General features: G+C 37.8%; 1 protein-coding gene across 1 annotated transcript; it reads right to left on the bottom strand.

The window, feature by feature from the left end:
- Positions 1-12,545: 12,545 nt before the first annotated feature.
- Positions 12,546-33,588, bottom strand: LOC145987149 (uncharacterized). Its single transcript, XM_083121649.1, has 3 exons — positions 33,480-33,588; positions 32,609-32,737; positions 12,546-17,982 (listed from the first exon to the last, which is right to left on the bottom strand). The coding sequence occupies exons 1-3, from the start codon at positions 33,490-33,492 to the stop codon at positions 12,713-12,715; spliced, it is 5,412 nt and encodes a 1,803-aa protein (XP_082977775.1). The 5' UTR covers positions 33,493-33,588; the 3' UTR covers positions 12,546-12,712.
- Between the last annotated feature and the right edge of the window lie 38,501 nt (positions 33,589-72,089).

Below are 72,089 nucleotides of genomic sequence, written 5' to 3'. Positions count from 1 at the left end.
ACATCGTGCTTCTCCATTTACTGTTATTTGGACATTCACTTGGAAGTTAAAACTTAGCTTTGTGTGTTTGTTTTCACGTGCATGTGTGTGAGAAGAGTGGTGTGCACGTGTGTTCGATGATTTTCTGGGTATTATTTTCGTTCAAAGCATTAATATAATTGTAAAATATGGAATTTACTGTAATGCAAGGAGTGAATATATAAACCTGTAATGTGCCGCCGTGATCACTATCTCTCCCTTCAGTTTTCCTTTCCTCCAATTCCAGGGGGAGTTCTTTCAGGGCTGCCAATATTCCTATCAGCACATATCAACAGGTGAATGACTATGAAGAGCGACGCATAGCGTTACGAAAAATTAGGAAGGAAAACATAACAACTGATGAGGGAAAACGCTCAAAATTAAAATAAAACAAATACCATCTTTTTGAAATCATCATTGCTTAGCTGCATGGCTGGGGAGAGACCTGCGCTCGATCGCCAGCTCTAAACTTCGAAGGAGACGAAGAAAGTGAGCGGAAACATCCATCGCGACACTTTAGGCTGCTCTCATACTGAATTAGGCTTTGTGGCGGTTCCTCTCTCGAACCTTTAGGCCACCCTCTGTCGTCAGCGTCCTCGAAAATAAATCGCCTTCGAAAAACTATACAATCGCAGCTATTACATTAAAAAAGTCACGAAGACAAAGCGTCCATCCTCATCTTTACCTTCCTATTTCTTTCAATCACCTTTCAATATCCTATGTCATCTGTTTCTTCACCTCGGCTAAAACTCAGTGGGCTAATGGGATACTCTGACCCCTCTCAGGTACGGGTATAGTAGTAGAAATACGTGGGATATGAAGCTTCGACTGTTATGTACTAAATCATTTGATAGGCTATGGAAAAGGGAGATTTTATAAATGAATAACATCTGTTTCCGAAGAAAGGTCTGCGTCTTCAGTAGGCTTCTTTATGGGCAATTATTTTCCTGAAGATGGTTTATTTTCAAGATACTTTTATAAATTTACATCTTAGTTACAGATCTCCATAAATAAAGGAGAGAACAGATTTATTTCTTATAATTAAATCTACGCGACTTTTGCAGTTTATTTACATAATATGGATCAAGCTGTCATACCAGTTATATAAAGACGTCCAGGCGATTGCTTGGAACTTTATGAACGCTCATTGACATAATGAAGCATAACTTTGACATGACTGGCCAAAGTTTTAAGTATTGACTCCCTTTTTAATATAAATTGGACATTATGATCTGGCTTCAAGATATATGCAGAAATACAAACTGCTATAATTCGTAAAATATTAGAGACATCGACTTGATATTGGGTATGGCAACATGTTAGCATGTTCACAGGGCGAAACCTAACCATGCCAGATATCAATAATGAATAATCTGACCAATAAATAATTATCATGGAGACGAAATAATCTGAACTTATTCTTCCGTATGATGGCATGTTAGCATGCCCACAGGGCGAACCTACTCATACGGCAGAATAACATTAAGTCCTGTTGCTTTATGCAAAAATTAAAAATATATTACGTATATGTTTCGAAGAAATCAAACTGAATTATCACAAAGTTGTGAGCAATCGTAAATTAATTTATTCTCACGCATGGTGACATGTTAACATGTCCACAGGGCGAACCTACCCATGCGTCAGAATAACAGTAAGTTCTGAGTCGAAATTTAACATTATTTTGTGAAGATTTTATTTAAAATTTCAGAAAACTTCAAAATAAAATTGAAATGAACTTATTCTTTCGTATGGTGACATGTTAGCATGTCCACAGGGCGAACCTACCCATACGACAGAATAACTATGTCTCTAAGCTAATTTGGGAACGAAGACTGAGTTCTTGAACCCTCCCATAAAGGGAGCTGAGTATTTAAGATGTTAATCCATCGGAGTCGGTGATGAAAATGCCCCTGAATTAGGTTCCGAAGCTGTATTTATATCCTTGCATGTCAAGCAGAGCGCCTCCCGTGTCACAAAAGATAAACATAGCTACAGCTGTGATATGCAGAACTAATTTGTGTATAATGGCAATATTTTAAAGATTAAACAGTATGTTCTATAAGGTTCATTTTTCTATGTCTAAAACAACAGTTATGATCCTTAAAGTTTCCATAATATTTTCTACTATAAAGTTGTCACATTCTTAAAAACTTCTTTCCAATGTCCATAAGGCTTATATTACTAATAACTCCAACTGAAATTTAGCTCTTATGGCTTTCATAATTGTTTGATTCTAAAACTGAGAACACATATTTTTGACTAATTGTCTACAATGAAAGATTTTGCTTTCAAGAAGCTTGCAAATAACAAATTCTAAACTTCTCGAATGACAGAATTAGGTCATTAGTTCAACTCTTAAATATCTCATCTTTCATAACGTTTTCATAGTGAATATAAAAAGTAAAATAATTAAGAATAATATTAAATATGACAGAATCTTTGATATGGTTCGGGAGGATCATATCAAACCCAGTCCGTCAGGTTCGTTCCCAAACAACATTAAATAATGGAACGTAACGTGGACCTGGTATTATTCCATGTCGAGAACACGAGACATTACGATCGACAATCTTCATCTCGTATTTCTCTTTGGCATCACTACTCAATTTACAGAGATGTATACCCTTGACTGGTATACAAGCAGCAGAATTGCAATGCTGGTTGGGTTGTTTAGTCACAAGGCGTTTGGTGGTCAGACATGGATGGCTTGCTTCAGTGCTTCTTCATTAAGGTCGTTACAAGCCAGAAGTGTCCGTGACTGTACGTACATTTGAATAGCACCAGGAATATCACAGGAACGATAGTATAGCATTTTGTGCAATATCGATTTAATGCCAGAATATAATCTATATCAAGGTATTTCATGCTCTAGTAATAATCACAAAACTGTAATATCTGCATTATGCCTAATTTAATGTAACATTCTCTTCTGATTTTACAATTGCAAAGAATTATCAACTTCGTTTGTAAGGAAAAATGCGTGCTGCGTTGTAAGGGTAGAGACGTTGAAGCGATATTCTCACAGAAATTATATCGGAAGGTATTTCCTCAACATATAAATAAATCATACATTCTGCATCACTCTTGCATATTGCAAACGTTTTGCTTTTGATGGATTAAGCAACAAGCATTTAAATATAAGACTTACCTTTCAGTTTTTCCCGATGTTTCCTTCTTCCAACATTTACTGGGATTCGTTATTCTCTGGTAACTTGGTTTAACTTTCACAATTTCGAAGCACTCGCATTGATCATATCGTTCGAAAGCACGGAGTGAAATCTCGGCAACAGTGTTGTCTAAAATCTGCACCACGGACTAAATTGCGACGAAACGCCACTTCAGAAATTTTGATGATAAACACTACTCTCTGAAGGTACGAAATGTTTTCATTTCTTCACATAGAATTTCAGATGTTTGCGGGAAGAAAATGTGATCTTTGTTTCACCACGAAATCTTCCATAATAGTCATAAAAGAAAAAAAAATGTACCGGTATTGACAAAACTACCACTTCAGCGTCATCTGTACGCAGAAGTTTGAACATGACGGAGACCTTTTATTTTCTGTTATTTATTTATATACCTTCAATCGTAACAAAATTATAAGGCTCACATGTTGTAGTGAATAAAACAATCTTTTATATCGGAAAATTTCTTCCTTACCGAATCTATATTAGTTGTACGATTATATTTTCAAATTTGGGCCTATGCTTTAACATGGCTTTAGAACCCCCTTAAAGTAATCCTATAAACAGAATTCCAGTGTTTCTCAATCATGCTCTGGGTCGAGACTAAAGGGAAGTTTCGCTTTGCGGGCAGCAGGAATTCAAAAATTTATATTAGAAAAGGATAACTTTAGGAACGTTAAATTTGCTTTACACTGTAATAATTAACTGTAGACGTGGGAGATTATGGTACGGACACCAAATGTAACCGTAAGATCCTTAACAAATTTTACATATTAATAAAAGTAATTATTATGCCTGTATTATGATTTGTAAAGTTGATGGAACACGAAGTTTTAGTAAAAGGTGAATGTTTGAACGCAACACGAACGGCAGTGCGTGGTAAAAAAACGGAGACAGGATAGGTCACGGATACATGACCTTTGCTGGATTTTGGATTGTTTTTACGGTTTCATGGACTTTCAAGAGAAATAACTTGGTTAAGTGAACCGATGAATACCCAAGTGCTTAGCGGATGCAAGCTACGCAGGGAATTATGTGCTATTTGGCCGAATGGATGTGTTTGATGTTCCGGCGGGAAGGAGACTAATGTCTGCCATACCGGTAGGCTGCGTTTAAGTAGGAAACTGTTCCTCCAAGAGATTTCATGTACGAAGGTTAGTAATACTACAATAACTAAACGTGGTTTTAATAAGCTAGCTGTGCGTGTGTTGAAAAAGTGCACGATCAATGAATTTTCTCATCGCCGACACGTGTTATAAAACGGCGAAGGCCGCCATGTCACATGAAATTGGCATGCAAGTTGGTCCATGACATTTTGCAAGTGGATAGAGCTAGATACCAGCTCGTATTCTGTTTCGAAGTACTATACTTTTACTTACGTGTAATTTTTGGGTGCTAAACAGACTTAATCAGTCCAAATCTCGTGAAGAGAATTAGCATATGCTTTGTGTAACTGGCGCTGAGTAATATCTCAGGCAAAGAATCTTAAATGTGAAACACATGTTTTGATGTCTAATATGCAAAGTTTTGCATCGCTTAATGCAAGTTAATTCTTTTAATTATAGAAGAAAAAGAAAGTTTGTGAGGAAACATTGATAGCATGAAATACCTCACCATGTGATAAAGTATACAGCTTGCATTTTAGCTGTGGTTCATGTTTATGTGTAATAACATATGTTAATATTATCGGTACACTCAAGTCTGAAAGTATTCGTACAATACTTTGTTTAGAAGTAAACATCAAAGTTAGTTGTCACAGTCGAACTTGCTTCATTATTTATGTTTTCTCTTAATAAATACATATTATAAGAGTATGATGGAGTTGAAAATTCTCCCTGCGTACATATTTCTTTGAATTATTATATATTATGAGTATGTGCATGTACGTTCTAATGTGTGAAATTCTTTTCCAGCTGGGAGATTTCGTTCTTGTACTGGTTATCTGGGAAAGAGGAAAGTAAACTTTTACCATTTGTCTGACTTTATGGGGAAAATAAACGGTATCACATTGCATGTATAGTGGTACATTGACAACTTGTGTGGAATTTATGGTATGGACACAGACATGGTACTTCCATGTCTGTGAGACAACTTTCCAATAAGACAGTCACATGACAAACCTGTTGTACCAATATAGGTGTACATTGGAATGGGTGAAGTGCGATACACAGCTTGATACTACAGTTTGTTAGAGTGAAGATTGGCTAACAAGTGGGGTTGATAAAGCCTTTACTTATTTCCTCCAGGTAGATTTTGTCTTAATGGTTTGATTCCCGTGTCTTTCTTAGTGGAAAGCATCATCCTGCCCAGGTTGGAAGTTAACTTATTATATGAGGAACACACCACATGTGATTACTTGGTAGAAATGTTTTGATTACATGAGTTGCTAATACAGTGCTTAATGAGAAGTCCATCGGTCTAAAAAATTAAGAAAATAAATGACACCACAGGTATAGGATAGTTGAGATATTTATCGGAAATCATCTTTTGAGACATACGAACAATTAAATTATCATCTTGGTAAATTAATAAGCGAAATTGTTCACATTATCTTTACATTTTACATCGGTGAGCCTCTAATCTTAGCGCCTAGCTACAGGAGAGACCAGCAAAGACTTTGCAAGACGTGCACTATATTTTTCTATAGTTAGGGAAAAATCTTTTGGATAAGTTTGGGGTCTTCGCTACGCTGTTGATGATCTGCTATACTACCTCATCAGTGGCGTAATGTCTCAACGTCTATAACACGTATTTACTATCTTTCACCTGTCAGGGTTTCTGATTGGAAATCACTGCATGTTCGCTCTTGCAGGCATCTCACTATCCTGAAATTAAAACTGTACATAGAATATGGTTACCTGACATACTATAAGTTCTGTGGCTCGGCGATGTGTTGAGGCGTAATTTGTATGAAGTTCCATAACCACTCTTGCTTATTGTTGACTATTGGAGCATTGTTGTCGTCCAAAGATGAAATTAAGTTATACCCATTAATTTCGTCAGTAATCGATGTTAATCCATTGTTGCAAAACTGATATCTCTCGTGTCCCGTCTCAATAACCATATGGCAAAACATGTAGAAGCTGTGCTTACTATGTAAACGCGATATGGTACGCAGGAACTAATCTAGGGTTGCTATAAGTCCAGAATTTTCCGGGACAGTCCCGGAGTTCCGAAACGTTTCCTCTGGACACACCAGTCCCGGAGGAATCAGGTGGGAAAGCAGAAATCATTAACCCTAGACAGGATATGTGGGAAAATAAAACTTACCAGCATAGGTGGGGCACAAAGAAGCTTTAATCTTCAATGAGATGAACGACACACAAATTGAACTTTATTTATGCAAATATTCATTAAACATGTGAAAATGTGTCTTTCTTTTCAGTTTCATATTTTTTTCTTCTTCTCACTGAACACTCACAGTCCACCTTTCAGTCATCGTGATGACATTGGAATCATATGGTTGTCTTTCAATGAGTCCGCCGAGTACAGCAATCCGATATACGATTTCACTTCTAAATTATTTGTTGCTGAAATGTATCCAGTTCCTACCTTATACAGTGCGTCCATTTCGATCTTCAGCCGAGAGAATGCCGACATTTGCGGCCTGTAATGCCCGCTTATTTTTATGGACATATGCAGACATTTATATAAATATTGCAAAACGAGCACTAACCTGTGTTATAATTTATCATCTGTAATTCATTCAAGTTCTGCCCTTATATACACAAAAAATACGCTTTAGAAACGATGTTAAGAGCCACAGATAATAAAACATTTTAATCATAATTAACAATAACCCATAGCTCTACAGCCCGTGAGGGCCTTGGCTTACCTACCGACTGCTGGTCTCCCTCCCACACTGTTCCTCCGTCACCTGTTGTAGCGTGAAGATCTTAGACCAGTATTGGAGTGTCGGGGGATCAGCCGGACGAGACCCCAGCCGTTGCAGGTCTTCTCGATCGGGTTACGCTCACTCACTCGGAGCTCCCCAATTTTCTCACTATGGTGGGTTGCCACCGGCCCTATACGTAGGCCGAATAAATTCCGACCAGAGCCGGATTCGAACCTACGCCGTCCCGCAGCGAACGATCTCAAGACGAGTGAACGCCTTAACCCGCTCGACTACGGAGGAGGACTAATCATAGTTTTGATTAAAGTTTATATCCTTGAAAGAGTTTTGTGTCGATGGGGATCGTTTGGAGGTTTCGAATGTGCAACACTGTATAAAGATTACGCTGTAGACGAAAGCGTTAAAAGTCAATGGTGTTCGTGAGCTTCCTTGCAATCCGAAATCTCCGAGCTCGAGTTTTTTGTTCCTTCGCAACAGAGCTGTGAATATAGTGGCGAGCGTGTTAATTTCGTACTGTGCGCAAGAGTGTTATTATTGGTTACTTGCCGTTACTTGTTTGTGTTATTGCAGTGTGTATGTGTGTTGTGTCAGTGAGAGGATTGGAATGCCAGCCGCAAGGTTCACGTTACGAGGGGGGCTGATAAGTTCTCAGCCCGACCCAGAAGGACTAGCTACAGGCACGAAAGTTTCAGGTTATTCAACGTATTCTCCCCGAAAGTCTACACACTTGGCACTTGGTGGATATCAGTTTGAACAGCTCTTATAACACAGGTTAGTGCTTGTTTTGCAATATTTATATAAATGTCTGCATATGTCCATAAAAATAAGCGGGCATTACAGGCCGCAAATGTCGGCATCTCCATCAGCGCCGCCCGCCACGCTTCTCCCGATCTCTCGGCTGAAGATCGAAATGGACGCACGGTACTTGGCTGCGCGCAATGTGATGTGTTCATTTGTGCACAGTGTAATTTCATCGATGATGATGTCTGTAAATAAAGGATTCCAAGCATTTAAGCCGGTTTTACAATTCAGTTCAATATCAGTATAGGTGGGGTCCACGGAACCCTAAACACACCAAATCACGCGATTTACGGGAGCTAGCTGTCTGCACAACACACCTCGGCAAGATATCGGTGAAAAATGAATTTACATGGAGGCGCTGGTGTCTGTCATCAAAAATGCGCATATGCCAGAGGTTTGATTACCCAGTGGGTTACCGTATACGGCACCTATGCTGTCCAGGATTAAGGCTATACTTTCTTGAACATTATATCAACTCAAATGTGTGATTATAATTTTAAAATGAATGCCCGATCTTTCAAAACAAACTAACTGTACATTTAACCGTTCTCTCTCAACAATAAAAGTATTATCTAGTTAGAAGATAGTCCTACAGACTTCACGATGGCGCCTCTCGATGCATTTGTCGACAATGAATGAATGAATAAATCAATTATTTTGCTTCACGTTGCTGAAGGAATAATCACAGACACATATCGACAGCGCGCAAGTCCTATAGAGGATTATACTGCTCATGGCGCATAATAACGCCAGAGCCTCGTTAGTCTGCAATCCAGGGTGTACTTCGTGGAAGTAAGGTTGACACTTAGCTATTTTGAGACCCGTTAGTATCAATGGGAGTTTTACTTCCTTCATTTGCAGTGCCGAATTCCAGTTAAAGTTCTCTTCCATTATATAGTATGCTGCTTACGGTACGCAGTCAATGCTCGGGTGCCTATCTGTTCGGTTCAGTCTGCAGTTTTAAAATAGTTTCGAAATTGTCAGATAGCAGCTTAGTTCATTATGGCACCAAAATGAAAATGTAAGTTTAATGATAGACGTCGAAGTAAATTTTTACTAATAAGTGTAAAGAATATGATTATAATTATGGCTCTCATATGTATATATTACTTTGTCGGGTTCAGGCGTTGTCCCCATCTCCAACAAGCGTCCCGGATTTTCACTTATGAAGTATAGCAACCCTATACTAATCAGAACATGATCATATATCCTTGTTACTATTTGTAAATGCTTCAACGGACTTCTAATGAGGATAATGTACATCATATTTAAAGGGTACTTACATCTAATTTCATTACACAAATTTCAAGCTTTATGGAATTCATGGTTTTTCTGAATACCAAATCGAGATAACTTTCTTTAAAAGAAAAATATCTGTATGTTGGCAACAAATTGTATTCGTAACGGATACATTGTGTAATACTGATTGTCGTCCTCAATTTTTTGACTCCTATCCACAGGCGAACAGCCGGTCCCCGTAGCGGAGTGGTTAGCACATCGTGCTACGATGCCAGGGATTCCAGATTCGAATCCCGGCAAGTACATGGATGTTTGAGAGTGTCCATTCATCTATTTCATCATATCATCACTCATTCCCAACTTGGTAAATTAGCCAAAAGTGGCACAAAAAGCGAGGTAAAATAAAGCAAATCAATCAATCCAAACGATTGATTGATTTGGTGTTTAAAGTCAACTTTATGCACTGTAAGTCTAATCGGGACCGGACCTATAGTTTAAAGTAGAATCCGAACCACCACGTGCTTCCGGTATCGAAGGTTTACAAGGTGACGACGCTACCACTGCGCCATTGGGGAGGCTCCAATCACAAACGCACAGATTGCTCTACTGTCGGATTAAGAATTATAGACACTAGAGTTTGGACTCAAATTAAAAATTAACCAATAGACCTACATAAAAGCGAATTACATTAAAATATATCTTGTTCAATTCTGCGTTAATCTATTCTAACCAAAAAGTTTCTTCGAGTATGCCTTCTATCTTTTATCGTCGTGAGAACAAAAGAAGTGCCTTTTTTTTGTTTTGCAAATGATCGCTCTCTCTAAAATTCTATTAAGAAAAAACGGGTGATCCGATCATTATGAAACTTTACTACTAATTAAAGGATTAAAACACAATTCTTAATTTTCAGACTTTTGAAATTTGTCAAAAAAATCGTTCTTATCAATTTTACGAAACACCTTTTCCTGAGTATTGATTAGTCGTACATGGTGTTGTTTTGAAGCTCTTTGCATCTGTTTCTTGAAATTAATTCTCATTGTTAATTCGAATTGCGAAACCTATTTTATGCAGACTTATACTGAACAGAGTAAAGATGTACGTGGAACGTGGCAACACTGTACGCACTGCCTCTCGGTGACAAACCGCAATTTTTACGGTTCAACGGTCATCGGTGTGTGCGGTGTTGCCACGTTCCACGTACATTAAAGTTGGATACAAGAGCCATTAAAAGTTCAACAGTACCGTTGACAACCTTCAGTGACAACGATTGCTTTGAATTTTTTGAATTTATGCGAGTCACTTCAGCTCTTCGGTTCATACTGGAATCTGAAATCAACATTAGCTGAAAGCAAACATAAGCTGCAAAGGTAGACTGGCTTAATCAATTCAAACATATCCTTTATTTCTAAGTTTTGGAAGTCTCTCAGTTTCATGCATATTGAACTCCAGTTTTCATCACAAGCCTTAAGACAAGTTATCATTTCTTGCTTTTCCATGGAAGATACCTTCTTTCTAACCAGCTCAGCTCCAAGATACTGCACATGGGCCTCCAACTTGTTCCTTGCTGTTTGTGGATATGGTGCCTGTAAGCTAATTACAACCACTTTCTTGAAATACATTGTTCCAACAGAATGCAGACACCTCTCATCGTTCGTGTCTTACAAGCTGTTATATCGAAACTCATGCACACAATGTCATGAACCACCTCCCAAAAGAGTAGCTAGCTCCTGAATGGTTTTTCCTTTGTACCTCTCCTGTTCCAGATGGTACCTTTGCAGTACCTAGTATTTTGTCACCTTCATAACCTGTAACAGGTACGTACTGAAAGTCTATCCACAATTGCTTTCAGATTCGTTTGATTTGATCGATCTTTCATTAACGTACTATCGCAGTGCAAGACTAAAGGAACTTTTAGGTGTTACAAACTTCCTCACGCACACGTTTTGTCAATGATTTATTGATGGGCAGCTCGCTTTATCTTCATTGTGGAATTATAGTGTTCAGCTGTCAAGATTCTAGCCATTAGCTGTGTCCGTAGCTGCGATGAGCATCGTGAACCGAAAGGTTGACAGAATCTCAGATTGGAAGAAATTCAAAGGAACACTTCCACTCCCCCCCCCCCCCCCCCCTCCCGCCTCACTTGTACAAGAAATTAACACACAAATTTGAAACAACGAATTGATTAGTAGTTGAAGTTCAATAAAATATTTACTGTACTTCTGCAAAACTTCCTAAATTTCTTCTTCTTCACGATCAGTGTTGGAGGACTTTTTATCAAGTGTTGTTTGTCTTTGTATACTTGTTTCATTGTATTAGTAAAATTAACATACCTATTTGAAAGTTAAAAAGTAATGTAAAATAACCTATTTCTTTTTAGTTTTATAACCACATGATATTAATATATGCAATACTGTTTGATACTTCACATAGCATATAGCTGGTATAGAACATTTTTGAGGACCTTGAGAGACCCCTAAATATTCTTCTATTCACACAAAATTTTGCACAGTGTGTGTCTAGATCTAATGGAACAAAATTAGCAACTATGCGTTGGAATTGTCTAAAGAAAAAGTTTTCACATGTTATGATAAACCACCCTAGTGTGTATACAAGCTAGACAATCCAGCTGAACATGTCAAATCTTGTACATATTGTTTCTGTTATTGCAAAATGGAATGAAGATATACAAAATTTTAATCTTTACTTTAAGATATGTTTTGGATTTAATTAACTATATACTTTATATTTAAAATACATCATCATTAACAAGTCAAGAAGATTATTGGTCATTTTTTTGTTGTCGTCCGTAAACAAATCTAACATATTTCTAGCACTTCAACTATGAACATGATAGCTGAGTTATATTTTATCTATAGTAAACTGTAACTGTAACTATAACTGAGTTACTTTGTAGAATGTGTAACTGTAGCAGAGTAATTGTGGGAGGAGTAAATATAGGTGAAGAGTAGATAGTGAGTTTCGCACCATCAGTATATACAGATAGAAACTCTTTTAAAATTATAGTTAAAAATATCATCTTATTTTGCGTCCACTTTCTACAACTTACATTGATCACGAAGATGAAGATGAAGGGTGAAATGTAAATAAATGTAAAGGATAAATACATTGATATGTTCAGACAAATGGGATTCGAACTAGCTAATTTTCACATTTATAGGCATTCTTGTTCTATATTGCAATATGTTGCCAGAGCATGGGCGTTTGTCCTTTCATGTAATGTCATCCTTCTCACTGTCACCATTAACGTAATATCCAGAAAATCATCAATTAAAGAATCGGAAACCACGTTCCAATATGAATACAATCAGTATTTTAAGAAAAAAATACAACATACTTTCAGTTTAAGGTTACGAATGGTAACAGCAAAATCTTCTGTTTATATTGATATTTTATTGTCAACAAATGTCTACAATTTTCTGTCTATTAGTAATATGCACGTACATTCCAAATGAAGCAACTACATACATGCGGGAACGAGCATCACATGTTTATAAACAGTAAAGATTTCCCTTGCAATAAGGAACACTGCCAAACAAAATTTCCTACTTGAGATATAAGAATAACGAATTTATGCATCTTCATATTAAAAAGATGATTAGCTCCTTCGAGCCAATTCCGGGCTGGTTGCAGCGTTACAACAAGGACACAGGATCCTTCTCAGCGTCGACCTCCTCTGCTGGCTTTCTTCTTTGTTCTTAACTTGTGACGCTGTTTCTTCGTCCCCAACGCATTTGTCCCTCATTAATTGTGCTGGTGTATTCACTTCTTTGGTGTCATTCTCTCTAGCGCGACTTTTTTCACATGAGCTTTTCTCCCTTAGCAGAGACTGCTTCACTCTGAAGGTCACCTTCCTGACCACTGGATCAGTCATTATGCGCAGAACTTGTTTGTTGCCATTATCATCTTGCAGTGGGTGTAAGCAAATCCTTTCTGAACACAGTTCACCGCATTCGCTTCTCGTATGAATGTTTGACAAAGAAAAACTCTTAAGTTTCAACGGTGTCTTATCAGTGCACCTATCAAGAGGTACTACCCCTGGAATGTCACATTCCAAAGCGATACTTTCATTTGAGCATCTGCTTTGTTCTGCAGTTCGCTTTCTATCAACACTTTCGCAAACTTTATCTCTATTATGTTGGACGATAGCAAATATTCTTTCCTCCTCTGCTTCTGATGCAGTTAATGATTCCATCATTGTTTCTGCGTGAGAGCTCTGACTTGTTCTTTCAGGTTGTGTGGGATCTTTGTCGCCATCATTTTCCCTCATCACGATGGAAGAGAGTTCTCTACTGTTCGAACCATGTCGCAAAACATTGCCTTTCGGGGAAAGGCTCTTTCCGACTGCACGTTCAGGTTCTTTTTTCGGTGTAATGGGAGAAGGTTCAGGGCCACATGTTCCTCGCTTTGACACCTTCACTTGCTTGGAAATAGATGTGTCCACTATAACATCAGCATCATCGTCAGCAGTACGAGCAGAATTTTCATAAGTATCCAGTTGGCCTTGATACTTGTTATTGCCATATTCTGCATGCATCTTCGATTCAAGTCCAATTTCGATTGATTTCAGAGATACGGGTGTTTCGACAGGTTTGAGTTGAAAGTCTGATATTTTCCCTGATGATTTCAATTCTGCCTGATCAGGACTTGCTTCATTTGAAACGATTCCGCCCTGTTCATACTTAGCTTCGTAGTCAAAGTTCATCATATTAGATGAAACATTTCGTAATCCAGTAAATATGTATTTACCATCTCTGTATATAAGTCCTTGGTTTTGTTCACAATTATCGCCATCCAATACTTCGTGTGCTGTCAATGAAGTTTCAAACGAATGAAGAGCCCCCACTTTCATTCGTTGTCCGTTTGCTTCCATTACAGTTATAATCTTTCTTTCATTTGAACGTTGACATTTTTTATTGTGAATTAACGCAGATGGTTGCGATGTCTCAGAGTCTTGCATTAAGGCGTTTTTGCATATTTCTCGGTTTGTCACGTAAACTTTCTTGCCAATGGATTTGTCCACAATAACATCAGCATCATCATCGGTAGTAGGAGTTGTATTTTTCTCAGTGTGCATTTTACGATGTGCACTGTCGACTGTAGACATCTTTGATTCTAGTCTAGTTACAGTTGAATCAGATTGTATGCTGTTAGATGAAACTTTTCGTAAACCGCTAAATATGTATTTACCATCTCTGTATATAAGTCCTTGGTTTTGTTCACAATTATCGCCATCCAATACTTGGTGTGCTGTCAATGAAGTTTCAAACGAATGAAGAGCCCCCACTTTCATTCGTTGTTCTTTTGCTTGCACTCCAGTTATAATCTTTCTTTCATTTGAACTTTGACGTTTTTTATTGTGAATTAACGCAGATGGTTGCGATGTCTCAGAGTCTTGTATTAAGGCGTTTTTGCATATTTCTCGGTGTGTCACGTAAACTTTCTTGCCAATGGATTTGTCCACAATAACATCAGCATCATCATCGGTAGTAGGAGTTGTATTTTTCTCAGTGTGCATTTTACGATGTGCACTGTCGACTGTAGACATCTTTGATTCTAGTCTAGTTACAGTTGAATCAGATTGTATGCTGTTAGATGAAACTTTTCGTAAACCGCTAAATATGTATTTACCATCTCTGTATATAAGTCCTTGGTTTTGTTCACAATTATCGCCATCCAATACTTGGTGTGCTGTCAATGAAGTTTCAAACGAATGAAGAGCCCCCACTTTCATTCGTTGTTCTTTTGCTTGCACTCCAGTTATAATCTTTCTTTCATTTGAACTTTGACGTTTTTTATTGTGAATTAACGCAGATGGTTGCGATGTCTCAGAGTCTTGTATTAAGGCGTTTTTGCATATTTCTCGGTGTGTCACGTAAACTTTCTTGCCAATGGATTTGTCCACAATAACATCAGCATCATCATCGGTAGTAGGAGTTGTATTTTTCTCAGTGTGCATTTTACGATGTGCACTGTCGACTGTAGACATCTTTGATTCTAGTCTAGTTACAGTTGAATCAGATTGTATGCTGTTAGATGAAACTTTTCGTAATCCGGTAAATATGTATTTACCATCTCTGTATATAAGTCCTTGGTTTTGTTCACAATTATCGCCATCCAATACTTGGTGTGCTGTCAATGAAGTTTCAAACGAATGAAGAGCCCCCACTTTCATTCGTTGTTCGTTTGCTTGCACTCCAGTTATAATCTTTCTTTCATTTGAACTTTGACGTTTTTTATTGTGAATTAACGCAGATGGTTGCGATGTCTCAGAGTCTTGTATTAAGGCGTTTTTGCATATTTCTCGGTTTGTCAAGTTAACTTTCTTGCCAATGGATTTGTCCACAATAACATCAGCATCATCATCGGTAGTAGGAGTTGTATTTTTCTCAGTGTGCATTTTACGATGTGCACTGTCGACTGTAGACATCTTTGATTCTAGTCTAGTTACAGTTGAATCAGATTGTATGCTGTTAGATGAAACTTTTCGTAAACCGCTAAATATGTATTTACCATCTCTGTATATAAGTCCTTGGTTTTGTTCACAATTATCGCCATCCAATACTTGGTGTGCTGTCAATGAAGTTTCAAACGAATGAAGAGCCCCCACTTTCATTCGTTGTTCTTTTGCTTGCACTCCAGTTATAATCTTTCTTTCATTTGAACTTTGACATTTTTTGTTGTGAATTAACGCAGATGGTTGCGAAGCCTCAGAGTCTTGTATTAAGGCGTTCTTGCATATTTCTCGGTTTTTCTCGTAAACTTTCTTACCAATGGATTTGTTCACAATAACATCAGCATCATCATCGGTAGGAGGAGTAGTGGAATTTTCCTCTGTGTGAATTTTGAACTGATATTTCGTTCCATCATCGAGTGCACGCATCTTTGATTCTAGTTTAGTGTCGGTTGACATTTTTGCCCCATTTATCGGTTCCTCGTTGTGACTGTAGTTTTGGAATCCAGTAAAGGTACTTTTACTTGCATCCTTATTTCGTAAAATTTCTTCATGTTGCTCATAACTGTCATTTTCCACATCCGGGTGTCCTCTTTTTTCTCCAATATTTTTCTCTTCATCAAGCCAGAGTTCTCGTTGTTCATTTCTCTGATCATTCGCCATCGAACTGCTGCTTAGCCCCTTTCGCAGTGATGCTGGCCTTGATACTATGGTTGACTTAGGAGAAGTGCAATACTTCTTAGAACGAGAAAATAAGAATGACTTTTTCTTTGTCGTATTTCCTGTACTAGACTTCGTACTAGAGAAAATAAGTTTCTCAAATTGTTCAATTTTCCGGGTGTTCTCTGCGACCACATGACTTATTTTTTGAGCAAATGTCACGAGATCACGTAGAGATGATTTGAAGTCATGTGAGGAGTCATCTTCGTTCTTGCTAAGTGTATCAACTGCGTGCAAGATATTGTTCAGTTTCAGTGAATTTGTAGCTTTTTCTTTATTTTCATTACATTTACTGCTATGTTTTATTTCACTCCATGATTCCAACATGCTTCTAAATCTACTTGGAAATGAAGGCGTACATTCTTTACCGGTGTTGTCAAGTCTTAGCTGTGTTGATGTGCTCGGTACTGGTTCAACAATATTATTCAAACTTTCCAAATTAGGATATTGATTCATAATACCCAAACTATAACTTTGGCTGATTTTTGTTTCGTTTTGCAGATTATCATCAGCAACCCTGCCTTCACACTGAGAAAAAGCGCTGGATTCTACGTTACTTGACGGCAACAATACGTCACCTAATTGTTCATTCGAGTCGGTTCGTAATTTACTTTCGTTCTTATACTCGTCACAAGAGGTTTGAGACCTGCTCCTGTATTTGTCGGTTTTTGTTAAATCTTCACGAGCGAAGCTTCTTTTCAAAGGGATTTCGTTACTATCTTGAAAGTTAACATCTAATTGCATCGGGTGAAATTCTTCCGGTTGAAGCCCTAATTCAGGTGCACTTGAAGTCCCTTTCAAACCTGAGATTCGGACACCGGGTACTGTTGAATTCTGTTTTCTTTCTTGCAAACAATGTCCACTAGAGATAATCAAAGGAATAGGACCTGGGTGTGGTTTTGCCTGTTCAGTCTTCTCAATTGCGTACTCGTGTTCTTCATACACCCGAGGGGATGACAGGAGGGAACTTGAATATTCACTCTCCTCCTGGAAGCTTTGCTCTTCGAATGGTATGGTCATGTGATGTTTCAACTCCTTAGAAATCTTTTTGGACAATGGACAACCTGATGGTCGCTTTGGGACGAATAGCGGGCTGCTTGATGCAGTGGTGCTATCGCTATCGGGCAATTGCTTCGGCCTGCTAATGGAAGGCAAAGAGGTGGCTAGACGTGGGTGAGCTCCTTGCTCTTCAGACTTTGTAATGGCGATCTCGCCTTCTTCGTGGGTTCTGGGAGTGGACTCGAGCGAGCTTGAATATTCACTCTCCTCCTGGTAACTCTGCTCTCCATATGGAAGAGTTATGTAATGTTGCTTCATCTCATCCGAAGCCCCATTCTTCAATGGATAAACTGTAATGTTGCGTTGTGGTCGCTTCGGGATGAAGAGTGGGCTGCTGGATCCGGAGCTGCTTCCGTCACCAGCAGCCAGGCGTGTCTGCCCTTGTGCACAAAGGGTTCCTAGCGGCGTTTCTGTTGTCAGCAACCTCTGCTGGCGCTTCGTGTTTCTTACATGAGAGACTCCAGGACAGCCTGGGTCAGAAGTGAAAATCATTCTTCCTTTAGTTGATGATACCAGCTGCGTACTGTAAACGCTGTCGGAGAACGTCTTGCGTTTATGACCTGTTTCTACTTGTTTTTTCTTTCTGGCAGAACTGTTGCCATCTAGAGGGAACTGGGGATGCGTCCATATCTTATCTGTTCGAAAACAAGCGTGACATAAAGGAATGTATTATTAACCTACCTTTGAAACCTGGAAACTGCGAATATTATTTGTTTTAATAATAAAATAATATGTCTTTGATACTGTACAAAATCGAACGAGTAGATCAGATCTGATCAACTCTCCGTATTTGCGAAAGAACATGTCGCATGCATACATGGACTACAGAAAGAGCAGCGATATTGCATAGAGATCAGATGGAAAAGAACCTTGATATGAACCTCACGGCTCATATCCATGTACCGTTAATTATTCTTGGTTATTTTATATTAGTTGGTTCTTATTACTTGATTGTTAATATTCCGTATTTGTAATCATTTAATATTTCATAATTTTTGATAAATAGAAAGATTATTACTAGACTTATATAATCCACTAATATTTTCTTTATTGTAACAATAAGTGTAAACGCAGCCTAATGTAATAATCTATATGTTAATTTTCTGACCGAATATTTAATATTGGATATGTAAATCTGTGTTCTTTCACGGTAGAAAAATGTTTATGATTTAGATTGACATAGATTTCGTTTAACAACAATGGGAAGATCGAATCTGTTCTTTTAAGTTTAATGTATTCAATAAGGTTCAAGTTGCAACGGGGAATGATTAGAGTTTAGTCCTTATTAACAGAGATGAATCGTTCCCCTTATACAATTTTATTTGGTTTTGCTGCAACGTGGAAATTAGTTCAACTTTGATATTGAGATTGTGAATATAGACATTGATGAGTATTTAGTTTTTGGAAATGTCGCAAGTCGCGCTGTGCAAATTACGTAATGCTTAACAAGTGAGCATCGATTGGAAAGGTATATAAGTAAATGCGGAGCTTAGTTTGCACGCAATCCATCAGCGTCGGCTCTACGATATAAACATCTAATGACACTTGGGAATAAATATACCTGTATTTCGCCAAGCACAATTTATACTTCGAAATTTATAATGTTATGGGACGACAGGTTAGGATAGGCCGAAATCCTTTGAGGTTAATGACGCCTGCCTATTGGACATGTATTTGTCACTGTTGACCCATATACTCTCATTCTTACGGATAAATGATAGAATTTCAGATCTCCGAACTTTATTTTGGCCTTCTTCAAAATTTATTCAACGTAGACATATTTGGGCAAGGAAGCAAAACTAGACATGCAATGCAATATGTCTCGTTTTTCAATGGAAATGTCATCATTGGCGTGTATCTTGATGCAAGCTCTGCCTATTAACGTTTCTCGATCCCAAGTACTCAGTGGAGCCCGTAGATTCTACTCTGCTTAAAATCCTGCCCGTATTAACATCGACACTCGTGACACATTTTGGTCGCAATACTGTAGGAAGGGGCATGTACGAAAGTTTTTGTCTGCTACTGAATGGTAGGCCGTAAGCTTCGTCTACGGTTGCAAAAACGACAGGGTTCTCTTCCCTGGTACGGCTTCCTCCTAGCGACGCACATACACAAGTGACTATTCCCTACACATATACATATTTGGTTTTCCCCCGTAGAGACATGCAGCAAATTAGAATTCTGGATTCATCGAATCGAATATTAACGAACAGGGGATTCTGTATTTCTTTTAAATTTAAGGGTATTCATGGACTGTAAATTGTAACTTGAGTGTAATGTAAGCTTTCGTATGTATTGGAAATAAACCATCTCCTGGATAAAAATGAATGAAAAGAAAGGTCAAAGTAACCTCCCAGAAGATGCAGTTGCCAATCTTAAAATTTGAGAATAGTCGTTCATTTATTTCATGATTCACCAACAACACCCTTAAGTTCTCAATGCTTTATTCACCAAGCCCGTACCTGAGAGGGGTCAGAGTATCCCATTTAGCCGTCTGAGTTTTAGCCGAGGTGAAATCAGAACATAAGGTATTTGGAAGATTGAGGCAGGCTACGATTACCATAATTTGCAGCTCTCTGTGTGTGTGTTACTGAATGGCTATCTATAGTGGAGAGTGAAATAACACACAGTTATAGTTATATGAACATACATATATATATTACGCAGATGAATTGCGTCTTACATAAAGCTAAGGTCAACCCTCATGCGTGAATAAGCGCGCGTAACGGCCATAGTAAGTCTCGCAGGTAGGTAAGACGAGCAGAGCCGCGCTCGCTGTGAAAGAGGTTGAGTTGACAGTAGCGTCGAGACGTTCGTCGCGTCCAGTTAAGCAGCTGCCGTGCGACCGATCAGTGGTTGTGCGTTTTTCTTCGCCTGTGCCTCATTTGTCTACAGTATACTTTGGGTATACAACTTTACGTCCGACTAGGGAAGTCACGTCGTCCTTGGCAATTGGCACTGCCATTGCGTTCGTGACATTTTACGATCATTGCGATCGCGCGATCGTCCGTTAGTCGAACGTGACAATTGGCACCCTAAACGTGGGGCTCGATTGAGAAAAAGATTGGTGAAAGCTAGATTGAGACGGAAGGAAGATAAACATTTTAATTGAATCCAGAGATGCAGTCCTTTAAGATAAAACACTCAACGTCCTTTGGATGTTCATCAGTTGTGTCAGAGGCGCAATTATATAACAAGGATCCACTAAAGCTAATGTATTACGTCCGACCGGAAGTAAATCCAGAAGAAGGGAAGAAAAGGATGGAGTATCAGCGTAAGCTACATGAAATAAATTCAAGAAAATACGTCGAGTGGCAGAGAGAATTCGAAAAGACAGAACAAGATATGTACAGAGAAATACAAACAGAGAAACTAATTTCAGAAGTTGTGTCCGAGCAGATCCAACCTTTGGAGGATTCGCTGCGTGAACACGTGACAAAGGAAATTGCCGACTTGAAGAAATACCTGAAAGAAGAGATGTCTTTGCAGTTTTCCCTGTTAAGGAAATCGTTAACCGCAGAACTCTCTGGGACAAAGGTAAAAGAAGTTGAGGAAATTGCTGGCACTAAAGACTTCAAGAATCCTATAGGAATTCAAGATGGTGGTCGAGATCCGTTGCTCTCTACGATGATGCAAGGCGCCGTGCATGTGCAGAGAGATGTAATGGATGTGGCGGTACAAACTGAAGAAGAAATCGAGGTGTGTAACCTTTGCGGTTGTCGCAAAGAATCCCGAATGGACTTAATTATAAAGACTATGAAAATGCAAGTGCCTGTAGAAGAAAAACCGGAATGTTCCCGAAGAATAAGTGAAGATGATGGTTTAAGTGAGATTAGTCTGGACGATGAAATGTTGGTGGATCTGACCATATCGCCAAGACTTTATGACGAACTTAGTGCTTTTGGTGAAGAGTCAGTTTGGAGTGAAATGGAAGAAATCAGTGAGGTAAACTCGAAAGGAAATTTTCCTTTAGTGTGTGAAATCGATCAAGGTTCTAATCAGAATCTTAAGGAGAAGATTTCCGAGCAAATTGCTGGAAAGCAACTGAAGTTTGAAGAACTTGTTAGCCGTATGGTTGCAGAACTTAAGTATGTGGGCAGCCGTAGCAAATTAAAGAAAAGGCTGATGAAACATGTTTGTGTTAATAAGGGCATTGTTTGCATGAAAGTTCCTTGAAATTTAAAGGAGATATTATGAGTAACACTCCAGGTGTTTGGTGTATATAATATGTTTGTAATACCCATAGATATTTAATGGTTTTAGTGGATGTCTGTACCTGTAAATATTCCTTTGTATTAATATTGCGTATTATTTAGTATTTTTGTGAAAAAAGGGTAATTCGTATAGTGCATATTCTCTGTAAATCGTTCTTCTCCTTCATTTATATATGTATATATGTATTTCGTCCAAGAAACGATTTTCAAAGTGGGGGCCATATGATATGAACCTCACGGCTCATATCCATGTACCGTTAATTATTCTTGGTTATTTTATATTAGTTGGTTCTTATTACTTGATTGTTAATATTCCGTATTTGTAATCATTTAATATTTCATAATTTTTGATAAATAGAAAGATTATTACTAGACTTATATAATCCACTAATATTTTCTTTATTGTAACAATAAGTGTAAACGCAGCCTAATGTAATAATCTATATGTTAATTTTCTGACCGAATATTTAATATTGGATATGTAAATCTGTGTTCTTTCACGGTAGAAAAATGTTTATGATTTAGATTGACATAGATTTCGTTTAACAACAATGGGAAGATCGAATCTGTTCTTTTAAGTTTAATGTATTCAATAAGGTTCAAGTTGCAACGGGGAATGATTAGAGTTTAGTCCTTATTAACAGAGATGAATCGTTCCCCTTATACAATTTTATTTGGTTTTGCTGCAACGTGGAAATTAGTTCAACTTTGATATTGAGATTGTGAATATAGACATTGATGAGTATTTAGTTTTTGGAAATGTCGCAAGTCGCGCTGTGCAAATTACGTAATGCTTAACAAGTGAGCATCGATTGGAAAGGTATATAAGTAAATGCGGAGCTTAGTTTGCACGCAATCCATCAGCGTCGGCTCTACGATATAAACATCTAATGACACTTGGGAATAAATATACCTGTATTTCGCCAAGCACAATTTATACTTCGAAATTTATAATGTTATGGGACGACAGGTTAGGATAGGCCGAAATCCTTTGAGGTTAATGACGCCTGCCTATTGGACATGTATTTGTCACTGTTGACCCATATACTCTCATTCTTACGGATAAATGATAGAATTTCAGATCTCCGAACTTTATTTTGGCCTTCTTCAAAATTTATTCAACGTAGACATATTTGGGCAAGGAAGCAAAACTAGACATGCAATGCAATATGTCTCGTTTTTCAATGGAAATGTCATCATTGGCGTGTATCTTGATGCAAGCTCTGCCTATTAACGTTTCTCGATCCCAAGTACTCAGTGGAGCCCGTAGATTCTACTCTGCTTAAAATCCTGCCCGTATTAACATCGACACTCGTGACACATTTTGGTCGCAATACTGTAGGAAGGGGCATGTACGAAAGTTTTTGTCTGCTACTGAATGGTAGGCCGTAAGCTTCGTCTACGGTTGCAAAAACGACAGGGTTCTCTTCCCTGGTACGGCTTCCTCCTAGCGACGCACATACACAAGTGACTATTCCCTACACATATACATATTTGGTTTTCCCCCGTAGAGACATGCAGCAAATTAGAATTCTGGATTCATCGAATCGAATATTAACGAACAGGGGATTCTGTATTTCTTTTAAATTTAAGGGTATTCATGGACTGTAAATTGTAACTTGAGTGTAATGTAAGCTTTCGTATGTATTGGAAATAAACCATCTCCTGGATAAAAATGAATGAAAAGAAAGGTCAAAGTAACCTCCCAGAAGATGCAGTTGCCAATCTTAAAATTTGAGAATAGTCGTTCATTTATTTCATGATTCACCAACAACACCCTTAAGTTCTCAATGCTTTATTCACCAAGCCCGTACCTGAGAGGGGTCAGAGTATCCCATTTAGCCGTCTGAGTTTTAGCCGAGGTGAAATCAGAACATAAGGTATTTGGAAGATTGAGGCAGGCTACGATTACCATAATTTGCAGCTCTCTGTGTGTGTGTTACTGAATGGCTATCTATAGTGGAGAGTGAAATAACACACAGTTATAGTTATATGAACATACATATATATATTACGCAGATGAATTGCGTCTTACATAAAGCTAAGGTCAACCCTCATGCGTGAATAAGCGCGCGTAACGGCCATAGTAAGTCTCGCAGGTAGGTAAGACGAGCAGAGCCGCGCTCGCTGTGAAAGAGGTTGAGTTGACAGTAGCGTCGAGACGTTCGTCGCGTCCAGTTAAGCAGCTGCCGTGCGACCGATCAGTGGTTGTGCGTTTTTCTTCGCCTGTGCCTCATTTGTCTACAGTATACTTTGGGTATACAACTTTACGTCCGACTAGGGAAGTCACGTCGTCCTTGGCAATTGGCACTGCCATTGCGTTCGTGACATTTTACGATCATTGCGATCGCGCGATCGTCCGTTAGTCGAACGTGACAACCTTTGGCCAAAAGTCTCCGCGCACCTTCCTCTCCATCAGTTCATCTCAGGCAATAAGGAAGCATGCTCTAATCTACCCCTTCCCTCCATGCGGTAGTACAATGCTCAGGAGTGGCGAGTCTGCGCAGGCTCTCTTGCCTGTGATTCTACTATAGCATTATAAGAGGTATGGAAAGGGGGGGGGGGGGCTGGTGAAAGAGGCACGAAGCTTCGTTGGTCGCTTTCGTTCAGCGTTGTCATATGAAAGAAAAATTACCTTGTCACATGGAAATTAAGTTAAAAGTGAACAGGAAAAAATAAAATATCAAATTTACTGGAAATTTTGAAGATATTCGACCCATATGTTATGTCCAAGTTCTTTGAATTGTGAAATATTTTTATTTTGTTTTCACTGGGCAATTTTTTCACCCTAAATACAATACAATACAATCAATTTTTGACACTTTTCAGGGAAAAAATCAGTACATTTCCATTATCTTACCCATAAAATTTTCGTAATAACACAGCTAATGTTAACCTAATGTTATCTATTGTAATAGAATGTTCGTATGTTGTATATTTTTCGTAAACAATTTCATTTTCTTGGTATATTTTCTTTTACATTAATTCAATTAATCACAATGTTCATTAAATTTATGATTTATATGAGGCCATGGGAAGTATAATAATAATAATAATAATAATAATAATAATAATAATAACAAAAACAAAAACAACAACAATAATAATAACAACAACACATAAAGTTTTAATTGATTTTAATTTTTCTGAAATGAAGAGCAAATTAGTGTGAAAAAATATTATTTATTTTTTGCACGTGTAGGGAAGGGTTCACTAGTTGTGCCACCGCTGTAGGAAACTTTTCGGTATCGCTCTCCTCCTCTCGTGTTTGGTGCAGTGTGCTTGCTGCGTACTGCCCGTGGAGTGCAGCGTGTAGGGGTGGAGCTCGTACTGCAGGGAGCGCTTGCTGGCCTCCACAAGTGCACGCGAGAAGCTTAAGTCTGGAGTTTACCTACAGGGTGTCCGGGAAGTACCCATACCCATATGCATCCTGGTCCGACCGTGTTGACAATTGGCCGATACGGTTGGTTGAGAATGATTTAGATTTCGCTGTTGGTATCCCTGCTCTGAATATTATATGTGAAACGCTAACTCAAATTTGCATGTGTGAGCGGACCCAGTTACAGGGGTAATATATAATATCTTGGGGTACGGGGACATGTTGGACACCCTGTATTTTACAGCTGTGTTTCACGTTATCTTCATAAGAATGGCAGAATTTTGCACTAAATCACAAGGCTATCGGATGGTTATTAAACGATAAACTCTTTCATCAATATGTTTTTATGGGCTGAGACCTTAGAGTATGGAGGAGAGGGCCTAAGCGTGTGTTCGGGGCGAGGGGAATGAAACCGTGAGAGCGGAGGGGGTGAGGTAAAACCTCCATCTTGGGTTGCACACTAGTTACAGCTGATACAATGGTGGAAGTAGGAATCCGAGCGTGGAATGCTCGTTTATAGTGCATTATTTCTGTATATTTCAGTTACATTGCGAGTGGACAATAAATAAGAAGCTGTGCCTCTGTTCTTGGCCTCCCCGATGGAGCAGTGGTAGCGTCGTCTCCTTATAATCAAGGGGTCCCGAGTTCGATACCTGATGGAGGCACATAGTGCTTCGGACACCACTTTAAACTGTAGGATCAGTCCCGATTAGCCTTACTGTGCATAAACCGGACTTAAAACACCAACTCAATCAATCAAAAACTTGTGTGCGCAGATTTCGGATGCAAGAACGGAAGTGTAAAAAAAAAAGTGAAGAGTACCAAGAAGATTACTTTCCACATGTAAACATGCTTACAACATATTTACATTTATTATTCAAGCATTTCTGTTATGCTTTTATTAATGTTGTGTACAAAATTTAATATTGTGACATCGGGATTGCAAAAATCCTTTCCATGTGATCTAAAGATAACTATTGGGAATATTTATACTTGTACAAAATAAACTACTTTGCGATCTTTGTGAGAAGTAAATTCATTGAACGAACAGGGAGACTTCGGGCGTGCGACAAGAGATAAATTTGTAATGGTTGGTTTCCAAGAGACATGTATGAGACCTTCCAAACTGAAGCGACACGCCAAGCTGCACGTGTCGCTCCGACTGAGCATTTTTCTCAATACCTTCCATCGAGTCGCCTTGGTCTGTTGGTGGCGCATGCACGGTGAATGTTTAGCATCAGACTGAAGGGGCCCGTGTCGCTTGTCACTTGTTGCCTCCCGTAATAGAGTTTTCAGATCGAGGCGACAGGCGAGAAATGTCGCTTGGGAACGAGTCAGCAAACGTTTAACACCTGCCTTAGCGGCACGTCATGCTGCACAAACTGCGTTGGTGAAATCCTCAAAGCGGCACATATCGCTTGTTGCTTCGGTGTGAAATATCTCTATTCAGACCGAAGCCACAAGCAATACGTTCCACTTCGAAGCCAACCATCAGGAATCAACGCAACCTTTCGAACCGAAGCGACACGGAATGCTGTATGTGTTACTCAGATCCGTTTTATCAATTTCGTATATCGTGTCGCATCGGTCTGTTCATAGCGCATGGAAGGTGAATGCTTGCTTTTAGGGAGATTTCACACCGAAGCGACACGCGACGTGTGTAGCTTGTCGTACCGCTTAGGCTTAAAAAAATGTAGTCATTTCTGAGAATCGTTTGCCAGGAGACACGTGTCGTTTATAGCTTGTCGCGTGTCGCGTGTCGCTATGATCTGAAAGCTCCTTTAGACTGAAGGGGCTTCTGTCTTTTGTCGCTTGTCGCTTATCACCTGATGCTCTGGTCTGAAATCGTTCTAAGATCTCGACTTTGGCTTACTTATTGAGGTGGTGTAAATTGTGTTGTTAAATCGGGTTTAATCTCTGTACATAGCTCAGGTGTTGGAAACGGTAATGTTGGATTGGCTGAACTCCCAGGCGGCGAACTTCTATGCAGAGTTTATTCAACGGTACCAAAATTCCTTGGAAAATTATGGTGAATATGTTGAGAAATTAACTAGATCCATACGTGTTTGTAACCAATAATACACTGTTGCTACACTTCTTTTCTTCTTTGATATAATCAATCGGCCCTTATTTTTGAAATGCGCCTCGTACATAGCAGGCCATGACAAACATTTATAAAATTTCTTATTAATCTTATCCTCAAAATACCTACTGAATTGCATTAACTTATTTCATGTGAGAGTGCATTTCAGTCTCTAACCATTGGTGCAGTAAAAGAATTAAAAATTCTGTTTCTGATTTTTTATTGTTAAAAGATTAGAACTTTGGGATCTGGTGTATATATATCTGGGTTTTCTTATGAAAGAAATCTTTCAGTGAGATACAAAGGATTTCCTGTATGAAGTAACTTACACAGTGAAACTAGTTTTCTATCATCTTGCCATTTTTCATCGCCATCTCCGACGTTGGTCAATTGTAGCAGAAGAGCAAAACATAATAAAATAAATAAAAAATAGCCCAGGTTATTGACACTTGGGAAATTGATTGCTAAGTACGCAGAAGGGCGTCGAAATAATGCTATTTATTTCAGTAATACCATCTCCTACACCTTAGACAAAGGAAATATATTACTAGGCCTCCTCTGAGGATAAATTCATACTTCACTCATGGGCCTTGTTTTATTGTGTCTAATAAATCAAACCCAAGTGTTTCCCGATCTGGCAAGTTTCAGGAGGAGGAGATCTTGTATCTTATTTGAAATGAAAACACCTTCCACACTTTAGACCATGAACTATGCCCCTAGGCTCCCTTTGAAGATACAATGACATTGCAAAAATTCCCTCTTTTTAACCCTTCCAGTGTGGGAAACATAATTCAAGTTGTTTGTCACTTATAAACTTAGATACTTTTTACATCCCGGGACACTATGTCAAAAAGTGGGAATAAGACAGCTTCCACTGTCTTGCACGTACAGTCAGAGAAAGAATTACCTGGGCAACGGGACCTAGAATTTCGTAAGGTCTTAAAGCCTGTTGTTTATGCAACCGAAATAACAAAATATTCGCTTAAGTTTGTCTGGTGGATCTGCGTTCTCGGGAAGGATTGAGCATTGATAGCACATAACTCATGCCCCAGCCACAACAAACAGCTCGGTGCTACCAGGCCTCCAGAAGAAAATTTCTGGAACTGGTTTCTTGACAAGAGCTACTCGTAAGGAAATATTCTTTCGAGTGGTATTAGAGTCATTGTCAAGAAGGTTCACTGAAATGATGGTTCTCATCACAGACCACATGCCACACGCTAATTGTTTAAGTCTAGTTTATGCACTGGACCTACAGATTAAAGTGGGATCCGAACCAAATGTTCCTCTATCTGGTATTGAATTCGGAAGCCTTTGATTACATGGCGAAGACGTTACCACTACGCCATCGGAGAGGCAATGGAACGCCTTGAGAAAGAGACGAGTGCAACCATATTTGGCGTAAATTTTAAAAATAAGACAATACTTTGTGGTCACAGTTTCGAACCGTGAGAGAGGTATAGATTTTTTTTGTCCCATCGACCATTTCACGAGTTTATAATTCTTCCTCACCGACACGATTTACACGAGTGGTAGAAGAAAAGCGAAGTGAAATAGCTAACTGAAACAGAAATAAAAGGAAAAAGCGAAACAAATTTTATCCATAATATTCTGCAGTCACTTCAGTCGTATTCACGGAATGCGTGGTCTGTAACTTGTCTTTTTCTTTTCTTTTGTGATCTCGATTCTCTCTGTCAAGATCGGTCTAAAACTAATTAATGGGACGTTAATTAAATAATCCAAACGAAACAATGCCAATCAACTGCACAAAACAACATTCCAATTGTTTTCGAATCGGAAAACAATTGACATGCTGTAAAATGAAGCAAGATGCAGTGATTAATAGGGAATTTGGTACGATATAGAATTAAATCGGTGAATATGTTCGATTTAATTGGATGTTTGTTATTTAGTGTCGCTATTCTTTCACTTTTGGCAAATAGCGACGATGAAGATGAGTAATGAGTGATGATATGATGACATTGATTAAGGGACACTCACCAAGAACACCCATGACCAAGCCGAGATTCGAACCAGGGACCCATACTGTCGTAGCGCGCTGTGCTAACCACTCCGCTACGGAGGTCGGTTAGGAGTGGACATTTTACCATATTTTGTGTGCGCAATTAGGATCAATCAATGGAATGACTAGGCATATTATATTATTAATATATTCATATAATATCACGTCATATTATTCAACACGAAGTAACATCAGAGACATTCAACCTTGCATTTTTGCCTTTCAACTAATTCTTTGACTTCAGGTTAATCACGTCAATAAGATAAATTATGAAACAAATGATAATGAATGTGGGATATTGACAGTTATTACGAATTACCTGACACAAACATCATTAAACAGACTCGGTGGGCGAGCTCATTAAGTGGTCGACATTTCGATCTCGTCACCAAAGTTCCCGGATTTGAGTACCGTCCTTGTCACGGGAGTTTGAGTATTTCGTCATTAATTTCATGTAATGGTCACTCGTCCACGACTGGGAAGAAAAGTGATGTTACGTAACAAATATAATAAAAATAAACATGATCGAAGAGTACTTTCATCTCGCACGAAATCTTCTACAAAACCGGGATATATGACATATATGTATCTTCACATACGTTTTCGATTTCTATATTTAACTAGTCGAGACAGAACGGGAGAGCAATTTTCAATTCGAGAAACCGAGAGACGGAGACACTGTCAAGTCTTGTTTCTTTCTTGACATCTCCCTAATTGAGTTGTTGTTCTGTTTGTTATTGGCTTTGTATTGGCAATTATTGTCATTATTTTTCCCCTGTAGGTAAACCATTATGACGATTTATGATGAAATAGAGCAGATAAAAGGGCAAGAACAAGAGAGTCATGCCTGCCCGGGACTTCAACCCAGAACCTTACGTAACGAAATTCTGGAGAAGGCTTTCTCTTTCCTCTAATTCTGCTATTTTATCATACACGTATAATTAAAATGGATCTGAGAAAATATGTTGCGATCCATAATTGTGTTGCTTAGATGCAACAGATGTGAATTCCAACATGGAATACATTATTATTTTTTGTTTCGTATGTGGTTGAAAATGAAATTTTCTTACACTGTGACAATTTATGATTTTATTTTTTGTTTTGTGCACAGATAAGCTAAAAGGGACTGGACCTTCAGTTCTAAATGGGATACTAACCACTACGTGCCTCCACCGTGTATCGAACCCGGGATCCCTTGATTATAAGGTGACGACGTTATCACTACGCCATCGAGGAGGTCCCGTTACAAAATGTTATTCACTCGATCTCTACATTAATTTATTTCAACATTTACATTTTCGTTTTCTTCTTTCTTTTTGTTAACTACTCTTATACGACTCATTTTGCGTCTTCGAATTTCTTCTTGTTTCAGGAAAAAGAAATAATACATGCAGACACCCCCCCCCCCAAGCAAATAGATAGAAAGCTCACTCTCGAGAACTAATTTATAAATAACGTAACCATTAGGAAACTATTCGAACATTTACTGATATAACTGCAGATGAAACAATACTTACAGACGCTAACGAAATATCTATTCTTGTATAAGCTCACAGCCAACAGGTATCTGGTGAGTCATTCACTCTTGCTAACTACGAGCGAAGGTCACTGAACCAAAGGGTGGAGAACAGGCGTCTGCTCTACGAAACTAGGGTTACCAGACGAGGCCCGTGTTCCTGTTATCAATGACGTACGAAATAAGGAGGAACACAGCTATCATATCAAACTAGACGTATGTTTTGGTCCCGCCATTGCATGTAGAACACTTTTTCGTCGTGGCCTTGAAGGCCTACGTAAAGGCTTCTCTGCAAAAAGCATAGCTTACCACTGAGGGGAAGAAAAGTGTGTGTGTATCGAGGTCCTTTAACTTTCGTATTCTTCTTCATTTCAGAACGCGTGCTGTATCGTCGACTTAATCCAATCTATCCGTTGTAGGTTTTAGGTTCTGTTTCTGTTCGGTAATTTCACATTATCTTTCTGCTTATGTTATTCGCGACGAAGGTTCTGGATTCGATAATCTGGACAATAACGGGATTGTGTTGGTTGGTTGATTTGGTGTCTTAAGAGCACTTTATGCAAAGTAAGACTAATCGGGAATGCACCTACAGTTTAAAGTGGGATCCGAACCACTATGTGTCTACACATTACTTTGCTACTAGATATTTGCATGCTAAGATGTAGGAAGTGCTACCTACATTTTCAGTGTGTGGAATTGAGAGTTATTTCGGATACGAAGAATCGGAGAATGGAGTAGTGGGAAAGAATCACCTCACATGTTTGAATTACACCTCCCCCCCCCCCCCACAAACACACACAAACACACAGGATATCGGCCGTGGTTTTTATAACGAAATATAACATGATAAATTGTGTCAAGAAAAACTGGAGCCTATTTACATCCCTACGGAACTTGGAAGAAAGTCCACGTAGAGATTAGAAAGTTCTGTTCCGACCAAACCTGACGTATAGTAAATGAAAATGCAACGTGCTACCTTGTGCTTTGCACCAAGTCATGAAGGCGTGTAGGAGGTGTGGAGTTAGGGTCCCACACTTGTTACTTCCGAAGATGGGGATAATGTGATCAGCAGCACGCCCCCTGGCCGCCTTTAACCCCCCCTCCTTGAGTTTCCTACAGGTACCCACTTTATACGACGCTGAGTGGGCGCCAGAGCCACTTGAACAGGTGGACAAAATTCCAATTCTCCCCAGTCAGGGATCGAACTCAAATCTCTCGCATGGTAATCAAACACCCTAACGACCGAGCTACCACGGCACATATAGTATATTAGCCTTTGTAATTAAGGCAATAATTATTTTAGCTTTTCGTCCAACGCTTTTAGGCGAATCATTTTCGGACATGTAACGTGTAGCTCTTGTCGGTTTCTGCGACTTGGCTTGAGAACAGGCGATTTTCTGACGAACAACATTCCACCTGACAAGTCACGTGACTTTCCTACATTTCCTGTGTCTGTTGGCTATTGCATGAAAGACGAGTTGCTCTTGAGACAGGCAGAATTACCCGATCACCTAAAGGTGCAATGTGTGTTGCCTACCTTTCCAGCATTATTTACTGCCTTTAAAGTCTTATGGGGGAGAACTTTTTCCCACGACTGTACACCTCCACCTCCCAAAATTTTCTAGAAAGCTCTAAACGCACGGCCATGAAAGTAGGCGGCTGGGAAGAATTACGCTGTTGCCACATATGGGAAAAGCAAAGCGGGAGCGGGACAAAAGTCGCTGGTTCCCGCGCACTGTGTGGCAACGTTAACCGTGCTGCGTTGCCTAGTTCGAGCGTCAGACCGACCTCTCTCCGGGGCACTTTTATGTCATCCTTAACCTTTCGAGCAAGCACTGGCAGTTTGTATCACATGGATTATATAGATCAATCAACTCTACAATCAGATCTTTCATTCCCTTGAACCTCCTAATACATGGGGTTGTACTCCGACCTGGCAGCAGCGCGAACTTCTTCCACCCGCCTAATTTCATGGCCGCGCGTTTAATTTGTGGCAATTTTGGCTGTACAAATACATGCTTTTGTTATTCAATAAAAGAGATCGCTTACCTTGCTCTGCAGCGCATGAGTGTGATGACGAAGTGGTGGTCGCGTGAGTGGCGGCTGCAGCGAGTTGAAGTTTTCTGCGCCTGTTGCGCTCCTTGGACGCCTCAAAGGACGGATTAGCTTTATTCGCATCTACAACAGAGGGAGAGACTTCATGTAATTCGAATTGTGAAATTGTAGCAATATTGAAATAAAATTGTTTTCTTTTATATGCAGGCTGCAAGTTACAGAAATTAACTATCATGTCCAACAAAATAACGAGAAATGGTTTTAAACTGACACTTGACAATCATATTAATTACCGTAATTAGGGGTGTGCGAAACGGAATTTTTTTGTCGGATCTATGTTGGGATGAGAAATGTTCAATAATTCCTACGTTCGGAACTGGAAGAAATTGCCATTTTCCAAAGAGATCTGGACATTTTCCGAAATTTTGTCATTTTTTTTCAATGCCTTCCGGATCAGAGGTACCATGAAATAGAGTAAGTTAAATGGTCTTTGTTTGATGTTTGTGCATCGTGATAAAATAACATTTTACTGTAACAAGTGCCATTTGCACTGAAGATAAAATCCACGTAATTATTGCTGTGGATTACTAAAATATTTACGCCAAGCAGATGGGCGAGTTCTTTGAAGGAGGAACCGTATTATATTCTCGGCCGGAGCTTAGGAATTTCTAGTTAAGAGTTCTGTAATGTCTCTTGAAACAATAATTGAATTGGTCCGACGCCTGCAGAATGTTGAATTTTTTATCTTATCAACATGGCGGATCGTGCTTTTAGAGCCCCGATGGAGGAGTCATTTTCCTATGGTCTATTTGTTAAAATTATTGTAAGAAAATAGTAAAAAATGTTCATTATCTTTGCCACTTACCTTTAGAATCCATTTTATGGGATTTCTCGTCGCTTCTCCGTATATTCTTCTGTTTTTAAACTTTTTTCTTGCTTACGTTGAAAATTACGCGTTATATTCTGTGTTTAAAGACCATTGGTCTGATTTTTGTCGTTTTCCACGGAAACAGTTACTTTGAGAATGATTGTTACATATCATAATACCATTCTTGTAACACGCTACAGATTACTGATAGCACTCGACTGGATCCAGCTTCGGCTGTAGCCAGGGACGGCGCTACAGGGGAGCTAGGCGGAGATGATGCCCCCCCCCCCAAAAAAACATACCTAAGCCCCGCTTGTAGGCCCCCAGACTATTATAGTAAGGTACATGCATGCCGACAGAAAAAAAATTAAAAAACTAGAAGTTTTCTTACATACTCGTAATATTTTCCACTATAAAATCTCCATTTGGGCAAGGCCATTACATGTTCAAGTACATTTCCTGCTTGGGTAAGATTGCAAGACTACTATATTACGGTGTGTTCTAAAATCGTAAGGGGTAAGGTGTAGGGACACTCGTACATCTGACTAGATCAACAAAGGCCGCTGGTCATTTTATACTAAGTACGTATTGGTCAAACATGAGTCGCCAAACTTTCTGCTTGACATGACACTGCTGCATTCCTGGAAGGTGGATGTATTCAGTGCGTGTGAGATTGTCCATTGGTTGCTGGAGGTACAAACTGTGACGAGGAATATGTGCACATACAACTAATAGACTAAATGTGTATACTTATTAACCCCTATAAATCGAATCACTATTTTTAGGAATAGGTATTACAGGTGTGAAAAATGAAGTTTTATAAGTAGGAGGACGTTCAATATCTAAAGAACAGTCAAGTTTAGTTTCTGTTTGTCAGTTCCTCATTTGAGTACCGGCAATGTCATGAGTAGACCTCAGATTTTTAGGTTCTAAAACGTGTGCTCTTAGGTTCCTAAAATAGGTTCTAAAATTCTAAAATAGGTTCTAAAACTCCTAAAATAGGCTCTAAAGATCCTAAAATAGGTTTTAAAAATCTTAAATCAGGCTAAAAAAAATCCTGAAGTAGGTTGCCAAAAAACTAAAATTGGTACAATATTCCTGAAAAAGACTGATTAGATACAATCGTTAAAAACAAAATTTCAAAAGAACCGTAATATCCAAACGTTAATTTACTAAACAAATTTTCATTTAATTATATAATTTTCAAAATTATCTACAAATAATTATAATACTACACTTGTGCTGTTAGCAAAAGTTACATGTTGATATGAAAAATGAATCACGTATGTATAATTTGCTGCACAATATCAGGGAGGCTATTCAATTGGGAATTCCTTGAATTCCAGGAAATATGCGTGAATTATTGGCTCTGGAAATTACTCATGAATTTTGGTAGAACATGAGAGAAGGTACATTTTTTTTTGTCCGTAGACGTGAAAAATTGCAACTTGTATTAATCCAAATCCCATAAAATTTTATACATGTTTATAAATGCCCTTAGACAAGTTTCTCTCATTTGATTTTTTTAGGAAGAAAAACAAAGCTATATGGTAAATATAATATTCTCAATCCTTTATTTTTTTGTGTGTGGGGGGAGGGGGGAGGGTGAGAGTCGGTAATATGTAATGTTGGATCTGCTTGTATCCTTGAATATTTGGAAAGTTCGCCTTGAAAACCAGGAATTATACTTGAATTTTATCATGGTTCTAGTGACCACCATGAATCTTTTTGAATGTTATCCACACTCAAACTCCGCCTTTTGTCTGTGAGGATCATTTCATGTGCTGAAAATTATCTTTCAACAGAAACATAGTAAGTGGTGCAAATTTGAATGCTGAAACGTTACTTCGCAAGGCGTGAATGCCAAAAAGAACCAAACTGACGTGAAAGTGAGCAAGGTCACTCAGATCAGAAGTTTGCACTTTGGACTGTGCTGGCAGTAAAAGATGGTTGGGTGCCAAAACTGAGAGAGGGGGGGTGGGGAGGGATAGTTTACTTCATCTTAGTAGGCAAGGCATAGTATTAAGTCTATAGTGCATGGGTAAAAAGTAGGGGGAAACTTCCCCGTTCAATCGCCGCCACTGTGTGCAGGTGACAGTGGCGTCAGACATTTTGTTTTGTTTAGAGCTTTGTTATGCTTGGAGGGAGGGAAATCGACAGAAAACATGTTTCAAACACGCCAGTCATTGAATTATTTTGCCACCAAACCTAGTAAATACCTCTGTGAGATATAAAAATCCTTTAAAACATAAAAAAATATAAAAACCTGATGAAAGGTTTAATTTAGGCACGTAGATCTAAAATAGGTTCTACCAAGCAAAATAGGTTATTTTAGGCACTATAAAACTTTGTCAGTTGGTGAGTTTTTTTATGAAACGCTGACATAACTTGTTATTTCTTATTTACCTTCAAAGGAAAAAATAGGTTAAAAACCTAAAATCCGAGGTCTAGTCATGAGTGTTCATGTTCTCTCAATCGTTCCACGGCACACACACACACACCCGCACGCACGCACCCCCATACTCACACACACACACACACACACACACCCACCCACACCCACACATACACACACACACACACACACACACACACACACACACACACACACACACACATATACACATACATCCATTTTTTTATATATACAAGATAAAGCTATTTTTGGGTTTAGAGGAAACAGTTTTTCTGCGGCTTTTTTGTTGGTCTTCCTTCGGACTTTTTACCTTTGCAAAATTTGACATTACGTAGTCAAAACTCACAACTGTAACTACAAGTGAAATACTGTAGGTTAGCCGAAGTTTGCAAAAACCAAAATATTAGTTGTTTAAAACATTTTTTTAGAAAAAAAATCATACATTCAAAAAGTCGACTTTTTTTCAGCTCTGACTTTAGAGCCATTCACAGGGATAAATAACAATGCTCGTACTGTTTCATCCTTCATTCGATTTCGTTGTTCGGTAAGAGTCACGCTCATTTTACTGAAACCTCTTTCACACTCAGTCGGTGGGAATGGTCCGTAGTTTGCAGAAAGTTCACTCAGCAAAGCACCTACTGTGTTCGTCTTCATGTTTTTGCATTCGTTGCGAACTGAGCAGTCCCTTTCTACTTTAACCTTAACACACTACAAAGTGATTTCTTTGTCACCGTACAACATACGTTCTGTTTCATTTTCTGGCCCCTTCTCATGGTTCAAAACAGATGCTTCTTCAAATATTCCACGATCTTCAAGTCTGGAATTAATGTTTATCAGTAAGTCCCTGAAGGAAATGCTTCCGAAAATATGACTTCTTTTCTCATCGGCTTCAGATGCTTCAGTTAGTGCTCCACTCATAAATGCTTTGTTTTGAGAAAATTAAAATTGTACATCTAACCAGGGTGCTCTTTCATTGATGATAGTGATTTTATTGACACAGCCAGTTCCTGCCGTGCAATAATTACACTAGCAATTCTTATCTGTCGAAGCAATGAAAACTGTTCGAGGAAATGTAATATGACATGTCCTTCCCGGATGTATGAACGGACTGTTGAAGTACACCATCCCGCCTGATAGATATAAATCTTGTGCTGGAAGTTAGGAGATTAATGGAAGTGCATGAGAGAAAGATTGTCCTGTTACTGTGATTTATTTTTGTGAGTTTCGTTATGATGTACAACTTTGGTTCTTTTTAAATTGCATAATCAAGATAAATAGATTCTGAATCTATATGTTAAAACGTAAGTTCTGTATTTTTGTTTCTATTTACTGCAAATCTTAATGTTTTCCCGTGCCATGGGAGGTATCACGCGTATACCAATATACAGTCTCATGTTGCTCATTCTCAATTAATATCCTATGGTTGAACCTGGCACGACCGTGTCAAATACAACATGGGAAGGACAAAGTTTTACTACAAATAACTCAGTTGGTGCCTTCTTTAACATTGCCCTTTCCACTTTCTCTTTCTTTTCAACTGATAGCTGCACTGACCTCACGACTCGAAGTGAAAAGTACGTACACAGATTGATAAGATGCCACCCAACATATATCAAACATTTTGTTAATTTCCATCATTGTTGTTGCCACTGTTTGACCACTCTCGAACATATCCTTTTGATTTTTGCTGTTTTGACTGAACATAAAATAAAGTGCATCCATGTAACATTTAAAGTGCAATGACTGTATCTTTTTTCTGAATGTCGTGAACAGCAAACTCGAATTTATGACTCAAACAGTGAGTGACTGTCATGCCATCCAAAATAATAATAGAGTACACATTCAGAGGGGAGCAATTTTCTTTCCCTGGTTTGGAATCAAATTATAAATGTAGAACCGGGAGTAGTAGGAAATACAATATTATAAACCCAGGAAAGGAAGAGCTCCCCTCAAGCAGATTTGTTTACACTTAAAACTAGCTCAACATGAGCATATGAGCTTTTTGCTCTAGTGTGGAACCCTGCCTAATCCAAGATTTTTGTAAAAATGCCCTCGGGAATTTTCTGTGAAAGGAAGAGCCCCCTCAGATTGATTTGCCTATACTTGCAAAAATTGCATCAGCCAGATTTTTGTCTATAAACTTGTCAAAAATTGATATTTTTTTGGCTATACCTGAAATTAAGCCAAAAACCCATACCCACACACAAATATTTACTTCCAGTTTAAGTTCAATTGGGCACCAGCCTCAACTTGTATATCCAATATTAAAACAATGCAATATGCAGAGACTCTCTAGAATTGCTCCGTGACTCTCTCATTTCTTATATTATATGTTTGCATGTTTCAAGTAATTCTCCTCTGTGTCAGTGTGTACAATTCCCGAGACGGTAGTATTGATTTTTGCTTTGCATGTTTCTCTTCTGAGCCGGTGCTTACAGAAATTCCCGAGTATGGAAGCTTTGAGTGCAAACAAAATAAATTGCATCAGCCAGTATTGTGAGAGTGGCTGAGGAGAATAGATGTGTTTTTACAGTGCTTCTCATACTTACAGGCCTGTTTGGTTTAAATATATATAATTATTCATATTGAACAATATAAAATCTGATATTTGTTGTAATCCACTCATATTTAGAGTCAAGCTTATATTTGTCCCAGCCTGTTATACAAAAATCAATACATAACAAGGTCATTGCCATTCTAGACATGCATGTCCGTGCAGGTATTTGCGCTGGGTCAGTGTGAATGAATATTTATTTTCTTTTTCCACTTGTAAGCTATTGGCTTTACAACCTGTCATAATAAGCATGGAGTTTTGAATTGAACCCCAGGAAATTTTATATAAATACCAAAGCCAAAAATATTAACACACATACACACATACACACACATATATATGCACACAAATCACACAGCTGAACCCAACTGATATTTTTTATTCAGTATAAAGTTTTGAATTGAAACCCAGGAAATTGTATATAATAAACAACAGCAAAAATGCCAAATCAAAAATATTGCAATCAGTGCAATAAAAATATATTTAGCTCTAATTGGGCCAGACACCAAAAGATTTGTAACCCAGACAAATACAGAACCCCCACAAAATATGCCCCAAATGCAATAGAAAATACAGCATGCAATACTTCACATATACACATAAAGATACTTGCTCTGCACAATCATCAATATTGCCCCCACAACCATCCACATCTGGTCTGAAAAGAAAGCATGAAGCACCTGTTAATGCTGGACCTGCAAAGCAGCCATGCTATGAACCTATCCATAGCAGTTTTAATGGCCAATTAAGAGATTATCGGTTTGTATCAGAGCCAAGATGTGGCATTAAGAATTTTTTGAACAATATAAATCCTGATCTGCAGGCAATTCTTAATGCACAAAATGGCTCTTATAAGCTGTCCCTCAAATTGTATACACAATATAAGAAGCCAAATGGCACAAAATTTACACAGCCCCACAAAACAGAAACTGTACCGGTATATTCAAATACAAATTCAGACAAAATAATAAGCAGTTTGATGGATCAATTGAATATTAAACACTCTGAATTTGCAGCAAAAGAGTCTGGATGGAGCCTATGCGGTTCTCCACACAAGTTATATGTTAATATTTCTGAATTCAGCCCATTACAAGGATCTACATATCTGCCATTACCTGCCAATATTAAAAACAGAAGAGCCGGGGTTAATATTGAAAATAATGATGATAAATGCTTTTTGTGGTGTATATTAGCTGCTTTCAGCAGTTTCAAGGCATCCTGAGAGAATAACTTATTACAAACAATATGAACAGAATTTTCATGAAGCAATGGAGGGTTTAGAATATCCAATATCTGTTCAGAATATTGATAAATTTGAAAAAAAGGCCAGGAATATCAATGGCAAACAATTATCTATTAATGTATTTATTTGTTCCACTGGTCGTGATAATTGCTTGATAGCACCTCTCAGAATCAGTACAATTGATGATGATTCTGCTGTTCCGATTGATCTGCTCTTAATTGAAGGGGATGGCACATATCATTACACTCTGATACATAATCTTGAAGCTTTAGTGAGAACACAACTAGACAAATCCAATACAATATTCAAGTTGTGCAGAAGATGCTTAACTGTATTTGATGGTCAAAAAATAGTGAATAGGGTTCGGGAAGTGAATGCAAAAATTGCTAAAAACAAGTTAATTGAGCATCTGAAATATTGTGGCAATCATAAACCTGTTCATATTGTGATGCCTAATCCAAGTGAAAATGCAAAATTCAATAAGTTTGAAGCCTTGTTGGAACACCCAGCATATATATTCTGTGATTTTGAATCAATTCTCAAACCTCTTGCATCCTGCAATCCAGATCCTAAAGAATCTTCAATTACACCATACCAGCTGCATGAACCTTCCAGCTTTTATTATGTGATTGTACAGGATGGTGTTGTTAGTAAAGAATATTCATACATGGGACCAGATGCCATCAAAATATTTGCACATAAAATAGAAAATGAGTGCCGTGACATAGCATCTAATATTTTATTAAAATCAAAACCCATGTTGCCTTTAACAGAGAAACAGATTGAAGATTTCAACAATGCAGAAAAATGCCCGGTATGTGATTCTGAATTTTCAGATACAAATATCAAGGTGAAACACCATTCTCATACAGATGGTAAATTCAAAATGGCCCTGTGTAATAGTTGTAATATTAAGATCAAGAGACCAAAATTTGTCCCCATATTTTGCCATGGAGCATCCAATTATGATTTCCATCATCTGATCAGATATGAGGGGTTTGACAAGCAGAATTTAAATATTTTAGCTGAAAATGATGAGAAATATATATCTATTAGCAAAATAATTAAAGTTAATGGTGTTCCTATTCACATAAGATTTCTTGATTCTTACAGAATTTTATCTGCTAGCCTGGCTACACTGGCCACTCAATTATCTGATGATCAATTCAAAATCACATGTGCATTGTTTCCAAATCAGGACCTGAAATTAATTAGGCGGAAGGGTGTATATCCATATGATTATGTTACAGATTTTTCTAAATTTGATGAATGTTCTTTGCCACCACAAGAAGAGTTTTACAGCAAAATCAGAGGATCTGGAATCACTGATGATGATTATCACCATGCCCAATTGATGTGGAACAATTTAAAATGCCAGACATTTGGTGATTATCACATGGCATATTTAAAACTTGATGTGACCCTCTTAGGTGATATACTTCAAGCATTCAGAAAATCTTCCATGCAAAATTATAGGCTGGACCCAGTGTATTTTTACAGTGCCCCGGGCCTAGCATGGTCTGCAATGTTTTTAAACACCAAAAAGCAATTGGATCTGATCCAAGATCAAGATATGTACTTGTTTATGGAGCAATGTATAAGAGGGGGGATGGTGCAATGTTCTCAGAGATATGCCAGAGCAAATAACAAATATATGCCTGATTATGATCCAGCACGGCCATCAAATTATATATTGTATGTGGATGCAAACAGCCTGTATGGTTATGCCATGATGGATAAACTGCCATATGCAGGGCTTGAATGGGTCGAAGATTTCAATATTGAAGATCTTCAGGACTTTGATGACAGTGACTATGGCCTCTTCTTAGAGGTTGATCTGACAATTCCTGATGATTTGCACAATAAATTTTCTGATCTGCCCCCAATTCCTGAGGTTCAGTGCTCACCTGGATCTAAACAGAAGAAATTGATGATGACACTGGAGCCAAAACAAGGCTATGTCATATATTACAAAAACCTCCAGTTCCTGATGAAACATGGTGTTCAAGTGACCAAAATTGGCAAAGTTTTGAGGTTCAGGCACTCAAAATGGTTGAAACCATACATTAATACAAATACAGAGCTTCGAACATCTGCAAAGAGCCAATTTGATAAATCTTTGTTTAAATTGATGGTCAATTCTGTATATGGCAAAACAATTGAAAATGTCAGAAAACATACCGATGTTAAAATAATTACTGACCCCAGCCTGAGCAAAAAATTGGTTGCAAAGCCTAATTTCAATTATAGAAGAATTTATGATGAAAATATGGCACTTTTCAACATGAAAAAAACAAAGATTAAGTTTGATAAACCTATTTATGTAGGGGCTACAATATTGGAATTGGCCAAATTACATATGTCAATATTGTATTATGATGTGTTGAAACCTTTTTATGGTGATAATATAAAATTAATGTACATGGACACGGATAGTTTTGTCCTTGATATTAAAACAGAAAATGTTTATCAAGATATAGCACAGCCTGAATTGTTTAAATATTTTGATACCAGTGAACATAAAGAGATTCAACACCACCACAACAAAAAGGTGCCCGGCAAGTTAAAAGATGAGACACTTGGTGATGTTATTGTGGCATTTGCTGGGTTAAGTGCCAAGATGTACAGTTTTAAAACATGTAGTGGTGTTGCTGCCAAAAAGGCCAAGGGCATTGGCAAAGTAACTGTGGAAAAAGAGCTTGAATTTGAAGATTATAAAAATTGCCTCAAATCCCAGAGTTTAATCAGAACATCAGAATCCAGAATTCAGAGTGTGGATCACTTATTGACTTCAAATATTGTAAGAAAAGTGGCTCTGGACCCACATGATGATAAGAGATGCATTTTATCATGTGGCATTCATACTCTACCATGGGGTCATTGTGATTTGAAAAATGGGAATCAATGCCCAATTACAGAGCATGATTTGAAATAAATAAACATGCCTATGAACTTATTTGGGTTCAAAAAACAGGCTATTATGGAGCTGCCAACACCACAACCCTCTTCTGATATGATATCTAAACTGAGTGGCTTGTTAATTATTCATCTGAACAGCATACTTACAGATATTGATGATGAAACAGGCAAAATATTGTACATATTTAACAATAATTTAAATCATTACCAATTACCTGTAGGTGGGCAATTACAATTTATTACAACCCCTGAGGGTGATGTTAAAATTTCAGTAGGGAGAAATATTTATAGAATTAAGCACTCAAACATGATTTCTGGCACTGTTTATACTGTTTCTGCTGGTGACTGCTTATATATTGAGGTCCCTGGATCTTATGACAAACTTATACCCTTTTTTATAGAATTAAGAATCAGATATTCAATAATAAATAACCACTAAACAAAATGCCTAATGATATTTTTGGCCATACAAGACATGAAGATCACAGTGATGAGATTTTGATGCTTGATGTCAGAGTCAAGAAATTAAGAAGTGATTTACAAGCTTTACAAACCACTCTCAATGCCAGTCTTCAATTAGAAATTACAAATTTGCAATCACAATGCATGGACCCTCTTCTGAAAATTGATTCTGAACTCAAATTGTTGCTTCAGAAATATACTGATTTGGCCACATTGGATAATTTTCAAAGTTTAGAAGAAGCTGTAGCAGCTCTTCAAGCCAAATTTAAGACCCAGGCTAACAACTCTGAGCAATTGAAGCAGCAATTGGAAGAGCAGATAAATAATGTCCAGGCACAGCTCCAAACAATTGTCAAAAGCATAAAATCACAAGAAGATTTTGATCTAGTGATTTCCACTCTAAAGGAACAGATTCAGTCACTCCAAATACCTAATCTGGACCCTCTGAACAATGCCATAGCCGAGGTTAAAGAAAAAATTGAGACACTTGAAAATTTTATGAACAATTTGCCATCTTCTGATGCTTTGAATGCAATAACTCGGAGTGTAGCAAATATTAAGCTGCAACTTGAAACATATGAAGATTTTGGAAAAATTCAAAGTTCCATAACCCATCTTGAAGGTACAATAGCAGCAGTGCAAAGTGATTTGGCAAATGTACTAGAATCCAGATTGCCAGGGATTGTAGATACTCTTGTCAGTGTCCAGCAGCAAATCACAAAGCTTGAAAACCTCAACACTGAATCTGAACTATCTCATTTTCATCACTTGATAGATGATATCCAAACAAAACTTGAAATTTTACAACAATCCACACCCTCTCAGGCAGATATAGCTCTGCTCCAAAATGCTATGCAAAATGTGGCTGATGCTTCTGAATTAAACAATGTGAAATTGGCACTTGAATTTTTGCAAAATACAGTATCAAATCTGCCTACATCACAGGAACTTAAAAATATTAAGAGAGCAGCGAATAGGATATTGAAATCAGAAGATATCAAGAATATCCAGGCAGAGATCAAACATCTCACTCAGACAGTTGCCACTCTTCCAACTAATCAACATATTAATGAATTGCATGCCCTGTTTGAGGATATCAGAAGACAGGTCCATGATCTTACAGCTCAAAATTCAAAATTGGCAATTGTTGAAAATTTGCAACAAATTGTAGCTAATATCAAGCAACAGCTAGGGACCATGGAATCCAATCAAGCAAATGCTCTGTCTGTTTTTGCCACCCAGCTCCAAGAAATTGTGCAACAATACAAAAAACTTGCTGTTGACATAAGAATCAAGCCTGGGCACGATGAGATTGTTAGAACCATCAATGAGCACCTTGAATCTGTAACAAGCAGATTGCTCACAGCAGAAAAGGAAATAACAGGCATAATTGAAAATCCTAAACATACAGTAATTCTTGAATTGTACAGCATCCCCAACAAAGAATATGATTCTCCATTTACACCAGGTGGCAAAATATATATGCTGTCCCCTGCACAATTTTATTACCAATTTTTTGTTGGGGGCACATTGAGACCAATCAAAATCAAATATTGGCTTCAGCCACAGGCACACCACTACCCCACCTTATCAATAACAAATGCTGATAACAAAGTGAAAATCACCAGTGTAGAATTGGAGGATTTTACAGATCCCAATACATTGGAAACAGCCTATACTGAAGATGATGGCTCTCTGGAATTTAAAATACAAATAGAGGACAAATTATATTTAGAAAATCCTGCAGTATCAGCTGCTGAACACCCTATAGTTGCAATATTCTTGTTTACATATTATGTCTAGAGAAATTATTGTTGATGAATTACACAGAAAAGCCCGACATAATTATAAGAGACTGCCAGTAGTCACAAAGGGCATAGATGATTTATGGCAGAGCGACTTGATTGCAATGGCAAGTGGACAGTTGAAAAACTTAGACAAAATCAACAAGGGCTACAAGTATCTACTCACTGTAATAGACACATTTTCAAAATTTGCCTGGGCTGTGCCACTCAAATCCAAGACTGGAAAATGTGTTACAGAAGCTTTTAGAACAATTATCAATCAGAGTGGAAGATCCCCGCGCTATTTGCAAACAGATAATGGCAAAGAATTTTATAATTCAGTGTTTCAACAATTTATTAAAAGCCAGGCAATACAACATTACTCGAGTTACAGTGACCTTAAGGCCTCAATTGTAGAGAGATTCAACACAACCTTAAAAAATCTTATGTATAAACAATTCACACTTCAAGGTAATTATAAATGGATTAATATTCTTCCAGAACTTCTACATAAATATAACAACTCGGTACATTCCACAATCAACATGAAACCCTCTGAAGTAACTTCATCTGATGAGCAAAAATTGATCAGCACTGTTTATTATCCTAGATATCAGCCAACAACAAGAAAGGCCAAATACAGGGTGGGGGATCAAGTAAGAATCAGCAAATATAAGCACTTATTCAAAAGAGGCTTTACAAGAAACTGGAGCACTGAATTATTTATAGTGGTTCAAGTTAAACCCGGGACCCTTAACACATATATAATAAAGGATCACCGAGGAGAAATTCTCAAAGGCAGGTTCTATGAAGAAGAGCTCAACAAAACTAAACAGCCTGACACATATCTCATAGAAAAAATTATCCGCAGAAAAGGCAACAAGTTACTTGTCAAATGGCTGGGACTTCCAGAACACAGCTGGATCGATGCAAACAAAATAATAATATGAACACCTGGGATGTTATAAAAAGGCTGCCAGAACCTGAACAACAAAATAAGAGAAATGGAAAATTGCTACCTGATAATATTAGGTGTCTTATTGTTGGGCCATCTGCTTGTGGTAAAACTACACTAATGGTTGATAATTTTTTATTGGCACCCAACTGGTTAGACTGGAAAAACAGGCACTTGTATATCTTCTCTAAGAGCTTGGAACAATTAAAATATCAGCAGCTGATGAAGCTATATGATGGATTGGATATAGCTACTTTTGAACCAGATGTTAAGCCACTTCATGAATGTCTCGATAATTCTGTTGTTGTGTTTGATGACATTATACTGGATAATCAAAACAAGGTTAGGAATTTTTTTTACACAGGGCCGGCACAAAAACATAGATTGTTTCTACCTGGCACAGACTTTTTCAAAAATACCCAAGCAACTGATCCGAGACAACAGCAATTTTATATGTGTGTTTCATCAAGACCATACCAACCTCAAACACATACATGATGAATATGTAGGTGGGGACCTGAGCTACAATAATTTTTCCAAGTTTTGCAGCAGGTGCTGGAACCAGGACAGTTATGGGTTTGTCACAATTGATATGACAAGAACACCCAATAGTGGCAAATATAGAAATAAAATCAACAATTTTCTAGACATTGAAACATAAATAAATAACCATGAAAAGGCCAATAATTGATGATCTTAAATTAAGAGATTATCTTGTAAAAAGATTTAAAGGATGGAAATCAGAGAACCGTGGAATTTATGAAAAACACAAACAAACAGAACAGCCTGTAATTGATGCTATTAGTGAATTAGGTAAAAATATCAAAACTGTTACAGAGCAAAATCAAAATTTGATCACAGAGCTTGTACCTGTAGCTGCAAGGAACATATTAGATTATCCATTCACCCCACTTTCCAGTATTCATACACCTAGTCCTATTGCTCCTAGAAGAATTGAAGCTACACAGGATCCTATTGAATTGGGTCTTCTTGCTCAAAAATATTTAACCACACCTAAAGACAATAAAGATGAGGTGTTTGGCTTATAAGCTGACACAGAGCTTGATGGCAGCATCATACATAGAATTGGCAATTTCAGAGTAACATTTATGGGGGATGATCTGATTGTATATTCAGAATCTCATCTTGGAGAAAAAGGTGCTTTTGTTAAGTACCCCGGAACACCTGGATTGTGGGAACTGATGACTAGGAAAAGGCCTGGCAGCTATACAGATCAAGATTATGAATATTACAAAGAAATATTAATAAAATCAGATGCTCTGTACCAGAACAATGATCCCACACAAAAAAGAGTCAAGTCGAGCAGTGGAGCAAAATACAACAATTTAATCAAACCCATATGGTCACAAATCAAGACTGGCAGTGGAATCAAACAATACAACACCCTGCCCAAAGAATTTGTGTGGGTTGATGATGTCAGGAAACTTGTAGATAGGTTATTGGTGATAGCTGGGGAAGAAAATGCTGGGAACCACAATTTTTACAATGAAAAAGTTGGAATTATGGACATGATAAGCACAAAATTGTCTAATTTTATAGTGAATGACACTAAGGGGATTGGATATCTTATAAAAATTATTAATACTCTACCACCTAAATTTTGGAATATTTCTGAGGGTCGGGGCCTTGTTAATGACATTATAAACAAGCTGCCATTTGAACTACACCTTCCAGGCTATCAATATTGTGGTCCCGGTACAAAATTGGATCATAGATTAAACAGAGGGGATCCTGGTGTTAATCCTTTAGATGCTGCTTGTAGAGACCATGACATAGCATACAACACACATTCTGATCTTGACAAGAGACATGTTGCAGACAAGAAATTAGAAGAGGCTGCATTTGGCAAATTTGTAAGCAAAGATGCTTCTTTAAGTGAAAAAATAGCAGCATTGGGAACCACCATAGCTATGAGCACCAAACAAAAATTGGGGTGGGGGTTGTGAATATGTATATAATAAACCTACAATGAAGGCCAAGGGTGTTATGTATCAAATACCTTATGCAGGTCTCAAATCTCTTAAAACTATTGACAGTCTTTTGACCAAAAAGCAGCGCAAGAAAAAAAATTCTTGTATTGCAAAGGGGCATGGTATGAAATTGTTGCTTAGTACCCCCAATTAAAAAAATTACAACAATCTAGAAAAAAATCACATGTGGGGGGATTTATATTTACCATCCCTGCCATCTTAGCTGCTCTCGGGGCTGTGGGGAGCTTGGCTGGGGGATCAGCCGCCATAGCAAAAACAGTAATAGATGCCAAGAAAAATAGGGCAGAATTAGATGAATTGAAGCGCCATAACCTGGCCATTGAGAAACAAGGCAAAGGTGTTAAGAGAGCCATGAATAAGTTTAAAAAAAACAAGAGCCGCTTACAAACCAAGATATTGAAGCTTTAATCAAGCCACTGGGCATCAAACATTTTAGAGGTGTGTACATGTCTGATTCTTTGCCAGAACAACCACTCAACAAAGAGTGTGGCATTGTTAATTTGGATAAGTACAAAAATCAGGGCACTCACTGGATCTGTTATCTTAAATATTTAAAAAATGAGGCATTTGTGTTTGATTCATTTGGAGGTGCTCCACCTGAAAATTTAATAAAATATCTAAATTCAGCCAATCTTTATTACAATAATACCCGTGTTCAAAACTTCAAAGATGTTAATTGCGGACATTTGTGTTTATATGTTCTTAGATATATGTCTCAAATAAATAAACCATCAATTGAAAATTTTCAAAAGGCCTTGTGGTATTTAAAACATCATGGGGGTATTTCATCTCACCAGCCAAAATTCAATATTGAAACTTAAATTGCATGATGACATAGTGTATCCCAAAACAATAGCTCTCAGGGCATTTTATGGCATGTACCTAATCCCCAATATTACACACCACAACAATACAATTGCAGTAGGGGATGAAAAAATTGTCATTACCCCAGGGCAATATAATCTATCCACTCTAAATGCTCAATTACCCAGAGGTATAGTGTTAAGTCAAAATTCTGTCACTCACAGAGTAGAAATTGTATCTGCTACAGAAACAGTGAATCTGGGTACTATAGGAGAGCTGTTAGGATTTGAGAACAACACAAAACTTGAACCAGGCATCAAACACACTGCTATGAATATACCTAAATTCTTAGCCATAGAGACTCTGAATATTCACTGTAATGTGGCTGAGGGTATGATCACCAAATCAAATGGCATAGGCACTCACAAACAAACCGGCATCATTGGAACATTCAAACCTAATTCTGAATTCATGGAGCCTATTATCTACAATCCATCCCCAACATTATATTTTCCTGTGTGCCATAATAGAATAGATTATATTGAATTGATGGTCACTAATGAAAAAGAAGAATTAGTTGATTTTGCTGGAGCCACAACAACTGCTATCATAGAGATTAACATTTAAATAAAAATACATACAAGAAGAAAATGGAAAATATTGAGAGTTATGAGCTACAATCATTCCCCCCAAACAGGAGGACATTTGCAAATTTAAATCAACCCAACACAGAGATTGAGGTTGATCTTGATGTAGGGGATGGATTTATACACCCCCACAGAGCAGATCTATACATCAAATTTGATGTTGTAAAGCTCGATGGTACAGATTATCCGGCAAATTCAAATATAAGACTTGTAGACAATTTTGTGCCCCATCTATTCTCTGAAATTGAGATCAGAAAGCATGGCGTTGTTATAAACAGAGTGGATTATCCCGGAATTACCTCCACAGCTTTGGCCACATTAAAATTATCCAAAACCGAGGCTTCTTACTACAAAATAGGCGGATTTGAGGCTGGTGATAAGATATTATCTAAAAACCACACAGTGCTGTTCCCTATGCGCCTATTGCCAGGATTCTTCTCAGATTACAAAGATATTATGTGGAAGGGTGGGTTAAGAATTACATTTAGAAGAGCTGCAAATGATAACAATGCTTTGATGAGGTACAGTGCAATAAACCCTACAGTGGAAGCTCTGCCTAATACCCTACCAGATGCAGGCAAATGCATTATTCAGACTATGGAGTTAAGAATCCCTGTTGTTGAGTATGAGGCCAGTTATGCTCTTAAATACAAAGCAGATATAATAAAAAATCCACAGATTCCTCTGCAATTTTATACATATCAATGTGTACAGAAGCCCGCAACTGGTACTTATTATGAGTTTGATGCTACAAATTCATTCTCCAGCATACAATTTGACATGCCTGATTTTGTAGTGGTATTGTTTCAGACTGGGAGACACAATAATCAGGAAAAAAATTCAAGTAAATTTGATAGCTGCAACATCAAGAACATATATCTTAAAAATGGCAGAAATGAGGTATTTCCTAGAGAAAATTATAATTTAGACATGCAGGTTAAGCCAACAGATATAATCACCCAGGCATACAGAAAGAAGGCAATTACTCTTTGATGATGAATAATATGTTATTTCTCTCTGAAAAGACGCAGTGTAGATTATATCTGCTGGCATAAAAAAAATATAATTTTCCCGGGCAAGCATAATTTATTGCTGGCCAAAACATAGGATTGATTAAAAGATTAGAAGAACATGCAAGCAATTAATTATGTTTGCTTGACCTCTATTCCATTGTATTGATCAGGGAGTTTTGCCTCATAAAAATATAACAGCAGTTAATGTGATTTTATACCCAGACAACAGCTATTAACTAGGCTTGGGTGATCCTCAATATAAAATAATTTTGCTCTGTTGTATAACACTTTTACCAGGTTTTCAGATCTGGGAGTTGTATATCAACTAGCAGTAATTATTCTCAAAATCTCACGTATGGAAATATTATTTTGCCACACATATTTCAATCTATCAGGACTCGAACCCAGAGCTCCTTGTTTACAAGACAACAATATTAACATTTTGCCATCAGGGGGGGGGGCTTCACATTTTACCAGGATTCAAACCCGAGTTTTTTGATTATAAGGCAATAAAAACCATGCACCACACTCTACTGGCTCTCAGAACCCAATAAATATCAATTCAAGATTCCTGGGATTTTGACAGAAAAACATACTATAAACAATAAGATGATAAGAGAACTTGGCATAGTTTTAAGTATAAGCAAATCAATCTGAGGGGGCTCTTCCTTTCACAGAAAATTCCCGAGGGCATTTTTACAAAAATCTTGGATTAGGCAGGGTTCCACACTAGAGCAAAAAGCTCATATGCTCATGTTGAGCTAGTTTTAAGTGTAAACAAATCTGCTTGAGGGGAGCTCTTCCTTTCCTGGGTTTATAATATTGTATTTCCTACTACTACCGGGGATGAGAAAAGTAGAAGGAGGGATTCCCTGGCTTCCTCCCTTTCAATTCGAACACTGCATTTCTGATATGCGGTGTACGAATTAGTTACAGAATACTAATAAAGATCAAATAACTGTTATGAATATCATCTGGATCAAATCATATACAAATGATGAAAAGATAAATACATAAATATAAGAAAAATAAAATAAAAATATATAAATAGAAACCATAACATAAGCATACTTATAGGTTTATATTACACTCTCAAGAAGAAGACAACTAAGATGACAGGCACATCAACAAGGGGTCCCGGGTTCGATACCCGGTGGAGGTACAAGTTGTTCGGATCCCACTTTAAACTGTAGGCCCAGTCCCGATTAGCCTTACTGTGCACAAAGTGGACTTAAAACAGCAAGTCAAGTCAAGACAGGCACATCAAGACAACTTGCACGTTGTCAGGGTATATTCTGTTTTGTTGATTGGTAAGACGTCCGTAATGTGAATGAAGGCGAATACACAGGTTGTGTAAAATATTGTTTTGTGGTTAATAAAACCAAATGCTTAAATAACGAAGCCGAAATCCTTGTACATTGTTTATATCCTATTTTTAAACGCTCATCATATATGACGCAGTCGGTAGGATGGATGATAGTTTCAGGAAGGATATTCAAGTTTTGAACCAGCTATGGAAGTGTGGATTAAACTAACCTTATCACGTGAAAGGAATTTATTGTTTCGGAATCATGGTTCAGCGGACAGAACTGTCAGGATTTGACACAATTTATTTGGATATACGACAAGGTTTGTCAATTAGATCATTGCTTCATCACTACAGGAAGTATCGACCGAAAAATGGGTTGGAAGACAGGATTTGTCACAAAGTTCATCGCGGGTTATGTACCTAAGAATTTGTCCCGGAAATTTCGAAGAAGGTTATTAATCGAAATATTCGGTGAGATGTCAATGTTGTGAAGAAATCTTGCTCAATGAATCATCAACTTAGTACTTCTTAACAACACAACATTATCTATTTGTTCAATTCGTTACAAGCACTGGCAAAGCTACTCTGAAATGTGCAAGGGCAAAATTATTAGGTTGGACATTATTTGTGATTTTTTACTCTTTGTTGTGTTCTGTGATTAGAGTGCATTAACTAACGGAAAAAAATGGAAGTACATAAACTGCTTCATAAAACTATTATTACATCGTTATTAGGTCGAATATTGTTTGCTTTCAATTGATACAGAAGAATGGCATTAACAGTTTACTGCCAATCCAGAATAATGTCACAATTATACATGTACCGAAATCGAAGTGATACTCATCAGAATGGTGCTCATTAGACCAGAGTATAATATTTATAAACTACAGAAGCTTGATTATTTTGGTGGACTACGAAAGGAACTTGCTGTAGAAACTACAGTTCATATATTCTTAACTTTTATCGCGGTTTGCGAAATATAAATCACTTCTACGCGGTTTACTCATTATTAATCATTTAACGCGGTTTGCGTAATATTTAACAATGTAACGCGGTTTGCGTATTTTCCACCAATGTAACGCGGTTTGCGTATTATTCAACAATGTAACGCGGTTTCCGTAAATTTTCTCTGGAAACATCATTTGAAGTCTATCGATGGTTAGGTGCATTTTTACATCTAGTGACTGGCAAGAGGATCACAGATATAAGATGACAGACACATCAAGAGAACTGAGGACGAATTTGGATATTAGATTTGAGTGTAGTACATGAAGTACAATGCAAGAGGCATATAGGAAATCGAAATGATTATAACAATGGTTTACCGATGGTCTTTTTAACGTGTATTTCGTAAGTTTATTTTACACACCTGCATTTTAAATGTTGAAGGTTACTATACAATGCAGTGACAAGGAGAATCTTTTGTATTTAATTTTAAAGTGCAATTTTAATATTTTTTGTACTCTGTGGAGGAATGATAGGTTTATATTACACTCTCAAGAAGAAGAAGACAACTTGCACGTTGTCAGGGTATATTCTGTTTTGTTGATTGGTAAGATGTCGGTAATGTGAATGAAGGCGAATGCACGGATTGCGTAAAATATTGTTTTGTGGTTAATAAAACCAAATGCTTAAATAACGAAGCCGAAATCATTGTACATGGTTTATCGCCTATTTTTAAACGCTCATCACATACAAGCCGACTTCCGGGGGGGGGGGGGAGAAGGTAGCACAGCGCTCTACGACGGGAAGGGTCCCGGTTCGAATCTCGGCCTGAGCATAGGTGTTATTTGTGAGGTCCCCTTCGTCATTTTCATCATCAATCATCATCATCTTCGCGATTAGCCAAAAGTGGCCAGAATAGCGAAGTAATAAAATCAATAAACATACAAGTTACGTCCTACTGTTTGAATACATTCTCTGCTATTCTAAAGGAAATTATTTACTTCACTATGAAAGTGTTCTTCTATTTATCATGTACACTGCTCTACAAAACTTGAGGAACACCAAGGGAAGAGAAGGAAACAAACACAAAAACAGGATTCACCCTGTGTACCATTTTGCAATGTTGCTGGTCATTTTCGTTGCTTGTTGCATCTGTACCTTATTGGAATTCATAAGCCCTGATCAAGAGCATTCCAAACATGTTCGATAGGATTGAGGTCCGGTGAGCATGCAGGCCACTCAATACGGGTGATGTCTTCCGACACAATACGTGCGCGGTGCAGGCGAGCATTGTCATCCATAAACAGGAACTCCGGACCAAATGCTCCACGCAAATTGCGAACATACGAACGCAAAAAGTTGTTTTTCTCAATTTCGGAGGGAGCTGTAGCCTCATGAACCCATCCAGTGTAGCGTGACAATGCTTAAGTAAACTTGGGACGATGATGTATGTGCAGAAGATATATTTTATTGTAATGTTATTCTCAACAATATTCAATATTCTCTACTCTACTGCTCTCATAATCCCTTGGTCTCCCTTAACTTTTGTGGAGCAGTGTATTTAACATGCTCTGAGGTAGCGTAGCTTTCAGGGATGTACCGAAATGATCAAGCAATTCCTGCCGTCACCTTTGTTAGTGCAATCACTTGTTGGTGCTAGTGTATAAAAGGATGTTTTCTTGCATAGCTCTGTCGTTGGATCAACGGTGAAATCCTGCTCATTTGTCCTACGAGCTGTGTCCACCTATTCTGTTCCCAGCCACCTCGTTGTCTCTCCCCAGGCCCATACCCAGGATTCTTTTGAGGGAGGGGACAAACATATACTTAGAAATATATTGAGGGAGTGTCCGAACCAAGTGTATCAGAAATAATAATAATAATAATAATAATAATAATAATAATAATATGAAAATAATAATATAATAATAATAATATAATGTATAGGTCTATTCATAATGGTTAAATTAATTAATGCTGTATTGTTATTATTACGTTTTTCAGTGAGGCACCCTGTGGTTAGATTCTTTGTCAAGAGAAAGTAATACGGTATTTTTTTCATAATTTTTATAAAAGTTTTAGAGGTCGCTACCACATCATGAAGTTTTGTATTACAAATGACGTAATACGACTGTTCGTAACTTTATTTATTATAAGCAACTTAACAACAATATTAAAGATTATTTGTAAGCTGAATCAGTAAAAACATTAGAATTTAAATTTAAACTTACTGGAACTGTTACGTACAAAACTCTAAACTTAAAATATATGTATATAATAATCATAATATGTAGATGTATACATTCCAATAGCTAGGTGGATTTGCGCGCATCAGGGTATTTTTGTCTGTACTGTTTCACCAGCAATATCAAGTACTGTTTTTGTTCTTCATCTGTTGTATGCAATTTATTGTATTCTTCCATCAACGCCACGCTCCGCTCTGCAATATCGTTGACAACTCTCATAGAACGAACAAGTTATCCACTTGCTTGATATTTTTCATCTTCCTCCCATAAGTCTACATTATTCTCGAAAAACTCTGACGAAATACCTGTGATGTTAAAAAATTTGAGAGTATTGACAGAGACAAAATCTTCTAGACTCTTCTTATCTATGAGATCGACATCTAGTGTTATACGCTTTGGACGATGATAGAGTCCTTCGCCATACAAGGCATCCACCATCTTCTCTTTCGTTGAGAGAGTAACTTCATCATCGAAAAAAGCAAGCGCAACCAACTCTTCTGACAAGTACCACAGATGGCCTGTAAACTTCTTTAGAACAACTTTGGCCATCGCTAGATTGATTTTTTGGTACTCTTTTAAATCTTTTAGAAGCTGCAGGTCATTTCTAGGTGCGGAACAAATAGAGGCAGCTTGAAACCAGTATCTCAAGTAAATGTTTATTGTAAATACACAATATCACGAACTCCCTGCCTTTCTTTTCTTGTAAGCTTGAACTGGTTTCTATATAAATAAATCTTCAAGGAATAGATAGCTTTAGCCATCCATCTCGCGCGATGTAGTCCCGCAGGTGCTCTAAAAGATATTCCTTCTTTAGGGATCCCTCCTAGGAATATAATCGTAAGGCTTAATAGTTAATTGTAGTCATCTCGCGGCTGGAACTGTTCAAGCTGATTCTGGGCAAAGAAGATCATATCTGTCATAATATTTCCTATCTGTTTTATGGCAGAAGTATCAGTGGTAACAGTTTTAAAGTCAGTTTTCACTATTGTGCTCCACGTTTTCTTAAATCTTTTGAAAATTAATATTTCTGGACCAGTGGATGGGCCAAGCCCCTGAAGAACTATTGCTTCTAGCATAATTTCCATAATGTGGTCGCGACAAGCCAACCATAACATGTCCTTTTCCATCTTCTGCTGTAACAAAATACACGCTCCATTCCTTGGACCAGTATTGGCTGAAGTAGTGTAAAAACTCATGCATTTTATTTGATCGCGAAGTGCCCACGCTAATAATGTCTCATAAACTGCTGAAGCAGTTGCTTCTCCTGTCCCAGAAGCAAGTTTTGGCACTGCAAGTAGCTGATCGATACGCTTAATTGACACTAGAATTGGAAGACGATCTACAGTTTCATGTCCACAAATATCTATCATTTTTCCGTACCTGTGAATAGTAAGTGGCACGTTTGGCTTGAACACATCTTTTAAAGACTTAGCAATCTTCTGTCGAAACTTTATTCTTTCTCGACGAATGAAAGACTTGTTAACATTGTGTTTCAAAGGATCACATCCAACGTATTTAAGAGTAGTTGTGAGGGCGACAGCTGCTTTTCGATCGCTTAATTTTGCAACATCGAGACTAACAGCCAAATTAGTGTCAAGAAGTTTCTTTCTACTTCGTTTCTTCGGAGGCTCTTCGGGGGTTGAGGGACCTGGAACTGAAGATGAATCCGATAAATCGCTTTCATTTTCACTTGAAGATGACAGTAGGTCTGGATTTTGCTTAGTGATTGATATAATACTCTGCTCCTCTCTGTCCAGCATTTTTTCCCATACAATCCTTTTTCTTTTCAGCCTCAGCTTCTTTCCTTGCGAGTGCTTTAGTTAAGCCTCCAATTTTTCCAGGGGGGCCTTTCTGTCGCTGGAAAATCACGATGTTCCACTGAAACATCTTTATTTGAGATTTTAGAAATTCATTATAACAGAGGAAAAGGAAACAAGTTTCAAGAGCGCAACAGTAGTTTTTGGGGCAGGGGTAATAATGTGATCGCACATGGCAAATACGATAGCTTTATTATACAAGAGCCAGGAAGAGCAAATGAACAAAGTGTTATGTAACAGAGCCAAGCAATACATGGCTCTGTGCTGTCAGAGTAGCAGTTAGATGTGTTCGCCCCAAGTGAAAATTACTAATTATGACAAAACTTTGATACGCGGTAGCGACCTCTAGAACGTAATGAAATGTAAAATTTTACTGTGTCTCATCTTTCAAGTAGGAGAAAGGAATGGCGTGGTGCCCCGGTACTATTTTAGAAGTTGGATTTTAAGGACCACCCTAGAAAATCGAAAATGTGGAACAAAGACATGATCCGAAATGCTGTGGGGTTGATCGAATTAGAATATTTTAATGACTTTTCTGCAAAGTCTAATCGCAACGATGAGGATGAGTGAAGATATGATGAAATTGATATAATAATAATAATAATAATAATAATAATTGCTAATACGTGTCATTTAAATTATTTAGAGAATATGTTTAAATTTGAGTTAACCAAATCGGGACGTCTGGTAGCCTTGCATCAATGGTTAAAAAAACTAATGCTACTCAGTACTGCAGACTGAAGAATTATGGAGTCTGTCAAGAAACCCATTCGTTTATGCCATGGCAAAATTGAAATTTGTACACATTTGTACAGCTCTTTGTAGGTTAACATTTAAATATTTCATAGCTCGAGGGGGGTGGGCCATGACCCATCATGGCCTCTCCTCTGGGTACATCACCCCCACCTTCGGCTATGATCGAGAAAGTGTGGGGGCCCTAACTCCACACCCCCTATACACCTCCTGCATGGCATGGTGCAAAGCACAGGAGAGCACTTTACTTTTTTTACTAAAATTTTTAACGTCATAAAATGAATTATCTTTTTAAATCTGATTACTTTACATAAAATAATAAAATGTGAGTTCTGTTAGAGAAAATCTGCTGCATATAAGGAAATACCAGTGGCGTGGCGTGACTTTTTCAAAAGTGTTACCGGCCTTCAGACGTTATCATCTCCACCCTACCCCCCCCCCCCCAAAAAAAAACATGCCTTTTTTTTCAATCTGCTCAATGATTTATTCAGCCACAATCACTCCTAGAAAGAACTACCACTCATGAGAGAGTTAACTCGAAAATCCAGTGTGTCCTCCCCGATGGCGCAGCGGTAGCGTCGTCGCCTTGTAACAAGGGGTCCCGGGTTCGATACCCGGTGGAGGCACAAGTGGTTCGGATCCCACTTTAAACTGTAGGTCCAGTACCGATTAGCCTTACTGTGCATAAAGTGGACTTAAAACACCAACTCAACTCAACTCAACTCGAAAATCCAGTGAATAGTAGTCGAGCCTTGTCAACCATCTCTGTTTCTTTGCAGAGGTGGAAAGGGGAAGAAGAACCAAACATTCGGGTCAGTTTGACGTTTCTGCGTTGAGCAGACGACAGAATTCCCCTCCTCCAGCGGTGGGAGGAAGTCCAGATGTACGTACTACTGTTGCCAACTTAGTTTTTTGGAGCAACGTTTGACCAAATCACGAATCGCATCAAGTACTTATCTTTTCGTCTATTACTAAACGGTCCCAGTTGTATTTAAATCCAGCTTTGGCTTTGCAGTCTAGCTCTTGTTGCTTCAGAGAAATGGTATCCCCGTTTTATGCGGGATTTAGCTCTTTTCTGGAAATCCAATGTGACAACACTTGCTGATCCGGTAGGTCGCAGCGGCAACAGGGCCCCTAAACAGGCATATGAATAACCCCCTAGCACACTTGCCCCCAAGTCCCCTTGCATTGGAGGGCCCTTTCCTCTTGTTGCCTCTTGAGGGTAGCGGAACGGCCTGTCTCTTCGATTTTGTCGGCTGCAGAAAAAATGCCTCTGCAATATACACTCAACTGCAACGCTGTCGGTTAACTTATTTAACAATGTTGTTATTTTATTGAGAAAAAACTTTTTAATTTCTTTACATTTTGCTGTTACCTGCGGTAACACCGGTTACATGCACGCCACGCCTCTGGGAAATACAATAGATAACTATAAATTTTATAAAGTTTAAGTAGTATCGGACCGCGCCAACGCCAATCGCTATTTAATATTCGCAATTAATTTCTATGTACTTATAACTAATTTGCACGGGTTTTAATTAATTTGCACGTATTTAGAATTCATCTGCAAGTACTTAGAGTACTTTACATTTATGTATTTGCATGTTTATAACTTTTTATGAATATATAATTATTTATTTTATGAAAAATATGTATATAGCAGGTAATTAGAGGTACTAAACGCTATGCATATGGTTTTATATTCATTACTGCAAAGTATGTATTGTATAAAATGTTAATATTAATGTTTATAGTATTGAAAATAAGTTTTTATGGTTTATGAACCTCTATGAACGCTGGTAAGGGGTGTAGGTACAGGTCCAATTACGATTTGGGACGGTCCCGGTACTCGAACCCGCGATATGTAATATTATTAATTAGTACTATGTAATAATGTATGTTATTATGGTATGAAACACGGTGGTCTCAGACGCTAGACAGAATACGGTCTCCGAATCTCGACTCTGCGGTGAAGGTAGACGAGAAAGGAATTTGGGGAAGTGCGGTGAAGGTAGACGAGAAAGGAATTTGGGGAAGTGCGGTGAAGGTAGACAGAGAGAATGAATTAATATTCCGCGCAGGTAGAGGAGAAAGGAATTTGGTAAAGTGCGGTGAAGGCGAAAGGGTTGTGGGCGGGATGTTGTTGTGACGGGACAAATACACAACAAGTCATTTTGGGGAAAATAAATTGGTTAGAGATACAATCCGCTTCGATTTCAGGTGGAAAAAGAAAATGTATCACGGGGTGATTGTGTCCCTTGAAAAAAGACAAAAGATTGTAAAATGCTAATTTTAAAAGTCTTCCGCTAAGCGGAAAAAGTCCGTCTGTGTGTGGAGCGATACGGGCAATAAAATAATAATCGCCAAGGCAGGTACAGAATTTGGACGAAAAAAGAATTTTAAGTTAAAAGGACATAAGTTGAAGGTGATATAATTCAAGGCGGGTGGACGTAAGGAATTTATCTAATGGAAAAAGAGGCTGTGGGTTTTAAATTTGGAAGTCTAGAGTTAACAAGGCAGCGTGAATTTAAAGGGAATGTTAGTTTCCAGTATGGAAAATAGGGGTGGTTGGAAAAGGCATTGAATTTTCCGCCCGATTTTGGGGTATTTAAACTTGGAAACCCGAATTTGTCTTCACATTTTTTGTTATTTTTCTACTGTGTTTGCTGGTGTCTGCTGAGTTTTCTGTTTTTCAAGATGATGATTCATATTGTAATTATTGCATTTTTTATCTAAGTACAAGTGTTATACGAGAATGGAATTTGACTAGTGTTTTATCCGAAATACAAACTAACTTGTCAAGTTCTATCTCGGTTGTGTTTTTTTGTTTTAGCGGCAAAGTGTTTAGCGTGGCGAGACGGAATAAAAGTGAATTGTAGTAACAGTCGCGATTAATGTATTTGAGATTTGTGCAAGATCCCTAACAAGGATCGAACCTAGGACCGTTTGCACCAACAATATTAGCTTTTTTTACTCTACATATAACTATAAACCTTTTATTTTTTAAAAGAAATAAAACACACAAGTCTACTACATACAAGTTTATTGTTCTAAAACTAATCTACTACAAAATGAATACAGAGTCAAATTAATTTTACAAAAGGTTATACATAGCGTTAACACAACGCTTTACAGTTTTTTATAAGACATTTTGTACACATGTTGTAATACATAGCGTTCACACAACGCTTTATATTTTCTCAAGCAAAATTGTACATAGATAGTAAACAGCTTTAACACTACGCTGCTATATTTATACATTATAACTACTCTAAATTACAATGCTTTTAAGTTGTTACTTTGTGGAACAAATAGCTTCCCAGAACTCGTTCTCCAAAGAAAAATCATATGAGTGAAACCGGTGCGAATCCAACGCACATATACATTCGGGTATATACATATATCCCTGCCCACAAAAGTGAAACTTTTTTGTTGGCTTTTCATTATATTTAAACACACAGTGACGTACGGGATTACCGTACAATTCTCTTCTGCGTAATGTCTGTACTGGCTCCCCAGAAAAGTACACTTTATTATTATTACAGGTGATAAATTCATTTATATACATTACACCTCTTTGTTCTGTTTTTGATTTGTTTGGAGCCCACAAATCATTGCATGTATATGCAATATGATGATTATTGTAGAAAAATGTACTATGCAGAAATTTAGTATACAGTTTCATAACTAGTTCGATATCTACACTGTCCACTTTTGCATCGAACGCCTTTCTGTCACGTATAAATATTCTTTTATGAGCCTGCTGGAAGTAGCAGCAGATAACACCCTTGTAAGTTTTGATCAACTGTTCCATTTTCTCTTTTTCTATGCACTCAAGATTTAGACATTTGTGAAGTTCTTCTTTTGGTTCGCCAAGTTCACATTCAGAACATGTAGGTTTGGGATAATTTTCTACTATTGCTTGTGCAATAGAGAAAATAAGACACTGGTCTTCGATGCAGTATTCACTGCAGGCACACTGTAAATTAATTAAAGGCACTTGAGAATTTTGTCCATACAATTCTGTCATTTCTTTTTAAGTTTGTTCCAAACAATGACAGAAAATAGGTTAGGGGTAACTCACGGCACATATAATGTAAAAACATAATACAATAAATTCCACACATGGATGAGTTTGGGTTTTGAACCACCGTTTCACTGATGCACCATGAAATACAGTTCTTTTTTATAAATTTTAGTACATTTGCACTAGGAGGCTGACCAAAACTATCAAAGTACATGGCCTCCTTATCACTGTTTATAAACAAACTTGTCCAGTGTATCCCTGGTCCCGATTCATTGTCGGTGTTAATAATCAATGCAGCAGGCAATTGCACATTTTTTGGCAATGTATTATTAGCAAAAACACCTCGAAAAATAAAAGACAGACATTTGTCTGATTGAACAGTTTTTTCAATTTCAATGTTATTCATTGTTCACTATCCGAAAATGCACTATCCTTGGAACAGCAACCTTGATCGGATAAGTAATACACATTTGAAGCGTCGTTGTAAAACGAAGCTAATGAAGAATATCCACTGTCCGATGTTGAGGTGTTCTGTTTAGGTGCAGTCCTTGTGGCTTCTCCTATAATATGCTGTTGAAGCATGAAGCTACGGAGATAAGATGCGTATAAATGTGCGTCTCTAAGAGCACATTTGATTGTCCTTAATCTGTGATAATTGCGACAGCAATTTTGTGCAGGGAAGGCTAACAGTGACGCTTTAGTGCATCCTAGGTCCTCGAGGTTAACCACAGTGCGATGAAGTACTTTAATCAGAAACTTGCATTTATCAGCTCCAAAAGAATAAATAACTGATGCGTTTCCGGTGTACTGGGAAAGTACAGAAAACAATTTCGAATAGCAAAGTTCACCGATAGGCCATTCGAGAGAATGCTTGTTTTGTGTTTGCCACATATTTTCGTTTTTTGCTCCAATATCTAAAGTATCCCATTCGTAAGGTGGTAGAAATATCCATGATTGCATACTATCTGAGTCTGCATCGACAATAGCTAGTTCTTTAGGAATAAAGTTGCCAGAATTGTCTCGGAATCCTTGAAAATCAACGACAGCCCTCATATTGTGATCCGTACTCCTTCCTGGCTGGTACTCAACTGATTATTATTTTGTATTATCTGGGAAAATACCCCTGTGTTTGTCTATTTGGAGCAGAGAGTCGAACTCTCCATAAATAATGCACGTGACCGCCGTAGGCAACGGCGCAGAGAATGACAGTTTAGCACTTACATTCCCATCGCGTAATATGTCCCAAGTAGAGTCAATTTCCATTGTGGGTGAAAGAATAAAGGGATACAAAGCAAATCCATTATCAAAATCTTCTCGGGAGAGACTATTTCCTGTATCCTGGTAATGTATTCCCGTTCCAGAGAATAAATTGTAATATGCTTGGATAATATTTTTGTCTGTGAAGCTGGGGCAGAGAGGTTGGTTTGGAATGGTTCTAGTTCCAACTTCGAGTTGAATTTTATTCAATCCGAAATGATGGAAATTAAAGGGGTTTTTATGTATTTGACCATTGAAAGCTGAATTTTCAACAAAACCTAATATTACACGTTTAGGAACAGTACCTAAAAATATATTATCTAGATTATAAGAAGTAATATTTTGAGGGATAGTTATTGATTTTACTTCCACGCGTGTAATTGGGTATTTAGCTGTAGTAGTTTCAAGAGCATTTGCATGAGCAAGACCTATATCTGGAGATACAGTAACTCTTTTTACATAAAGAGAAATGTCCTGTATTTCTACACGATAAGAAGAATTTTCGGCGGCCTTCAATGAAAATGCATCGTTTGATCTATGTAATTTAATTCTCATGGACACATTGTTCAAGAGAAGGCGAGGTTGGCACATAAAATCAGAATACAGTCGCCCGTACATGTCGAATGACCGACTTTGCGCAGCAAGACTCATTCGTTTTTCAATTCCTTTATTTTCAGTTAGATTTTCTAATTTCCCAGGCGTATCGCGATACCAGAGAGCAGCAGTGAGATGAGATTTTTTAGCCTCATTAGAATAGTTGAGTAATGTTTCAATGTATGCCCTGTAAGCGTAACACCCTGCAGAGGACGAAATCAATTTGTCATTTAACGAAACGTCGACCTGACTGAATGCTGTATGTAGAAAATTGTTTCCGGGGGCAACCAGGTTATCGGCAGCTAAGGCCGTACCATCTGGTTTAGTTATTTTACATTTTAGGTACAGATAAATGTGTGCTGGATCAATGTATTCCCCACTGTCTCCAGTAATGGCAAACTCGACTGGACTTTTACTAGTTAAAGATGAAATGGGACGATACTCCACTAAACAAGAATTTTCAATGCTAGTTTGAGTTAATGGCAGAGAAAACAAATCCAATTCTGTATTTGTGCATTCCGATGAGTTACAGTTTACTAACGACATGGTAGTTAATTAGCGAATATATCTCTGTGTACCCTTCGCCTCTTTTTGCGTGACTGGCAGGTAATAAATGGAGGTTCGAATTTTATACTTTTAGCCTTTCGTTTTTGTCTCCCCTTTCCTGAAAGAATCTGAGAAATTTTTCTCTCACCTTTTTCACGAAGAGCTTCTCCCGCCTGATTTACACGATCTTTGAAAGATTGTTTGAGAGGCCTGTTTTGTAAAACATCCCCAACAAATTCCATTCCCGATTGTAAAGCTTGCTGGCCAATTGCTTTAGCACCCTGTTTTAATAAAGGGGCCGCAAAACGAAACAAGCTTTTAAATATTGAACCGAGGGCTCCGTGGCCTTTTTGATATGGAGGACCAGAAAAATAAGGTAAACCTGTTCCCGCCTGGTTGAGATAATAATCTCGATATTACTGACGTCTATCGTATCTCATTGTCGCTTGAAATGTAGTTTAACACTCAGATCTCCGAAGGCAAATGAGAGTTTACGACCTGTGTTGTCTCTTAAAACTATTTCTATTGTATCAAATAAATATTTCGATACAGGCATATAATGAACGGGGTTAAATATTATAGATTGTGACCGGCCATAAGGGACCGAAGAAAATGTAAACATTCTTAAAAGAGGTGCCTTTGTATCTCCTACAAACTGGTAACTGAGTACATTAGTGTATACTAAAACCTGCTGGGGATAACCAATATTTAGGTTGGTTTGTTTCGAACTATGCTGTTGTTTAACAAGATTTCTATTTGGTTCGAATCCTAACTGCAGAGCCAAAATATCAGAGAGGTTCAGTGTAGATAATTGTGCATTGTATTTTCCCTCAACAATATTGCTGGACGGGTTATAACCGAATCGAAATAGCCCTTCTCCAATATGATCTTGATTTAAAACTTGTAAAACAGACTCCACATTTGAATAATATCCAGGGGGAACGATTGTTTTACCGCTCTGTTTACTTGACTGATCCGAGTCTTGGTTATAATAAGTCCACATAATTTCATTTTGTCCTTTTTGAATATTAAACAGACTGTTTGTGAAATGAATTTCAGACAGACCCACTAACCAGCCTCCAGACTCGAGCTTAACAGCATTAGAAAGTTTAGTTAAAAAATGAGAAGGTGTATTAGTGGGAAAAATATTTTTGGATGCATTTGAAACCAAAGTTACATAGTAATCATTATCACTGCCTTCAGAAATCATTATTCCACTTTTTAAAAATGTAATGTAACGCTTGACGCTCCAAACTCAAATGGAAGCAAAGTTCCATGCTCTGTTTTTAATATAATTTCAATTGTTTCAAAGTAACGCTTCTCGACTTTTAGATACTGCCTGGGCTCAAATATATAACTTTTTATTGCTCCATATTCATAATCAACCACACTGACCGTTCGTATTACGGGACCTATATTTGCTTGATATTTGACAATATCTGTGCATATGTTGATTTCACGGGGGATATGATAATCTAAATTACAAGGATAAATATAACTTGATCTTGCCGTACCTGGACCAATAACCGAATGTATAGATATTTCTGACTAGGAGTATCCAATGAAAAACCAAACACTGGAGCTAATTGTGGAGATATATACAATTTCATAATTTCATCTTCCTCTAGTGTTGTTTGTGTATACATACTATGTGTGGACAAAGTATAGCCAAATCAGACATGTTGAGCAAGCAGTTTTCTTTTTGAAGGGGGAATATTGTTTAATAATAATTGAATATTGGAGTAGTATCCTTTAGGAACTATACTTTCACTATAAAAAATCTGGTCCTTCTTTTTCGGTTTAAATTGATATGAAATGCTATTTGTATCGGAAACAATATTATAAAAACTCCAAGTTAAATGAAGCTCTGTGGCCGCCACCACCCATTGTTCATTTAATTCTATTGGTTCGCTCAGCTTAGTACGGTAATGTGCTATTTTATTATCAGGAAACAAGTTCAAGTTTACATTGGAAGGTAATGTAACATAGAATTCGTCCAGCGGCATAATGGCAACTAACCTAAACACGCGTAATATCTGATTTATGTACGTAACTTGCACATGCGAGGGGGTAGTTTTTCCATTTTACTAGGACAAAGTCTCCCTTTCGTTTTAGAATTTTCTCGATAGTAAATGGCTTGTCTGGATCAAGTGTAATTTTTTGTAATTCTGGTTCATAGAAAATGCCCTTGACAGGATCGTTACTCCAGTCTTTTATACGATATGTAGGGGGATCAGTACTCATACGATCACTAATTATAAAAATTTCCTCTGTCCAACTAGGTAGATATCCTTTCTCGAATTTCATTTTGGCTTTACTTATCCTTACGTAGTTACCGATATTAAATTTAAATTTGATATTATTGGTTTTTTGACTTGTATTGTATCTAGACTGAGACCAGACCTGCAGCGCATTATTTTCGCTCACTTCAACAGGAGCCATTTTTATAGAACGGTGATACGAGTGATTGTATGATTTTACTACAAGGGGGAGAATATCTACATAACGATATGTATTATTGGCTGAGAAGTGTTTATACAATTTTGATTTTAAAGTACGAATAAATCGTTCCACTACTGCTGCCTTTAGTTCTGAATAAACGCTATAATGAATAATATTGTACTTGTCAAACACTTTTTTCACTTGGGCGTTATAAAACTCTTTTCCTTGATCTGTCTGGCAGTAAACAGGAGGATATTCTAACATGTTTATAATTTTAGTGATTGCTTTTGCCATAATTTCACCCGTTTTGCTTTTCACTGGTATACAGAACGCTTGCCTTGAAAACACGTCAATTGCACAAAGTATATAGCGCATACCGTCATTGTACTTGGCGATATTCTGCATATCTGCCAAATCCATTTGCATAAGTTCCAGGGGAAAAGTGGTTTCGTAACGTTTACGTGGGAATTTTTTTCTAACTGGAACATGTAAAGTATATGCATCTTGTTTTGATAGCCACTCAGAAATATTCTTTCGTGATTGCGTAGAATGTTTGGATAATTTTTCAGTATTGGAAAATGAAGTCGGTAGTTCATGTGTATAATACAATGTTTTAAGATCCATACTTTATATATCTTCCCATATAAACTCAGCTTTCCTATTTCTTGAAGGGGGTGGGGGCGTGCGTGTAACTATATATTCTTTTGGTATGTTTAGAGAATGAAGGATAGATTGGAACTGATCTCTCCCGACAGGATCTCTACTTTTCTTACGGGGGCGAACAGAATCGTTTATCAGATCGATGATATTTGAACCCTGAATTCTTTTTCCATTTATGTACACTGTTCCATATGCATCCCAATTTATATATTGAGAAGAGAATAGTCTTTTAAGTAAAAGTTCTGTTTTTTCTGAACAGTTTTCGGTACTGAAGCAAGAATTTCTTCCCTGAGAGTAACACTAGGAGGGGGGTCGTCTTGTTGCACTGGTTCACTTATTTGTGGCAGCTTATTTTCTTCTTCGATCAATGGTAGGTGTGTGGGAATAGGCTTAGTAAACTTAACAAATAGTCGAAGTGCCTGTTGGTAAAGTTTCCATTTTTCACTTTCCCCTATATCTTCACGTGCTAATATTGTACGAATATTAGAATCTAATCTTGATTCGTGTCTCTGAGCTTTCTCAACGGAGGCATGCATATTAGTGGCAAAGTCCTCGGGAACAAGAATCATTTTTCTCACGCTCATTGTGAAAACAATGCACTACCTAACGCTGATATAATCGGACCGATTAAAAATGGCAAAAAGCCGGCGCCTTTTTGAATTAATATTTTCTTTTTATTTTTGAGCGAAGTGCCCTTCGCCGCTAGTTTACGCAAACTGGCCTTATACTTTTGAAGCTTAGTTTTTTGTACCCCTGAAAGCGGAATATTACCGCGTACTGTATTGGCTGCACATTGTCCTAGTACACGAACTAGTCCTGGTGTTGCTCGTTGCAAAAGGCGTTTCCGTTGAATAGGTTTTAATTTACACAATAATTTAAGTGCCGGAGCATGTTCTTTTAGTTGTGATGTCATTCTGACGTTCGCACAAGAAATGGTTTATTTACATGCTTTCCAGTGGCATAAATAGCCATTTGTTCATCGGGGAAAATATGCGCCCTCATACGTAAAATTTCAGGTGTATTTTGTGTTAAATCAAACATTAAATAACTGTGTGGTGTTTCAGTTGCATCTTGAAAAGCTTCCAAAACACTTTTACTATTGTCAGGTTTGAATTGTCGTGCTAAATGGAATATTTGGTGTTTGTCACGTGGATTTTTGAATATCACAAGATAGTGTGAGTTGAGGCTTATGTCTCTCATTTTAGCACCTTTGTGAAATAAGTTTTGTACTATAAAAATAACACTTATATTTTTGTGATGAGAATATTTCGTAAATATATCTGCAACAGCGGAATCTTTGCTGCTTTCATTCATTAGATCATCAATGACAATTAATCCAGGAGTTTCAATATCCATATTTGCTACATCAGGGATTCCTTCAATAAACTGAATATTTGTATTTTGGCTTAATTTTAATCTGGGAGGAACCGCACCATACGCCCATATTACTGTTTTTGGAACTTGTGTAAACATTTTATGTTTATAAAATAGAAGCTTATCCACAAAAGTGGTTTTTCCACTTTGTGAGGGCCCACAAACCATCATTGCAAACGGGTGTGTAAAACGCAATTCCATGTTGAACAACACACGTTCTCTGCTTGAAGCGCAGACACACAATGGCCCAAATATATACCACAAATTAATTTTATCTTTTCTTTTCAGGATGAAATAAAGAGGGAATGTTCTGTGTGCTGGGAGGTGGGGTTCCGGGGAAAAAAGGCCCTCATGGACCACCTCAGAACCGCTCACCGCCTTCGACCGGTGTCCCCTCCCCTGTCGCGCCGAAGGCGGCGAAGAACATCTGACAGATGCGGTTTCTGTGGAAGACGGAGGATCGAGGGGGAGTGCCCCTGGATAAAAACCCAAATTGAACTTATACAGATGGCCTTAGGACTGTAAAAAGACAATAAAAAATAAAAAAACACTCGTTTTTTATTTAGATTCCATATGGCACCGTCTCAAAATTTTCAATTTTTCTTCGTTTTGTGTGGACTGCTTGGTGTGTTTTCTGCTCAGATTCAGAAACAATTTCAAAATTGGCTTTTCGCTTAATTTTACGGGGGTTCTCAACAACTCGCTTTTCAATTTATCCTTTGACCAGTTGCTTAAAATAATCAAAATTAATCTGGAGTCGAGTTCTGTAATTCATGGTAATGCCCCTTACTTTAATAACATGTTTCTCATCCTGAGGATCATGTTTGTTCACCATTTTATATGCATAGTTTTTGGGACCGCCACCCAAAAAGCATGTAATTTGGTAGGGCTCTTTAATCTCATCCGTCATTTCACCAAGAAATGAGCCTGTAGGAATAAGTTTTTCATGTTCTCTTTCTACATAGAACACAGAGTCCGTATCCACGTAGTGAATACTTTCCTTGACTTTGTCCATAAAAGAATATAAGTGCATTCTTCCATAAGCAGTAATAAACGCAGAGACAAGTACATTTGAGAGTACTAACGGTTCATTTTTGCTTTCCAGATCAATATAATTCACTAATAAACAAGATTCGGAAATAGGGACAACATTACTGATTTCATACTGTGGATTAAACACTATATCATGGAATTTCTGTTCTGTATTTACAAAAATAGACTTAGTTTTTAAAGGATTTTGGGCGAATTTACCAAAAATTGAATTTAGCAGAATTTTGGAAATAAAACGAAGTCCAGGGTTAGGTGCAATTTCATTTTTTACAAGTTGGATTCCCTCACGATCGAAATAATCTTGAATATACTTGTCTTTGTCATTTTCTGAACTGCAGCCGGAAGGATATCCCGAAGACTGTTGTTTCAGTCTAAGAAATGTGTCTACATAGTCTTTGAACACATTATCATTCTGGTGAGCCGAAGGAAAATCCCAAATTTCATATATTTTGAGTATTTTGTACCCTTTTTTTGCAGCCAGTTTCAGATCTTCCGATACCCAGGTGCCATGTAAGTATCTTTCTTTATCTTCGTGTGTACATTGTTCTTGATTCTCGCTTTGTGCACAAGTTCTGCATAAAGCAAACATTAATTTGTTATTGCATGACATGCCCAGTACTGGTAAATATAAATCTTTAGGGGGGAGAATATCACATTTTACAACCCCAAACACATTATCCATGGTAGGAAACTCTGACGTGTAAATCACTGGTTTCCCTGTAGGCATTTTTCTTTGCTTCATCATTGCAGGGTAAAGGGAAACTACATCTAGCAGTTTCATGCTCGTATTTTCATTCTCTTGTTTTTCATAAACTGCCCTGAAAAGTTCAGTGCGTCCCCCATTAAAAGCTTGTTTTGGGATAAGTGGGTTATTCAGAGAATAACAATTCTCAGCAATAAATTTGCGTAATTCTGGATCTTTTTTAATTTCCTCATTGAATTCACATTCCCATTTTTCTACAACCTTGTACCCCATTTGCTCTAATATTTCTTTACGGGTAACAGTACGTTCGTACCTATGGTCTAGTGTCTCGCCAGTCTCGTTAAGAGGCTTATCTCTGTTTTCAGGAAGACAAATCGGGCAAACATGGTAGTAGCAACCTTGGAAACTATAAACAGTTTTGCTTTCTTCATGGAGCCCGTCCAACTTATAACGTCCTATTTTAGCCTCCCCCAGATTCCCTGCGTGTCTTAGAGTGATCTTTTCAGTATTTTCTACCCATTTTAACCACTTTAAGGCAATTAGAGACTGTTGGTCTTGTTCCCGAAATCCAAATGGCGGAACTTTAATAAGAGTGTTTTCTTTAAGATATTTACTTCTAAATATCAAAGACGCTAACGACGCAAGAGTCGCGCAGCGAACAAAGCACTGTATTCCAGTCAGATCTTCGATCAGATTAGAGAATTTAATACATGCAGCAGCAAGAATTTCCACATCTTTAATACAGTATTCGCGCAACTCTTTTTGAAAATCAAAAATTTTCCCTGCTTGGACAGTTTCCTCGTGCCATTTTAGCATATCTTCTCTTTCTTTGGGGGACTTGGAATCTATATCATAATATTGAATATCAGGGAATGGACCTACATAATTCTGATTTGCAGGGGTTGAAAACAAATACGGAAAATCGCCTTTCTGCAAATCTTCCGCTAGTCCCAGACTTGCTGGCAAGTCTTTCAATTTCATAAGCATGAAATTCAACGAGTCCCTGAACACTATTTTCTTGGTAATAGACATCTCTATTATTTTCCTACCCTGCATAATTACGGAGGGGGTAATATTCTCTTTAGTAATCGTGTAATTTAAAACAAAATGAGAATCGTATCGCCCTGCATTATGTGCAATACACACAATTTTATCAAACCCTTCCCTCGGAGTTTGGATATATTGCATAAATTCTTGAATATTAGGGAAAATATGAACACGGGGACCACACGTCTCGCAGAAATCAGCATCAGTGTCTTTACAGACATGACAGGCTTGCTTAGCAACAGCGAGATTGACTTCGTGTTTCTGGTCATTTTCTCTTTCAACCAGCATACACTCAAAATCATAGAAAATATAAAGAAACTTTGCACTTGGTTCGAGCTTAACAGGCTGAATATAGCATTTGTGTGCTGGCTCAACAAAAAACAAAAGCATTACAGCTTTTACAAAAAAATTCATCGCATTTGTGTGGTGTTTTGCGATTTCTCTTGTTCACTACTTTGTAACATACGTTACATTGGTGAATAGATTGGCAAACACTTGATTTCCGCCCTTCTGTGCGCAAATGATTTTCATAACATTCCGGGGACAGAAATTTCCTATTACATGCAGTGCATTTTCTGGGGATAGTGTTAGTGGATTCATCACCGTGATTGTATTCACACAATGAACAATACCTAGTGCATTCAGTATGTTGATACTTGTGAGCGAACCCGACTTGGCATTTGGGGCAGTAGTACTTTTTCACAATAAGTGTGGGGACAGAGTTGACTATATCAAAATGTTGATCGTGATAGAGTAAATTAATCTGTTTAGGGGCGAACGGTGTTGACCGGATAACTTCATACTCCCTTTCCCCCTCTTTCATTGAAAACACTACAATTTGGTACTCTGGTCCCAAATTGTTCTGAAATTTAACAATGTCCTCTACAGTGCATCCATTGGTTGGATCAACGCGTGCTTCATGGCATAACCGCATAGCGGCTTCTTTCAATTTATTATCAGATCTTCGAAACGATTGGATTTTGTTTGTGTTCTTGTCGACTTTAGCTTGGGCAAATACAATAGCGCGTGGC

This window comes from Lepisma saccharinum, chromosome 4 (genome assembly GCF_977018435.1).
Source record: "Lepisma saccharinum chromosome 4, izLepSacc3.1, whole genome shotgun sequence".
In the NCBI taxonomy this organism is placed as follows: Eukaryota; Metazoa; Arthropoda; class Insecta; order Zygentoma; family Lepismatidae; genus Lepisma; species Lepisma saccharinum.
This window is presented reverse-complemented; position numbering and strand designations above follow the sequence as displayed.

Bases quoted from the DNA above. Each gene is read 5' to 3' on its own strand.
- LOC145987149 (XM_083121649.1), bottom strand. The intron at 17,983-32,608 runs GTAAGCGATCTC...GTTTTCGAACAG, and splicing joins CTCATGCGCTGCAGAGCAAG to ATAAGATATGGACGCATCCC.